This window comes from Ornithodoros turicata, chromosome 9 (genome assembly GCF_037126465.1).
Source record: "Ornithodoros turicata isolate Travis chromosome 9, ASM3712646v1, whole genome shotgun sequence".
In the NCBI taxonomy this organism is placed as follows: Eukaryota; Metazoa; Arthropoda; class Arachnida; order Ixodida; family Argasidae; genus Ornithodoros; species Ornithodoros turicata.
Window position 1 is genome coordinate 1,725,415 of NC_088209.1, and position 71,749 is coordinate 1,797,163.

The following is a 71,749-nucleotide window of genomic DNA, read 5'->3' on the forward strand; positions in this document are numbered from 1 at the left end:
AATTCACATACTGTCGTAAAGTCCACTGCCTGACTCTTGTATATTATGCGCTGACAAAAGAGCTTGCTGCGGAAATATTTTCTATGGAGTGAAAGCTTCCGCTTACGACGAACCATGTACGCCATTTACACTCAGGCTCCTTCGCCACAGATCAATGCACCACGCACAAATATCGTGGTGGGTGCCGATTGCGCCACTGTGGACCGTAAAATATTTTGGCTTAGCCACGATGATCGATCATGTAGCCACCCTGTGCGGTTTCAATGCAGATTCATGCAAATAAGGCTTCACTAGACAAGCATTAAAAGTGAAGATTTAGTACACATGCATGGCACAATTGCTCTACACCTCCGTTCTCATCAAACATGTAGCTCAAGGTAAAAGTCGGAAGCACAGTCGTGTCGTAAAGCTTGCGGCAAAATCGGAAGTAGTTGGCACGTGCAGTTACCTAACTACTGTAGTTACCTACTCGAAATAGTAGTTTAACTAGTAGTTGCGACTACATTTCTACGAGTAGTTGATAACTACTTTTTAACTACATTCAGGTAGTTTAAGTAGTAGTTTAACTACTGGCCATCACCGCCAAAACGTACCATATTTTATAAATGAGGCAACTTCGCGATCTTTTATCTCCTCAAAGGCAAACCTTAGGATCTTCAGAACTTCGTATGCAGTGCTACCCACCCCAGACAATACGCGGAAAACAAATTCAGCTGAATATGTCAAAAAGTTGTGATGATACGCAGCATCAAACTGCGTAGGAAGCGCAATGGTCGAAATACCCACATCTGAATCATATTGCATTAAAAAATAACCACCAATTATTTTCAACTTCTTTGAGCGCCAATATGCCTCCTAGGGACAAGACTTTAAAATATGTTTGAAAGAAAAAAAATTTAAGAGGTCGACCGGACCACCCTGCCTGATCCGTGGTGAAATCACCCAGCTCTCAATATATTAAGATAGGCAGCTACATGTACTAGCCAGCGACCAGTAGCTTTACTCAACGACTTTGTTTCCGACAAAAAATAAGGAGAGGGACACCGAACATTATCCGCCATGCTATGCACTTATTGCAGCAAATTCTAAGTGGGTAAAAAGGCGCGATTTCAATCGCAAAGGAATGCTAATGTTCAAGGGTGGACAAGCAGCATGCCAACCTAACAAAATACCCTAATTTCATGTGAAGTTATAAGGGACACCAGCTCCTTATGTTCTACCTTTCGAGACATAGGTGTGACATTTAAGTTATGAACACTACAAGCATGTGTTACAGTCACTAAAGAACGGCGATACAATCGGCTAAATAAAATAAGCCGGAATAATATCAGTTTCTAGTTGAAATGTGCTACTGCAGAGTGAAGGATTGAAACGATAAGGTGATGCAAGACCGATTGATGATAAAAATTGAAATACTCACTCTGTGTCACAAGAAACCTTGCAAAAGAGATGCCCCCTCCTGGGTCTTCTTTCAGAAAGTGATCCAAGGCCAAGCGTGTCTTGGATGCCTTTCCACGCGACTTGGCCAGGAAGGATGGCGTGCCCAGAAGTGACCATCTCTGCTGGAACAGATTGGAACCGAACAAATTAGGCAGGCGTCAAGAACACGTAAAACATGTTCAACAATCACGACATCGTACAAGTAACACAACATCGACAAGTACATACGCATATGAAGCACATCATATGTCCTATACGCATGTTCTTAGATCTTTTCACCTAGAATACAAAATTTACACCAGAACGGTTTAGCATTCAGTATCTTGAAGCACTGATGTGGGACAAAGAAGTAAATCTAACACATCAGCAAGTAACTTACCCCCAGGTAACATCAGTGGGCATATGCGCACGGAGCTTGCTCAGTTTCTTATAGCCGGCAGTAACTTCAAGTAACAGTGCTTGGAAATAGTACACAGGATCTTTTTTTTTTCTTTTCGCGTACAATAAGGTGAAAGTACGCGTCGTCTGGGAGTACAGTACGTTTATTTTTGCTCCGCCAGCGGGATTTGAACTTCTAATCTGCTCAGTGAGGCGCCCCCGTTGTGCCTAGTAAGGAAGACGTAATCGTGCAATAATTAAACGTGCGCTGCGGATACACCTTTCGGCAATGCGAAGTATGATCACAGCGCAATGTGAGGTGAGTGTTGAGACACAATAACACTTTACACATACCTGAAACCCGCTGCATTTGGACACATGGAACTTGCATTGACTTCCCCGTCGCCATTTGCAAACGCCGTCTGTCAATTTGAAAATGACGCTGGCGATGACGATGTGTGCGCCCTTCGCCATCGTTGACTCTGCAAATGCCCCGACGCGGCTACACTGCTGCCGGCAACATTGCGCGCTGCAGCCCTGTTCTGTTTCTTTTTGGCACGAATTTTTCTGTCCGTTTATGTAATCTCTGTGTATATTAGAAATCCGTCATGCTGTTCCCAGCGTAAGTAGCCTTTGTAGTGAAGAAGCTGGCAGTGTAGGCCGGGCCCCAGTGTCGTTGCGTTTCTGTCGCTAGTACACGCTGCACAAGTGCACTTTGTCTTATTAAATATCCTGAACAGTAAACGCTCCCGTCTGTTCGTGTCTGTTTTTCGTGTGTTCTTGTCTTTAGAGCACACGGTATGCTACACAATTATATACACTGTTTGTAAGACATCCCGAGGTGTGAACGTACAGCAGTAGATACTGAAGTTACTGTAGTATGAAATTGGCATCTAATGAAATACAATGCATAGCAACACTGTGCCACCATATGCATGTGTACCTGTACTGCAATCAACCATTTATTAAAATTCACTGTTTCCAGCAAGCGTAGCACAATGTCAGATACTGGAAAGCAATGTGACAGTATGGAGGACTACCGTAAAATATACAGCCATTTGACCGTAATCGGGATTACGGACACACTACCGTCTTATTTACGGTGATAACGTCATAATTACGGCATATTTCAGTGGTGCCGTATTAATTACACTACTTGGACCGTATTTCCAATTACGGTAGCATACCTGTTCTTTTTACGGCAAAAAATGGATTTTGACAGTAAAATTTACGGCAATTTTTTACAGTGTATAAATATTAAAAAGAAAAAACCCTCTGCTGGTTCTGGAATTTTCCCCACGTAACCACAAACCTCCTTATCTTTCGCTATGCTTGCCAATTCTTGCCTGTTGTCCCGTTTCGTCCACGTGTTCGTGAACCTTCCATTTTTCTGTAACCGGTCTGTAGCCTAGATCACTACGTTCACATAATCCCCTCCACACTCTAACAAAGCAGCCATTCACTCCGGCCGTAAAAGCCCGTACGGAACCTTTCTTCCCTCCGGGCTGTTGACCCACAATTCGCATGAACCTTTAAACACGTCACACCTAACCCTTTAAATACAATGCCAATGATGAGGACGGTGCCCAGAAGAAGAACAGTCTCTGTTCGAAATATCGGCGGCTTCTGTCCTGAGGCAACTCCCTTCCTACATTCTACCGGTTCGCTGGATTTCTACCCATCTATATTCCAAGTATGTTCGCCTCGGGGAGGGGATGGGTGAGGGTGTTTTGTAAGCGGTGTGTGGCACTCAGTTTTGCAGCTTTTATGGCTTCTTTTGCCTTTCTTGCAGACAATTTGGAGGGGTGTTGGGGGTGTCTTAGCGGGGTGTAGGGGATGCTTGAAAAATCCCTGCGACCCGATTTTACGGAGCACAAAGTTGAAACATTCGTTGAAGGTTACCAAGCAAAAAAGTGCCTCAATGTCACTTCGGGGATGGTCTCGAAGGTTCTGTGGCAAAGTGCAATGCGCTGGCGCGTATTACGGAGTCTTTGTTTGCCGTCTCCAAATCAACCGCTGCCAAATAACGCCGCCATCTTTCTTCGTAAGACTGCTCGGGAGCTCTCGCACGATTCCGCCGTAAGCTGCGAAGATTTTGCGATGCGCGCCCTTCGTGAATCTACACTTCGTCGTAACTTTCCCGTACGACGGGGTTACGACAGATTCCGTCGCACGAGCTCTTTGTGAATCCGACCCCTGGCCAATAGTATTAGTTCTGCCCATCCTTTCTTGTTTCCCGGTCTCGCTGGCATGGGACGCGCGGACGTCTGCATTACAATTGAATGCGAAAACTTTGTCAAATTGTGTCTTTCATTTCCTCCTCATTCTTTCCCAAAAAAAAACTTGAAACGTGAACAAGTGCAAACTAACCGCAGACAGTCTCGAAACACACACACACACACACAATAAAGCTTTTACAAGCATAAGATGGACCGTCACGGCGGGAGCTCTGCCCAGGCGCTAACTTGACCTGCCAGCCTCTCGTCACCAACGTGTGGCAGACATTGAAAATAAAATACATAACTAAATTAATAAAGCATGAACTGTGTGCTGCTCTCGCTATACAGTTGCGCAACGGCACTGTTACCAAAGGTACAGCGATGACTCAAAAGCAAAAGATCACAGGTCCTTAGCAGCGCTGCCATAATTGATATGGCAAAGTGCACATTATATTTTACTAGGTACATCAGTTACAAACGGCGCTTCATTCGCTGACTATAACCATGCCATGTACATATTATGTACATGGCAAAATCCCAACGTCTACCACGCGTTTCAGGTACGTTACGACGTCTTCATATTGAATAGGGAGCATACAAAAAATAGCGTCGAAATAGTTCCATCTCTTCCACCGACGCGAATGGATGTCAGCCGAAATTGCCGGAAGTAGGTTATGAAGTGCTGTAGCTGAGCGCTCTGAAGAGGTGATACTTGCTGAGGTCAACTGGAAATGAAATCCTCGCTGAACGGGAGACGGAAATGTTCGGGGAGGAAGGGCAGGTGGCTTACCATGCTGAACCACTCTCCTACTTCTTCATTGCCCTGCAGACGGTACTCGAGCCAAGCTCGTCCAGCGTTTCATTTATCGCCTTCGCATAATGAAAGTCGCAGCCACTTATTCACACGGTCAGCACTGAACACTGTCACTGCTGCATTCATAGCAGCAACTTCCAAGTCAAACATCCAGTGAGCTGAGCCTTATAGTGTTTCCAAGTGGATGAAACGGTGCAGGGGTGCGTCACGAATTACACCAAAGATTTATTCATAGGCGGCTGTGTCACATCGCCTGGTCAGCGCAGACATCAAAAGGTGACACTCTCCTCGTATCGACACATGAAGGGTGTACAACTGCCCGGGATTCATGAATTCTGGTGAGTTATTCTTAAAATTTCCGTCCCCATGAGGAGAATTCAGGGACATTCCCTCTGAACGCTTGTTATTATCACTTGTTGTTAACGAAACTGGCGTAGTTGGTAATTACTGATGGGAACCATGGACGCGCCAGGCATAACGGGGACAACTTCTGTCTCTGTCCCCGTAATGCCTGACGCGTCCATGTTTCCCATTAATAAAGATAAGTTGTTGCTAAAATAGCTATCCGTTTCGAAAGGTGTTGCGTTTCGTATTAAGAAGACGTTTAAACACTTCACCTTGACATAGCGTTCAACGCTTCGTTTTAACAAAACGTTTAAAAGTTTCATATTAACGACACGTTTAAACGTTTCGGATTCACAAAACGCTGAAACGTTTCGCATTAACAAACCACTTAAACGTCTCACATTAAATAAAACGTTTAAACGTTTCACAAGGAAACGTTTTCCAGACTATACGTGAATCGAAACGGCGTATGAAACGTTTAAACGGAAACGTTTTAAACGAAAGTCGGAAAAAACGTGTTAGATCCCGAACCCTACTATATAAACCTTCATGTCTCGGAATTCATTTCGATAGTCGCATTCTAGTGCATCCTGCATTTCTTTAAATCTGGATTTCATTTGACGTTTCAGGTCATCAGTAAATTTGACCAATTCTTCGGCAATATTCTTGGTAGCCATACTCCTAATGCAGAAAAAATCGTGTGTCAGCAGTAGCAACAGCAAAAAGACAATGGTTCTAATGTTTGCAGTACATATAAGTGCTCTCACCTAAAGTACAAGTGAATTAAAGCCCAATGTCCCGAAAAGCACGCTGTGTTACTGCTGACACCGATCAAAATGACGTTGAAGACGACTGCAGCTTATAAGGGCCAGTTCTCACTTGGCGACGCCCGACGGGGAGTCGTGAGCGGGCGGCGGAAATAGACGCGCATTTCCGGAGTCGGGAGAGGAGAGACGTCGAGCCAAAAAACTGCCATGCCGAACTTCTTTCACGACGTCGGCGAGAGCTGCCGAGAACGACAGCTGGCGACCAATTAGGTGACACAGAAAGGCCACGCCCCCTGATTTTTCGTCTGCTTTGGACGCTTTGGATGACGGAAGGCCACTGTGGTGGGAACATGAAAATCGTGCGCGCTGACGGGGCGGCGGAAATGCGCCTCTACTTCCATCGCCCGCTCACGACGCCGCGTCGGGCGTCGTCAAGTGAGAACTGGCCCTAAGGCAGGTCACCGGAGCTCACCCAGAACTACCGTCAAACGAAGGGAGCCGCCATCAGGCGTCCCCGGGTTGCCCGGCCAGAAATGGAGGAGTCCGCTAGTTTTGACGGAAGAAATCTGAACGATGTCTTTGGTTCATGTTTGACGTTTTTCACTGTGTATGCCAAACAAATACTTGTAAAATGTGCTAATAAATTCATTAAAAGAAGACTGAGTCATATCTGGCATTTTTTGTTTCCGATGTAGTCTTTCAAGCCAGCCTCCCACACAACTTTGTAACTAGAGTTCACTTAGGTTTCGGTTTCTATTCCGGAGCCGTCAGTCCGGTCAAGCCATAAAGCGCGTCAAGGCGACTTTAATTAGTGAGTTTATCAGCGGTTTCAAGGATTTCCTGGTTAGCGATGCCTTTAAAAGGAGCCGAAATCGGAAAGCTTCCATGTTCAGTTTTGGAAGTCAACATGCCCAATAAGTGCATCGTAGAGAGCTGCAAGCACTACAGGGACAAGGGATCAGGAATATCTTTCCACAAGTAAGTAACCAACTTTTATCTGCGTCAAATTCTTCGAATATGTTTTTGAGTGAACTGAGTTCGTGTTTCCTTGGTTGTACTTCGTTGTAACGATATAGTATTTTCTCCTTCCGAACCATTCCGTACTGTTTTTCCTTTCTTTTCTCTTTTTTTTTTTTCAGACAGCAAATCTTATATCGTGAAAGTGAAATGTCTTATTTGTTGCCTTTAGCTAGACCGTAATATCCAAGCAATGTCACTTTAGTTTGACCTGTTTGTAAGCTTTGTGTGCGCCGAAAACAAGGCGCTTCGCATATATCCTTCGCAAAAAAAGAAGAGAAAATCGTAATTAAACATGAAGGAACTGAAACTAAAGCAATTAAACTCTATAGAGAATAATCAACAACGTGTATATGAAATTACGTTTCAACCCATATATTTTGAGAAATTGCGTGGCCTAATGGGCGGACTTTCGCTTTCTCAAATCGACGCAGAGATTCCGCAGGATTACAAACCGATGATAGCTATAGCCTATACGCGAGCTACAGCGAGCTATCCTACAAGCGAGCTATCTTTCTGCTACAGAATCAAAATAATCGGAAAAAGGGATCATCTGAAATCGGGCGTAGTGTTTGTATATACGCGCGCATCCACATGCTACCGAATTTATTCTGCTTCGTTTTCTTGTGCTGCAAACGGCCGATAGCTACACGCGTGCACGTGATGATCGAATGTCTTCGCGTGTTATAACGCGAAATCTAAAAAGTGGTAATGTTGAATCAGAAAAAGAAATTGAATTCCAGTTGTTTGCGAATGGAGTTTCCGAAACCATCTACGTACATCAGAGCACCAGCGTATGCAAATATTCACTTATTTTTGTAATATTTACCCGAACTTTAAATTTAAACTCAATAAATTTTGTACTGACAGAACATTGCCTAGATAGGGCACATGCCGTTGAACACCCCTGCCAGCTGCCACCCACCTTATCCCAGCTAGTTATATTGTTTGATCCAGACATTTTCACTCTGCACATATGCCAAGTAGAAGCTGCAGTATCGCGGATTTACACGGGAAGGCTCTGTTCCTGTTGTCACGGGGATGCATGCACTTGCCTTTTCCCAACATGTTTTAAGGTGTATTATGCAACCATTACATAAGGAAATAAGGGCACTACTTCTATTTTTTCTGTTGTAATGTTAATGAAATTTTGTCACCGTACAGGCTTCCCCGACAACATACGGAACAATATTCGAAATGGGTTCAGTGGCTTGAGGAAGTGAATGCAAAGCCCTACACGTACCGCAAACACGACCTCATATGCTCAACTCATTTTCATCAGTCCTCCTTTTATGGTGGATACAGTCGAGCTGTCCTGAAGCCTGATGCATGCCCTAGCATTCCAGCACCAGGTCAAGAAAGTATACATATTCAGGTGATGGACACTCTACACTGTTTCTTTCTTTTTAGTGTCAACATGCCTGTCTGTGCATTTTCTCAATTTTATCCTACTTGTGCTTGTGTGTAGGCCATGCAAGGGTACCTGCAGCAAAGTGCATCCGACATGCAAGCCCCTGGGCCTTCAAGCATTTCCTACGAAGCCGTTACAGAGGAAAAGCTTCACTTGGGCCACTCAGTTGAAGATCTGCTTGAGGTACACTTTTTGTTTGAGCAGCGTTATTCAAATCCGTTTGAAACGTGTAATAAAAATACATGATGGGCTGCATAAATGTAATTTTATTCTACTTGTCGTTGTATGTAGGTCATGCAGGGTAAACCACAGCAAAGTGAATCCGAGATGCAAGCCCCTGGACCTTCAAGCATTTGCCACGAAGCCGTGACAGAGGGAGAGCTTCACTTGGACCACTCATTTGAAGATCTGTTTGAGGTACACCTTTTCTTTGAGCAGGGGTCTTTCAAATCCAAGGTCTAATAAAAATACCTGATTGCTGCATAGATGTAACTTATAAATGTAATTTTATCTTGCTCGCGTGTAGGTTGTCCAAGAGTACCCACAGCAAAGTACGCCTGAAATGCAAGCCCCTGGACCTTCAAGCATTTGCCACGAAGCCGTGACAGAGGGAGAGCTTCACTTGGACCACTCATTTGAAGATCTGTTTGAGGTACACCTTTTGTTTGAGCAGGGGTCTTTCAAATCCAAGGTCTAATAAAAATACCTGATTGCTGCATAGATGTAACTTATAAATGTAATTTTATCTTGCTCGTGTGTAGGTTGTCCAAGAGTACCCACAGCAAAGTACGCCTGAAATGCAAGCCCCTGGACCTTCAAGCATTTGCCACGAAGCCGTGACAGAGGAAGAGCTTGACTTGGACCGCTCAGTTGAAGATGTGCTCGAGGTACACTTTTTGTTTGAGCAGGGGTCTTTCAAATCCAAGGTCTAATAAAAATACCTGATTGCTGCATAGATGTAACTTATAAAAGTAATTTTATCTTGCTCGTGTGTAGGTTGTCCAAGAGTACCCACAGCAAAGTACGCCTGAAATGCAAGCCCCTGGACCTTCAAGCATTTGCCACGAAGCCGTGACAGAGGAAGAGCTTGACTTGGACCGCTCAGTTGAAGATGTGCTCGAGGTACACTTTTTGTTTGAGCAGGGGTCTTTCAAATCCAAGGTCTAATAAAAATACCTGATTGCTGCATAGATGTAACTTATAAAAGTAATTTTATCTTGCTCGTGTGTAGGTTGTCCAAGAGTACCCACAGCAAAGTACGCCTGAAATGCAAGCCCCTGGACCTTCAAGCATTTGCCACGAAGCCGTGACAGAGGAAGAGCTTGACTTGGACCACTCAGTTGAAGATGTGCTCGAGGTACACTTTTTGTTTGAGCAGGGTTTTTTTCAAATCTGTTAGGGTCTAGCAAAAATACATGATCACTGCATAAATGTAATATTGAAAATTGTGTTACATGGGTGGGTTTATCTGAGGCATCAGTTTATCTGAGGTATAATCATCCACCACATGATGAATAATTAAAATTCACTAACAAACCATGAAATTATGGCTTAGACTTTCATGCAAAACCAAAACAAGCAAGAACCTCCAGCAAAGTGTGCAGACACTTCAACTGTCTCTATCAAAGACCCATGTGCTATAACATGTTCTACATCTTGGCTGCTCAGTCGTTCATCTGTTTGATATGTTGGGTAGCTTAGGGTGCAACGTGGCATAGTGAGGGGACCTATGTACAGGGGTGGATCCAGACCCTTGGTGTGTGTGTGTGTGGGGGGGGGGAGTTCCTTTGTCGGAGCGTGTAGTGGGTGGGAGGAGAGAGAGAAAAATATGTCAATGTAATTATATCTTCATTGAAACAAAAAACAATCATCCCTCAATTTTTGAACACTCAATTTACAAATTGCCTCATTTTATTAAGCGTGCCCTCTGGAACACAACGTATCCTTTTCCTTATTACAAATCTCGATTTATGAACCTCATTTAATGGGAATATCTTGCAGGAACATTGACCATTGACAAATTGATGATTAAATAGCGATCACCACGATCACCATGCATTTTTTTAATATAGAGGTTCACGTGTGCTTCTTTGCAGGTCAGTGGTAATTTCACATGGGTTTCAATTGGTTTACTTCCTGTGGTAGCCCCTTATTATGGCTCTGTAGCTACTTAGTGAGTGCTCAGATGTTCCAAATACCACATCAGTGTGCTTCTGATTTTTTTTGTTAAGTTCACTCTCATATATGAACATGTCAACACAGGGCAGCATCTACTCTTTGCGACAAGTGAAAGACATTTGAAACAATTTGTACTTTTTCTATCAGTTTACAATATGCTTGTTCTGCTTTCTTTTCAGACAATGGCTACTTCGAGTGGCATTTCAGAACCTGAGGCACAGAGTTCCCCTTCGAAGAGGCAATTCCATGTGAGTGTATCTTGTACATGTGCGTCTTCACTCCTAAGGCAGCAGCTCTAATACATCATTCATAATTGTAGGAGAGTCACCATTTCATGTCAACTCCTCAGAAGAGAAAGGTCACTTTAGAAGACCATTCCTACTCCTCAAAGACAACACCACGCACAAAATTAAGAGTTATTCATCAACATCTTGGCAAAGCAAGAAGAAAGCTCTATGCAACAAAACAAGTCATAAAAAGAAGAGAGAAAAAATTCAGAACCTGCAGCAACTACTAAGTGACCTGAAGAAGAGGAATCTCATATCGGATGAAGCAGAGAAGGAGCTGGACTCATTCGGTGAACTCCCAGATGAACTCCTGAAGGAGTGGAAGAAAAACCAGAAAAGGGAACCATCAGGGCGCCGGTACACTGAAAATTTTAGGAAATTTGCTACAACACTACACTTTTACTCGCCAAGAGCCTACAAATTCTTATCTGAGCACTTCCCAATGCCAAGAGAAGAAACAATCAGAAGCTGGTTGAAAGTAGTTGAAGCATGGCCAGGTTTCACAGCAGAGTCACTCCATCACCTCAAGGAAAAGCACAAGAATGCGACGGAAGAGGAGAGGCTGTGCTCCATAATGATGGATGGGATGAGCATTAGAAAGAAGTGTGAGCTCGACCAAAAGAGTGGAAAGGTTGTTGGGTATGTAAATTTTGGGCAGTCTATGACACGTGAAGACTGTGACGACGTACGGCTAGCAACGGACTCCCTTGTCCTGATGGCAGTTGGTGTGGCGTCACCATGGAAGCTCCCTATTGCATACTTTCTCAACAACGGCTGCTCCGGGGACCTGCTGAAGTCCATCATTACTGATGCAATTGAGAATCTAGAGGAATGTGGCCTTCATGTTGTCTGCATTGTATGTGATGGGCTCGCGTCGAACGTCAGCATGGGAAAGCTCTTTGGCTGCCACATCCACGTCCAGGCATCTGAGCAGTTCCGCACATGGTTCCCGCACCCGACAAGGACGGACGACAAAGTGTTTGTCATCTTTGATGCTGCTCATGCCTTAAAGCTTTTGCGAAATCTCCTAGGAGACAAAGGCAGCTTCTACTGCAACCAGTATGGAGTAAGTTTTCACCAAATGATTCATAGTCCTCTCGAAACTTAAAACAAAATGCCTTGCAGGTGATCCAGTGGAGCTACATCGTGCAGCTGCATGAGCTCCAAGACAAGGAGGGTTTCCGAGCAGCGAATAAGCTCACTAGGGCACACATTGACTACCGTAAGCAGATTATGAAGGTACGACTTGCAGCAGAGACTTTCAGTGGATCAGTAAGCCTTGCACTAAAGTTGGCCAGGACACTTGGCTTGCCGTCCTTTCAAGGAAGTGAAGGAACGGAAAATTTTCTGGAAGACGTGAATGAGTAAGTCCAGCTATCTTAAAATCCAAATAATGTATGTACCACTAAGCTGTATATATCATTGTTATTGTAGGGCTTTCGACCTGCTGAACTCGTACAAGCCACACGGCACCGGGTCCAAAGCACCTCTTCACCCTGAAAAATTTCCAGAGCAGAAAAGAAGAATGCTCGAGATTTCATCCAGGCTGATGGCGCTGAGACTCCCATCTGGAAGGCTAGCTGTCGAAGATGGCCGGAGGATGTCTGTGATCAGCCTTGCTTTCACGCTTCGAAGTGTAGCAGAGCTGACAGACCATCTTTTCCTCCAAAGCATGTGCAGGTATGGGAGCACAGCTTTTACCAGTAGTGTATAGTGTGTGTACTGCATGCCATTATTGAGAATGTTAGGAACAGCAGAAATAATTCAAAATTTTTGTTCTTCCACATTGAGCTGATCCCTTTAGTAGCATTATCTATACAGACTTTCAATGGCATTTGTATCTTCTGAGTTGCTCATTTGTTTTGATTTTGTAACAGTCTTTTATTTAGGACCTTCCTTGACACAAAATACTAAAGCAAGATTTAGGCATGTGCAATTTTGGCACTAAGGATCATGACGGGAACATATGATGTTAAATACTTGGCGTTTACGAGGTACAAAACATGAAATGCACCTGAGGTAATTGCACAAGTATTCAGCATTGTACATGTTATACATAAGTAGGTGTCCCCTATTAATGATTCAGTTCATTATGCTGCATTGCAAAAGAGCGTACACATTACATCGCCCTAATGACAATTCCTTGTAGGTACATCTGCACCTATCGCCTCAGCCAGGACCACCTGGAGACGTTTTTTGGATGCGTCCGACAGAGAGGTGGATGGAACAACAACCCCTCAGCTCTCCAGTTCCGCTACGCGTACAGAGCGCTTCTAGTGCATGCTGACGTTAGCAGCTCTGCATCGGGAAATGTGGCTCCAGACCTGGAGGGCATAGTAATGCTGCGACACCAAGGGACTGAGAGAGAAGCTCATCGTCAAGACATGGATGTCACTGAGGAGAGCCCTGGTGAACATGCTTCACGAAGTTCAGCTCTGTTCCTCCTTGACCATGACTACGGAAATGTGTCTGGCCTGACAGATTTCAGTGACGAAGTGATGAAGTACATTGGGGGAGTGCTAGTCGGGACTGTGTGCAAGAAAATAACGTGTTCCGGGTGCCTTGACACCATTGTGGACACCAATGAAAGCAGCATCCTCCTCTTTCTCAAAGGTAAGGGAGACGTTATCTACCCTTCCCTCTTCGTGCTGAATGCCCTACGCTGTGCTGAAAGAGTGTTCAAAGACAAAACAGAGGCATGCCCTGGAAAAGCGTCTCTTAACTCGCTAGTGCTGTCATCGTTTCAACTCTTTGTCGAAATGCATCATGCTGCAACACAAGTTGACCACTTCCTTGAAAACCCAGAGCATATAATAGCAGTGACTAAGGTTCTGATGAAGGAGTATATAACACTTCGGTTGAGAGAACTATCTAGACGGACAAGTGAGAAAGCCCAGGGGTCCTATGTGAGGCATATCTTAACAAAACAAATTTTGTTCAAGAACCAATAAGTGCTAGGAAGGGCTATGTGTGTATATATTGTGTTCTGTATATGTGTATCTGTACATATGTATATATGTCTGCATTTTTCTTGCTGGTGCCACGTATGTAACCAAGATACATGCTTTTGTGAAGACTACTTATGTTGTTTGCTAAGCGAGTGTACTAGTATTCTAGCCTGCTTAGATACCATCTCTCTGGTAATGTGAAAAATTTTGCTCTCACATGTATTCTAGCAGACAATGAATCCATGTGCTGGTAGGAATTAAAAATTCAGTGTAAAGATTTTCTTCGTATGCTTTCTAGTCTTGTTGTTTGTCTTGCTGTGTATTTCTGCACGCTTTTTACGAGCATCCCCTAGATGCAGCAGAGACGTGACCTAAAAAGAAGTCCCTTAAGCCGCTACTGTTGTTACACTTTTCAACTCTCTGTAGAAAAGCATCATGCTTCACAATAGAGGTCTGTCACTTCCTTGATAACCCAGAACACTTTTTTGCGATAATGCAGGCTCCCATGAAGGAGCATATTGCACTCCAGTCACATAACTATCTAAATGGGAAAGTGAGCAAGCTAAAAGTCCTACATAAGGCACATCCTAACAAAACAAATTCTGTTCAGGAATCAGTGCATGTATATGTGTAGATTTTCCTTGCTTTCACGGTGTATCTAGCTGAAAATGACACTTCACAAATGAAGCATATAATGTTTCATTCATATTTGATGCTCAAGTGATGATGTACCCAATCATTGCAGATTCTATATTGTTATAATTTGTCACTTTACGTCAAAGTACACCAATGATCATGAACGACGCCACCGTGGCCAGTATGTGAATTATTCTTGCCCACCTGATGCTTCCCTAACGTGCACTGTAATCTCAGTACATGGCACACCATATTTAACGTCCCTCACTGTAGACTGCGTATCTAAACAACTTGTACCCTACCACCAAGTTGCTGGCATCCTTAGCCGGGTTAGCTAGGCTGACATGCTACCAATTAGGCACTTTATATGTTTTTGCACAGATTAGCTCGTTCAGTGTAACAGCAAAGGTGCTGCTATCCTAAGAGGCGATAAGTCATAAATTTACAATATCCCTGCATGTGTAGCTGTCAGCATTTGTCGACCATAGATCGAATATGTTTTAGGAACAGCTCTGGGAACGCTGTCACCGATGGCTTTAACAGAGTGAGATCCATAATATATAGCTTGTCTATCAGCAATGGCAAGGGCACAGGCAGTTATTTTTCACAACAATGCTTCAGCTTAATATTTAGAGTGACCATGTCTGTGAGACATGTGAGACACTTCAATGGATCACCACAAACCAGTCACTGTGCCTGCTCTTTTATGTTAGATGATACAATGGTCACTAGATTTGTTTGTGATTGCATTATGCCCTGTGTCCTTTGCTGTGTGCTCGTGTCTTCTGTATTGAATGTTAGGCATGGCCAGTTTAGAATCACATTTCAAACAGCCTGTATAATTATTATATCTATGACATTATATTTAAGGTCTGACTTTGATGGGTTAAACTCATCTGCCACTTTATTATTCTCCAAAATCAGTTGAGGACCAGTTTAGGTTTAACACAATTCTTGTCGTAACTCCAAACATATCACATCTACTATTTAGTGCCAATGTGAATGCATATGTGTTATGCAAAATTGTTATAGTGAGAAAATAAATTATGCAAGGCACATTTATTATCACAAGATCTGGCGTTTGTGACTATAACTTGCGACAAGTGTATATTTGACCTCTTACTCCTTTACCTGAGATCAAGTTGTTCAGAAAAAAAAAATGAAGAAGAAGGAAAAAAAAAAGAAACCAGTAACACCCAAATGCATCAGCAGTACCTGATGTCATCCTGATTTACAAATTGGGAACTCGAAACATGGTACCTCCACATTTTTCTTCTGTTACCTAACCCAAAAAAGCCAGATCCAAGTACAGTTAGTTCAAATATAGCCTGTATAGCACCCATGTCTACTGTTGAGTGCACTGTACAGTATGTTTTGGCGTACTCAGCAGCAACAGCATGTCTGCCGACTGTCGATTGAAACGGCTTAATTTTGCTCCACTGATTTTAATAAACAGATTTTGTTTGCTGCAACAAAGTTCTGTGTACTTCTCTCATTCACCTACACGCATCCCTCTACCTTGTTCAGTCGTTATCCTGCTTCATCACGTCAGATTTCATATCGCGCATCGAGCTACGATCTCTTTGCCACGTACCCGTCAGCATGCTCAATTCATTTTTCTTTCTTTCTTTAAACTCACGTGTACAAAGATGTTAACTTGATACATCTGTTAATAGTTCAATTGCATGATGCGCAGCTAGCACAATCATCCATCTGCAACGTAACTCACTTGACTAACTAACGTAACTACTTGAAACGAATTCACAAAAACGAACACAGGTCACTGATGAAAGATGAAAGTCACTGAAAAGGTTAACCAGCTGCTCACGATAAAACCATAAAACCGCTAAATGACACGCAAAGGCAAACACCACAAGACTACTCCAACGAGTCCGACGACGTAAAGAAGGCTTGAAGCGACGAAAGCCACAACACCTATTCCACAAAACTCTGCAGCGAACTGGAGATCAAAAACTTCAAAAGACGTCTTGTCCTCAGTACAATACACCACCGATTTCGCGTGATCTTCGCCTTCGCACAGTTTGTTTACAGTTGACATTCACATTTAGCTTGGCTCGGATCGGTTGGATGTCTTGGATTAAATGAGTAATCCACTGCGATCCAACCAATTATCCAACTTTGAGCACAATGTGACCAGACACGTTATACTTTGCGCCGAATATGGCAGGAAGAAATTTCTGTGCTAATAACCATGGGACGTCTGATGGCAGCCGCCGGCGTTTGACGCGGGGAATAGGGCGAAATGCATGGGAAAATGGCGACTTACGCCCACCTGTCCGCAACCACCTGCAGCAGCGCCATCTCAACTTTCCTTCCGTAACAACCTCATCTGAATATAGTCCAATTGCCGGGAGTAGACATCTTTACTAGTTTGAACCGCACCGGCTTTCAACAAACATAACAAAATACAGTTAACGTTTCGGGTCCCATTCGGGTCCCATCATCAGAATGACGCTGTCCTGGTCGTCACCGGGTATTTACGTAGAAGAGGAGCGTAGCATTCTGGGAGGGGGCCTGGTTGTCGATTGATAGCTTCTTTTGTTTTCTTTATGTGCCATGACTCCAGCTGTCTCCTCACCCCCCATTTGTTCTCTTTCGCCAGAATGCATGGGTTGTCAAGGTCTAACACGTGTCCTGTTTTGCGCGCGTGTTCACACAGTTCTGTTGGGTTTGTTGCTGATTTCTCGATATCTTTCTTGTGTTCCTTCATTCTTGTTCGTGTCTTCCTTCCTGTTTCTCCGATGTACACGGCAGGGCAATCTTGACAAGATACCTTGTATACAACGCCTCGTTCTTCTTCCGGTGGTGTTCTGTCCTTGGGGTGGCTTAGTACGTTCCTCAGTGTTGTCGTGGGCTTAAATGCAGTTTTAATATTCACCTGGGAGAGCACCCGTCTAATTGGTTCTGACACACCCTTCAAGTAGGGGATGGTAACGTACATGGGTCTTTCTTGACTACTTTCCGCCTGTTCCGGGCGTGTATTCATCATTCGGTGGTATGTATCACAGATAAATTGCTCGGGGTATGCCCTTCTTCGTAAATCCGCTTTGGCCTTTGTTATTTCTTCATGTCTTGTCTGATGATCTGAAGGGATCTTCATGGCACGTGAAAGCAGGGAACGAACAACCGATCGCTTGTGTTCAAGAGGGTGCCCCGAACCATAATGCAGGACCTGACCTGTGTCGCACGGTTTTCTGTAAACCGAGGTCTTCAAGTTTCCGCACGGGTCTCTTTGCACGAGGACATCCAAAAAGGCGATCTTTTTCTCTTTCTCCTCCTCGCAGGTGAACTGGATGTTAGGATGAATGCTGTTCAGCTTGTCAAAGAATGTGTTGGTGAAATTCTTCTTAATAATCACAAATGTGTCGTCAACATAACGTCTGTAAAAGGTGATGAATTGTCCTGCGTCCTCTAAGGCCTTGTCTTCAACAAACTCCATGACTAAGTTGGCAATGGTCGTTGAAATTGGGCTGCCCATGGGGCATCCGTCGGTTTGTTTAAAGAACCTGTTCTTGAATTGGAAGAAGGTTTGTCCGAGGCATAACTTTAAAAGTTCTAAAATGTCTTCAACTGAAAGATCAGTGCGGTCTTCTAAGTCAACGTCAGCTCTCAGCTTCGTTCGAACTACGGACAGAGCTACGTCAATGGGCACGTTTGTAAACAGGGAGATGACATCAAAAGACTTCATGACGTCGCCATCGTCTATGCGGATGTCACGGATGAGCTCACAAAATTCCGCAGAGTTCTTCACCGACTGGTCGTTCTTGTACATTAAAGGTGCCAACAGTTCAGCCAGGAATTTAGACACGTTATAGGACGGTGCACCTATGAAGGACACAATGGGGCGTAGAGGACAATTGTTCTTGTGAACTTTCGGTAGGCCATATATCTTCGGTGTCGCTCCGTCGGAGGTGAAAAGTTTCCAGTACAGACTGTCCGTAATTAGTTTCTTAGTTCTGAGTTTCCTGAGCGCGGCAACAATCTTTCTCTCAGATGCAGCTGTTGGGTCACCCGATAGTTCGCTGAAATGGGAGCGGTCTTGAAGGATCCACTCCATCTTGCTGTCGTAATCGTCACGATTCAGTATCACAGTCGCTTTGCCTTTATCGGCGGGCAAAATAACAATTGTATCGTCGTTGCGAAGGTCTTTTAGCGCATTCTGTTCAGCTTTTGTGATGTTTTTAGGCGGAAGGTTTGCGTTCTGTAGTATTCCGATTACGATTGGTCGACAATGTTTTGAAATCGCATTTTGTACGCGCGCATGTGCGTGCAGCGTCCCGGTCCCGGCGACCGTTTCAGCATAGTTTCGAAATAGCACGCATCGGCCGGTACGGCGTCCGTCCTCTTGTGTTCCGCGTTTCGGTGGTGTCAATCGACAGAACATTTGGTGATCCTACGCGTGTTGTGCTGTTCCTGGACTATTATCCCACGAACTCCGATTAACTCCGTAACTGGACTTCTTCGTGAGTTGGAGCGGTTGGAGTGTGAAGAACGCGTTCGGGCGCCGTCGGATTTCGAGGGCTGAAAACAAAGACGTAATTACGTGCCACACAAGAGCTTTCCGCTCTGCAAGCAGCGAAAGAAGATACTCATCATAAAATCGGCCGACATGGTGTCCTCTTGTGTTCCGTGTTTCAGTGGTGTCAATCGGCAGAACAGTTTGTAGAAACGGTAGAGATGTGTTCGCTGGTTTATTCATGCGTCGATGTCATTCTACACGTGTTGTGCTGTTCTTGGACACGACTATTATCCCACGAACTGTCTGTCAACTCCGGAACTGGAATGCTTCGTGTAGTTGGAGCGGTCGAAGAGTGAAGAACACGCTCGGGCGCCGTCGGATTTCGAGGGCTGACACAAAGATAGGATTACGTGCAACACAAGCGCTTTTAAGCAGCGAAAGAAGATACTCATCATAAAATGGTACGCACTCTTTAGACTGCCTCGGTATTAAGAACTGAACGGCGTGTTCGTCTTGCTTCAAGTTCGAACAACGCATAATTTCTACAACGTTGGACTGTCACTGTTCGTGTGTCCAGTGTTGTGTGAATTATGTCAAACTATATGGGCTCTATGGGGAGTTGTTGGAGCCTGGTAAAGGTACTTTGCTCCGTGGAGTAGAAACGCTCTGTAGATTTACATATGCACCTCTCTAGCATGGCTCACCGGTGCTCCTTGAGAACTGTTGCGCATTGTTCGTAGAAAGATCACCAGCATAATCTGAGTATATAGAGAGGATATCATGTGGTTGCTTTCGGAGCAGCTATCATAGACGGCTTTCTGGTGCACTAAAAGTCCTAGTCACACTGACGACTATGGTGTCGTTTGAAACCAGCCACGCTTGTCGTAACCGCAGGGGGCATGACACATTCATTTCCACTACACCCACGTCAACAAACACAAAAGCGATGCGAGGCAGAATACCGTAGAGTCATTACACCGCACTTTGACGTGAAAGTGCGCAAGTTATGCTAACGGAGCTACCCCAATTTACTCACTCAACAGTCCGTGATCTGCTGGAGGATGACGGCAGATAAGGCACCACACAGCAGGGCATTCCGCATATACTAACGCATCTTCCCTCGAAACGAATCTCCCACAGCTGCAGCAGACTTGATCCCGGCGTCCCTCCGGCTAGGTCAACGTTCGTCAAACGGGGACGCAGTGGCATCGCGTAACTACGACTGCACACGAGAGCGCACGTATTTTAGTATCAAGATATTGGAATGTGCCCTAGATACCATGAAACTCACCTCCACTTGTCATCCAAATCGAACAGGGCTGAAATCGCAGTGAAACGCGCGTCTCAACTTCATATCATTCGGTGTTGCTTCTTCGCCGGTCACTAGGTGCAGCACTGAACACCACAAAGTAAAAGGAACTTCCAACGCGTTGCAACAAGCGCGTGCGCGTCACGCGATTCTATACGGCACGATTTCTTGTTGGTGTGCCTTCTACTATTTGTCGCAAAAAAAGGAAGAAAGAAAGAAAAAGAACAGAGAATAAAAGTCGCGGTGCCACGGCTCACTGTCTGTCTTCTTTGCCTTTTGTTTCGTGGTAGCCGTTGGAAATGCTAGTTTGTTCGCTGGGTGTGCATAAAGTGTTCACAAACCGGTCAGCTGAGATAACGGATTTAGATTAGGATTGCGGAGTGGAGTGGAGTGGCGTAGTGGGAAAACTAGGAGGTCTGCCTGTCAACACCGACGGCAAGTTTCACCCGCTGGGAAAGGGGTGGGATAGGAGGGAGGGAAAGAGAAAGAGAGAGAAAAGAAGGAATCAGTGGTCAGGGATCAGGGTGGTTGGGGTCGCAAGGGTCCAAGGCTGCTGAGGTAGTCCTGGAGGTCTGGGTGGGTCAGGCTGGCTCTCGGGATCCTGGCAGGTCCTTGGGGGTCCTAGGCTGCCGTGGGTGACGTCAGGCAGTGGAGGGAGGCGACGGCAGCGTCAGGCTGTGGAAGTCTGGAGGGTGGCAGCTACAGGTGGGTGTCGAGGCCGGTAGAACTCACGAACTGCAGCAGCTCCCTCTGGATACGTCGGCGGTGGTGTCGGGGACCCATGGGGTAGATCAGGTGAACCAGGCTGTGGTCGGTGATGCCGGCGTTGGACAGGTTCTGAAAAGGAAGATTTCTTTGAGAAGCAGTATCGCTGCAGCGGGTGATTAGGTGAGCAACACTCTCCTGGACACTGCAGGTTCCGCAGCGTGGGTCGCCGACCTTGCCGATCGTGAAGCCATACGCCCGGGTGAAGGCACACGGCGTTCGGAGCCTCAGCAGCAGCGATGCCTGGTCCCTGGTTAGGCCGCCTATGATGCAGGGTGGGGTGCTGTCCCTTCCGCCGTGGGCTTGTCCGGGTGGAAGCTGCGCGTACGTGGAGGGCGATGCTCTTCTTGGCCTGGCTGGTGGTGGATGGAGTCTGGTGGACCAGGGCCTTGGTGGCTGCCTGCTTGCTCAGGGAGTCTGCCATCTCGTTGCCGGGGATGCCTTTGTGGGATGGGATCCACTGTGGTGCGATGCGGTGGCCGGATGTCAGGAGGTGTTGCAGCTTTTGGTGTGCACTGAAAGAGAGAGGGCAGTGTTCATAACTGTTCATGAGCCTCGACAGTGCCCCGCGGGAGTTCGTGAGGATAACCGCTTTGGTGGTGCTCGTCTTAGCGATGATGTCCAGGGCTTCCGTGATCGCCAGGAGTTCTGCTTCCGTGGAGGAGAGGGATCCGGACAATCCTTCGGCCCAGGAGAACTGTGTTGCTGGGATGTGGCAGGCAAGGGCGCAGGTGCGTCGTCCAGGGTCGACTGAGGCGTCCGTGTACACTTGCAGGTAGTCCTGGTAGCTCTCATGAAGGCGCTCGGCGGCCAGGAACTGTGCCACCGCATCCGGTACGTCCTTTTTCCGTGGGAGACCTGGCAGTGTTGTGTGGATGGCGGTCCGGAGGTGCCTCCATGGAGCATCTGGGCTGAGGACTGGTGGGATGGACTGGAACAGCTGGTCCTGCGTGAAAAGTGTACATGAAAAACGGCTGCGTTGTCGGTCCCTTAGACGCTGCAGTAGCGCCCTTCCGGTTGTTGTCCTGTTCAGTCTGGTGAGCTGGTTCAGTAGGTATTGGGGGGCTCGAAGTTGGAGAGGGAGAGCGGCAGCCTCGGCTACACGGCGACGTTCCGCGCCCCAGGTGGGAGTCCGAGAGCCAGCTTCAGTCCGCGACGGTGGAGCAGTTCCAAGGATTCCGGTGCTGTTCTGCTGGGCTTGGCGTAGGGAAGTCCAAACAGCATCCGTGCGGTTGTGGTGGCGTTGTGGATGGTCAAGAGGGTCCTCTGGGGCAGCCGGAGTGCCGTCCGCTGAGTCGCTTGGTCACGTTCAGGGTTGTCTTGCATCTGGTCTAGAGGTCCTTGACGAGTGGCGCCCAGGAAGACCTGGAATCCAAGGTTACTCCGAGAAAACGGTGGACACGTACCTGTTCCAGTGGTGTGTTTTCCATCAAGATCGGTTCGGGCAGGGTACACCAGTTTGCCGTGGAACCAAGCAGCATGGCCCTGGTCTTTTCGGTTGGTGGGGTGAGTCCGAGGCCACGGATGTACTCGGTCCGTAGCATCCACGCCCTTTTGGGTGGTCTCCCTCACTTTCCAGGGGTCCTTACTGTTGGTCCAGAGGCAGATGTCGTCCGCGTAGATGGAGAGTTGCAGGGGAGGTGTTGTTGCTGGTAGGGCTTTGGGGAGTCTAGCCTTGACGAGGTTGAAGAGCACGAGGCTCAGGATACTGCCTTGAGGTAGACCGAGGTACTGGGGACGTGGGGAGCTCAGCGTCGATCCCATTCGGACCCTCAAAGAGCGGCCGGAAAGTAAAGCGTGGATGAAAGCAGCTCCCTTGCCTCCGATTCCAGGGTCGACGAGGGAGTCCATGACGGTGTTGATGGGGACGCTGTCGAAAGCGGCCTTGATGTCGAAGAACACCGCTGCCGTTCGGCACATGCGTTGGCCGGCGGCGTCCACGTCCGAGACCAGGTCCAGCACAGAGTCTTGGCAGCAAAGGTTGCGTCGAAAACCTGTCATGCAGGGGAAAAACAAGGACCTGGAATTAAGTAGCCATGTAATGCGGCGGTGTAGCAACCGCTCTGTCAACCTAGCCAAACATGATGTGAGTGATATCGCCCGATAGGAGCTCAGTTTGCCCGGGGGCTTCCCTTGCTTCAATATCGGCACGATAACGCTCTCTTTCCAGGATGGTGGTGGCATGCCCTGGTCCCAGCACTGGTTGATGGTATCCAGGAGTCGTGTAGTTGTCTTGTCCGGTAGATTCCGCAGGCACTGGTAGGTGAGTCCGTCCATCCCATCGGCCCCATCCCATCCGTCCATCCCATCGGCTGGGCTTTCAGGTGGTCCAGGGCGAAGCGCAGTTCTCCGGCCATGAAGGGGTGGTCCAGGTCCGTGGGGGATGCTGGAGGCGCCGCGCTGGAAGGGACGTCCCTCCCTGCGCCGAACAGGTCGGCGAAATCCTCCGCCAGCTCCTCCACGGAGACCCCTTTGGCTAGAGCCATGGAGCTGAAGGGGTTCGCCCCCCCCCCAGGGCGTTGGCGACACACCAGAGTTTCCGGGCCGATGTGCCGCTGGTCAGGGAGGCTGAGAACTGCTTCTATTGGGAGCGCTGCAGCGTGACCGCATATCTGCGCAGGGCGGCGGAAACTCGTCGGTATGCCGTCAGACACCGGGGGGAGTGGTTCCGACGCAGAGACCTCTGTGCGCGGCGCCTCGCAGCACACAGCCTGAAGTACTTTAGGTCAGGTTTCGGGCCGGTTGCTGGCGCCGTCCCCGAGTTGGTTGCGGTGGCCAGGGCTGTCCTGATGTCTTCGCAGGTGTCCTGGGAGGCTGGAGCTCCGTCCAGGCAGGCTCGGAAGGAGTCCCACACGATGATGGTGGTCCGGCGCTTCGGGGCCCGGTGCTTGTAGGCCAGGGTCACGTCGATCGGGAAGTGGTCGCTGCCCCAGCTGTCCATTCCGACGTCCCAGTGCGCAGGAACGTCCGGGGTGTGCGGGGTGACGTCGATAGCGCTGGATACTGGTGGCCTGTAAAAGGTTACCTCACCTGTGTTTGCGACGAGCAGACCGCAATCCTCCAGGGACTGCACTAGGCGTCTGCCACGGCGGTCAGCCTTGCAGGAACCCCAAAGCGGATGGTACGCGTTGAGGTCTCCACAGAGAAGCAGATGGCCTGGCAGGGAGGAGTGCACTTGCAGCAGGAAGTCGACAGGAAGCTCGTCCCCCGTGTCCGATGAGCTGGGTCGGATGTAAACAGAGGCGACAGTGAGTTCGTCCTTTCCGAAATTTACCTTTACAGCTGTCACTTCGGCCACGGTCAACGACAGTTGGTCTGTGGGCAGCTGTGTTTGGGCCAGGTGGCTTGAGACGGAGACTGCCGTACAGCTGTGAGGAGAGTGTGGAAGGCTGGGAGAGGTGTACATAATGAAGCCTGGTAGACCCATCGTGTCCGGGATGTTGCATTCTTGGAGGCAGATGACGCTGTAGGTGGCCTTGGTGAGTCGTTGCTTCAGCTCCGCCAGCTTGGGGCGCAGTCCAGCGCAGTTCCATTGCAGGACGCGTGGGAAGGCAGATGCAGTGAGTTGGTGACTTCGGCGGGGCTTACTGTCCATAACTGAAAGTAGAAAGCAGACTGGCAAGCATTGGTTCCATTACCTTGAAGGCTTGGACTTCTGGGATGTTGCTGGCAGCTGGGACCGCAGCCAGCATGGCACAGAAGGCTGTGATGAGCAGAGGGACCAACATCATCACCAGCTGGGTGCCCTGGGGAGGTGCAGGTTCCGGCTTTGCAGCAGCTTCCTGTGCAGCAGGCTTGGGAGGGGCCGGCGTAGTCTGCGGGGCTCTGTCGGCGGCGACCTGCGGCTGTCTCTGGGTCGGCGAGGGGTCCCGGGGCAGATCCCAAACACTGGGGTAGCATTAATGTCAGAACTCTTACCTGAGGCCGGTTTGGCTGCGGTGGGCTTCTTGGCAGGGGCCGCTGGCTTCGGCAGTGCTGGGAAGGCCTCGGCGCTGCGTACGGGAGCTGGGCGCGTTGGCTTGACGACGGCTGGGTTGATGCGGCCGCTCCGGGACGGGCGGACCTCGCAGGCTTCGGTCTTCACAGCTGCGATGGCGGCCTTCCTCTTGGGGCGGCCTCCGAAGCTGGCTGGATGTGGACCCCAGCAGTTGGCGCACCGTTGCTCCTTCCGCGCCGTGCAGTCCTTGAAGGCGTGGCTCCCAGCGCAGGCCCGGAGCGCTCCGACCGACGGCAGTACTTGGCAACGTGGCCAAAGCCCTGGCAACGATGAGGGTGAGAAGTACTCACCTACCTTGTACTTGTTGAACCCCAACGGCACTTCCTCGGGCATGGCGACGTCACTCTTGAAGGTGACGGCGACGCTGCTCGTTTCCTGGGTCCTGGTTGAGCCGTCAGGGTTCGGGCGGTAGCGTACCTGGCGGCGGGCGTCGATAGCTCCGAAGGGTAGTAGGTATTCCAGCAGCTGGGCGTTCGTGTAGCTGGGGTTCACGCCGACGATCTTTCCCACGTTCCTGGCGTAGGATTTTGGGATCCGGGTGGTGACGGCGGTGTTTCCCAGGCTCGTGACACCGAGGAGGGCCTTGGCAGCTTGCAGGGAGGCGACCGTCACAGTCAGGCTGCCGTTCCGCGAGAAATGATGATTCCTCACTCGTTCTTGGGTGGATTTGAGCTCCTGGGCAGCAATAAGATTTGGGTCAATGTTCAGGAGACTTACCTTTGGGTCCACGGGCGTTAGGACCACTGGGATGCCGGCCTTCCTTGTCTTCTTGTGGACGACTGTGACGAATCCGTCGTCGTCGTTGTCGTCTTCTTGCAAGCGGCTGGTAGCGCTGATGCTGCGGGATCTGGAACGGAGTGAAACGTAGTCAGGAAAGACTCGCCTTGGACGTTTCGCTGGCGTGGACAGGGGGCCCCTCGCTGCCACGTGGTCCGCGACGGGGTCGCCGGCGGTAGCAGCATGGCGGGATCCGTCTCGAGGCTCATTCCTGTAAAATAAAAAGAAAAAAACAGAAGATGGGGGAACGAGGCCATGGGTGCTGAGCTGGCGTTTCGTTGACCTGGTGGCCGAAACGCCAGCTCAGCACCCATGGCAATCCTAATCTAAATCCGTTATCTCAGCTGACCCGTTTTGTGAACACTTTATGCAAACCCGGCGCACAAACTAGCTGTGACCGACTTATCCGCGTATTTTACCCCCCCCCCCCTGTAACCACCCAACCCTACCCAACCACGCCAATATTACTACCCTACATGGCCGGGCCCTTGGGCCGGGATACATTTGCAAAATTGGGCCAATATTGGCATCACTAATTGCCAATATTGGTCCAATGTGGGTCCAATGAACTTGATGTTTATTGTTCGGATCACCAAATGTAGAGGGGCTGTAGAGGGGCTGTAGAGGGGCACCAGCTCCCGTGGCTCAGTGGTTAGCGTGCTAGCCATGTCACGTCGTGACTGGGAGGTACCCGGGTTCGAATCCCGGTGCCGGCTGTGCTGTCTGGGGTTTTTCCTGGGTTTTCCTCAGACGCTTTCAGACATATGTCGGCACAGTTCCCCTAGAAGTCGGCCGAGGACGCACATTTCCCCATGGCGTCAGTCGTGACGTTGCCCACATACGTGAGGCCGACAACGGCAAGCCCTATCACCACCACCACCACCACCAGAGGGGCTGTTGTTCTTCTACATGAGCCCAGACCGGCGATGATGGTATGCCACGGACAGGCGATGACAGTGGCCTATCTTCATGGCCGCGCCGGACGTGGAACTTCCCGTCGAGAATAACCATTAGCGACATGGGGGACTGCATGACCGTGGCTAATCTTAATGGTACTGTGATGTCAGTGTGGGGACGTGCTGTAGGGAATGATGGGGGTGGATAAGTTGGACCACCTGGGGTCCTTTTGACGTGCGCCGGAAATTTCCGACACACGGTGCTGGAAGCAATGTTTACCTCCCCCACATTGCTACCGCCCTCGGCCGTGATCGAACCCGAGATCTCGAGTTCAGCAAGCCAGCGCGTTACCAACTGAGCTACCGAGTACGTCTGGCCATTGCGATCATGTGGACAACCGTCACATTCTCCATGGCTATGAAGCGGACTACCATGACATGACGATGACACTCTGGGGGGAGAATGTGATGCTTGAACTGAAGCCGGTGCTCCAGGGGCGGATTACTAGCCATTGCATCGGTGCGTCGGCCTAACGTGGCAACGCCCACCGTCGGGCAAGCTCGTGCTGCCGGCGCGTTCTTGGCCATCTCATCGCAGCGCAGCCGTCAGCGCTGTTCGTCACCGTCACCGCGACGTTGGGAAGATGACGATATGCACGAAGTAGCCAAGAACGCCCTTCAAACACGTCGTCGTCTGCTGCGCTTCCGCTCTCCATATCCGGGACACTTTCGTGACGCTACTCTCGCTACCCGACGCCTGTTTTTAGCTAGAAAAATTAGAAACACTTATCGATATGATGGTTGTTTCTGCCTGAATTGGATGTCATTTCTTCTGTTGTCAAATGTAGCTGCATTTTACCCACCGACAAAGAGCTGGCACCGTAATTTGGTAACAATAAATCCACAACTTCACCTCAGCCAATGAGAACTTTCCAAGAATCGTCTGCTATCTCTGTGAAGCCGTTCTCGCCGGATACCCTTTGTTGAAACAAAAACATGCTAGTTCTTTTATACCCTGGTAAATTTACTAATTACATGCGACAGTAAGTATCGAGCCGTGGTATATCGGCTACTACACCGGCTAAATACGAGAAAAATGTGTTATCAACGTACTTGCAGCTGAAGCGAAATGGTGATATCCGAAGTGCGAAGCGCAGAAAATGCAGCTCCTAGCCTATATGGAAGAATTCCCGGACCTGTGAAATAACTGAGAGGGACATACTATTCACGCACCCCACACAAAAGGTATGTGTACTGCTGTGATCGAATAGTATGTGGACAAGGACTAGAGGCACTTGTACTTGGTACCAACTCAGTGCTCATTGTACATTTTTATTTGTATTTAAATAGAGGAACTGAACAAGAATCGACAATGTCGACACGCACATGTGATGCTATACATGTGCTACCCATTTACAACAGATTTACATAAACCATGTCAAATTATGTAACACAGTGCTGTTTTGCAGATCTATCCTCGGCCCACACAGGACATCCTAGGTGAAGATCTCCCTGAAACCACGGTGCAGAGAAAGTGACATATGAAGACCAAGACGAAATTGATAAAATATAGGTTCCAGGAATCTGCTGGGCCAACGCATCAGTGACAAATGTTACTAGACCGCAAACCCCTGCACAAGGATCCTCAGGTGCTGAAACCACAAGAATGTCGCCCCAGCTGCAGGAGGGTGCCAGTCCTTGTTGTGGACCAAATCGTTTGCATGCTCATCAATGAGGTGGCACACCTTTGAGAAGTAAACATATTTATCAATACCATTCTGCTTTTGCTATTTCACTGATTGACTTCCACACAATTACAGCATATTTCTTTAACATAGACCTTTTCCTGGGTCCTGGCTTGTTGTGCACAGTTACTCACACCCTGATCTGTCCAATGACATAATACATTAATTTAATGTAAATAGAGAAATAAACATGCAATGTATAGAGCTGTCAACTGAAGTCAAAACTGAGTAGTTTGGTATGCAAGGCTATCCAACTCGAACTGAGATGAGGTGCTACCGTGGCTGACATGATGCAACAAAATTCACAATGCATACTGATAGCTAAAGTGTACAACTGCAAAGTTAAACATGGACCCAACGCAACAAAATAATGGCATAACATATTGACATACATAACAGTAGGTGCAAAAACAAAACACAAGGTGGCGCGACAACCATGAACACAGCTGAACGGCATGTTAGCGAAACAAACAGAAGGCTTTCTAACTTTTTGTGACAACCATAGTTGAGAAAATCAAACGAAAATGGAGAGGCTGTAAAGTGTGAAAAAAGACTTACTGCTCTCAAAGCACACACTAACAATTACAGGTGATGCACAAACGACAAAGCAGTTGTGATGATGTATATACATTTCTTGACAGGCTGCTAGAAGTACCTGTTGACAATTCTCTCACGTACGCGCATTGCCTGTGATATGAAGGAGTCATTTCGACTGATGGGTTCACCCTCCTCGCTGGGTTCGTCCTCAGTCACTGTAACTGTGGCACTGTCATGTTCTGTAGCTGCCGGTTCAGGCTCCACTGCAGGCTCAGGCAAATTGTATGAAATGCACATATTGTGTAGCACAGCACAAGCAGTGATGATATTACAGGCTCTGTCTGGTGCAAAGTGAAGGGTGCGGTACCTTTGCAGGCACCGGAATCGCATTTTCAGCACTCCGAAGCATTGCTCGATTCGAACCCTAGTCCTGCTGTGAGCTGCATTATATGCCACTTCTTTGTCTGATGCCGGAGCCCGGAATGGAGTCATCAACCACGGCTCAAGTGGGTAGCCAAGATCTCCTTTGAAGAAAATGATATGTTACATATGTGTGTATGTATGTATGTATGTATATATATATATATATATACTCTATACAAGTACGAAAAGTCAAAAGGGGTCAAAGAGCTTACACGAAAACACAGAGGAATTTATTAACACTGATAGAGATTGGGGTCAATGTTTACCGCTGCCTTCGATCAGTCCTCCTGGACTGTGGCACTGTCTGCCAACACCTCACCCACATCGGTGTTACTAAACTCCCCTTCGTGCTTTTCTGTAAGCTCTTAGCTCTTTGTCATCCTCTGACTTTTCCTGCTACATATAGTACATGTATAGGATTATTAAACATGTATAGTGTTTGTGTATCTATTTAACGTGTTACACCATTCACTCTACATATTCCATAACTAGACTTTGTACCTTGTCTTATCTGACACGTTCACTACATTAATGCTAACATTCATTGTAACATCCATCATTGTGTACAAATAGTAATGCTCAAACCTTCCAGCTATGTCTTTCTAAATTGCGTATATTTCTTTACTGTCTCTACCACTATCCTTTCTTTTAGCAATAAATGTCCCATATTTGTGTACATAGATTGTGAGTTTATTTGGCCCACAAGCATGTAACTTACCGAGCAGCCACTCCCCATCGTCGAACAGGACTGAAGCCCTCTGCCGTATCCTGCACATTGACCAGACAGCAGCGTCGTGACAGCTCCCCGGATAGCGTGCATTTAGGTGGAGGATTCTGCGATTAGCATCGCAAATCTGTGCATGAACAGTAACATTGATATTTTTTTTCCATAGCAACATTGCTACCAATCATCTCTTCTAAAAAGCATGATTCCCATCACGTACCCCCAGCACGTTCAGTGCATGGTACCCCTTGTGGCTGTAATAATTGCCATCAGTGAAACGCGGATCCTTGGTGCTGGGTGCTATGATTGCGACCGCTGTGCCGTCGACTGCACCTGCGTGAATAGGGACCCCATAGGTTGTAATAACATTCACCTGAGCCCTGAGCGTTCTTTTACAACATACCAAGGCATCCAGGCAGGCCTACAACGTCGTAGAACCCACGTTTCACGGCCAGCTTCTCCTCCGGTGTTTGTGGGAAGCGCAGGTACTTGGGTGCGAGATGTTTTATCACAGCCAGGCTGACGGCGTGTAGAGACAGGGCCCTTGGTCGTGGTGAAATATTCTTCATGAACTATATTACCAAGAAAGGCCCCGGTCCCGTAGAAACGCAGTGCCATGAGCACCCTTTGTTCGACGGTAAGCGTGGTGGATCGCCACTGCTGCGCTGCAATGTTGCGATTGTGAGTACAGATACTATCCACAGCGAAGTTATCCCACCTTACTTTACTATATGTTACTCTTACTCTACTCGCTCTAGCTATATTTAACATGTTGAAGACCGCGTAGAGGCAATACAATGACAGCACTTCGCCATGAATAAACGAAAAGCAATACATACGTCGTTTCAAGTCTTCCCTGACGGCATCGCAGACTTCTCGAACTGCTTCTTTAGAAAGCCGGAAGTGCCTGATGAACGCATCGTCTGACAGGACAGTGAATGCGTCACTGTTAGAACGAAATACGCGTGTTATTTCGTCCTCACGCACGCCAACATCCTCGAAAAATGCGTAGAGCTCCGCCATGTTTTCTTCGCAGACGACGCTCACTGAGGACGAACGACGCAAAGATTTCCGTCGTCTGTCACCCTCGCCCAAATGACGGTTACCGAGATGCGCAGCTGCGGTGGAGGATGGCCAAGAACGGCGTTCCACGTGCAGGTGACGATAGGGATCACGTGCGCGCGCCGTTGCCGTGGCAACGGTGACGAGCTGCGCTAAGCGATCGTGGCCAAGAACGCGCCCCAGGAAGCCCACGAGACGAAAGAAGCACAGAGAAGCCTAATAGAACGCCAGCCATGGAGACGCTCTTGCCGACCTTCCCGCCCTTCAACCCACATAGCGACGTTTCATCACTCTCACCGAGATGGCTGAAGTGGATTGCCCGCTTTGAAAACTTTCTGCTAGCCGCAAACATCACAGATCCAGCCCGAAAGCGAGCGATGTTACTGCATTACGCAGGTGAAGAAGTCTACGATGTGTTCCAGACGCTGCCCAACACCGGAACAGACTTTGATACCGCTGTCACGCGGTTAAAGGAACACTTTGCCCCCAAGAAAAATGCTGTCTTCGAACGTCACATCTTCCGCCAAGCACGGCAAGATGCTGGAGAAACGCTTGGACAGTTCCAGGTTAGGCTCCGCCGGCTCGCAGCAACATGCGAGTTCACGGACATAGAGAAAGAACTCGTTTCCCAGATCATTGAGGGCACCACGTCTCATAAGCTACGCAGGGCAGCACTGCGAGAAACCGATATCACTCTAGAGAAACTCCTCGTGCTTGGAAGCAGCATAGAAACGGCGGAGTTGCAGGCATCCAGCATCGAATCTCCATCTCAAACGTCTACAGTCCAGAAAGTTGACGCCAGGAACCACGAGCGTCGTAGAACGCGCCGCAAGAAAACGGGCTCTGAACAGAGACAAACAGCTAAATGTTCGGGGTGCGGAGGAAGCTGGCCGCACAAGAACGGCAAGACAAGTTGCCCAGCCTGGGAAGCAGTTTGCCACAACTGTGGGAGAAGAAACCATTTCGCAAAGTGGTGCAGAAGCGCCCGAGAGCCCAAGGAGAAGATACGCTCTTTAACTACGTCGTCTGCGACAACAGAAGCGCTACGGCCTGCAAGTTCTGACGAGTCCGTTTTTCATGTACACGGCACGGCAAGCAAGCTCCCCACAGTAACGATAACATTAAACGAGAAGCCCCTGGAGTTCTTCCTGGATACGGGCCCAGGGGTCAACGTGGTTGGTGAGCGAACCTGGAGAACGCACTTGAGAGTCCCTTTGGAAGCAACAACTACTCGACTAGTACCTTACGGAGTACAGCAAGAGATCCCAGTAATGGGGAAGTTCACGGCAATGTTCAGCGCTAAACTGAGCAGCACTCGAGCAGAAATGTATGTCGTCCAAGGACCGCAGCCATCGCTGCTCAGTTACAAGACAGCCAGGGAACTCATGCTGATTGACATCGTGCAAGCGGTGGCTGAGCACACGTCGGTGGACGCTCGGAAGGAGTTTCCTAAGCTATTCGGTGGCCTTGGTCGGCTGAAGCAGTTTCAAGTGAAGTTGGAGATTTCGAGCGATGTTAGCCCGGTAGCACGACAGCATCGGCGGATCCCTTTTCGGATGAGAAAGGCGTTAGAAGCGGAGTTGGCACGCCTTGAAGCATTAGACATCATCGAGCACGACACGGGGCCGACGCCTTGGGTATCGCCAATCGTGGTTGTGCCTAAGCCGCATACTGATGGAGCAGTCAGGATGTGTATTGACATGAGAGAAGCGAACAAGGCGATCGCTCGTGTACGACATGTTATGCCCACGATCGAGGACATCATCAGCATCCTGAACGGAGCAGCGTTTTTTTCGAAGTTAGATCTAAACGAAGGCTACCACCAGCTGGAGCTGGATGAGTCTTCGCGAGCTATAACCACGTTTTCCACCCACTGTGGGTTACGAAGATACAAGAGATTGCTCTTCGGAGTTAACGCAGCAGCGGAGATCTTTCAAGACGCCATTCGGCAGATCCTACCAGATGAAAACGGAATTATCAACGTTAGTGATGACATTCTGATTTCCGGACGCACGATGAAAGGGCATGACCGAAGACTGCGTCTGGTCCTGATGAGCCTTCAAGATGCAGGGCTAACCCTGAACGGGAAGAAATGCGTGAGTGGTGCACGCACGTTGAAGTTTTACGGACATGTGTTCTCTGCTGACGGAATCAGTGTCGACCCTGAAAAGGTAGAAGCGGTAACGAAGATGGCGCCTCCTAAGGATGCAACAGAGGTCAGGAGCCTTCTAGGCATGGTGAACTATTGCAGCCGGTTCATCCCTCGCCTAGCAGAAATCGCCGAACCGCTCAGAGCCTTAACGCGTTCCGAAGTTGAATTCCGATGGACTGAAGACCACCAGAAATCCCTGGACAAGATTAAACTCCTGATGTCTCAGTCTCAGACTCTTGCGTACTTCGACGTCAACAAGGAAACCTGCATCATCACAGACGCAGGACCCGACGGAATAGCTGGAATCCTGATTCAAGAGGCCAAAGATGGGAAAAGACCCAGCATCTTGGCCTACTACAGCCGAGCGTTATCGCCCACGGAGAAGAAATACCCCCAGATTGATAAGGAGATGCTAGCCATCGTGTCTACCGTCGAGCGTTTTCGAGTATACCTGGCGGGAGGAAAGTTCCTGGTGAAGACAGACCACCTGCCGTTAGTGTCCATGCTGCGAAATTCCAGCGCCAAGCTTTCCGCGCGGTTGGAGCGGCTGAGCCTCAGACTTCAGCACTATGTCTTTGACATACAGCACATACCAGGCAAAGAAAATCCGGCAGATTATTTGTCGAGGCACCCGATCGTGGCAAGCGGAGAAGATAGTCCGACGCAAGAAACGAGCGCCGTAGAAGAATACGTACGCTTCGTACTGAACTCAGCTACGCCAAAAGCTTTAACGGCGCAAGATATTGAAAACGTGTACAAAGGAGACACACAGATGGACCTGCTTATCACGGCCCTGCGCACGACAGAACAATCGTCTCTGGATTCATTGTGGAGGCATGAACTGTTGAAGCCTTTTTACCAGATCAGGGAAGAGTTGACTGTGACGGAGAGCAATTTGGTGTTGAGAGGGACAAGGCTTGTGATCCCAGGAAAAGCACAGATGGATATCGTGCGCCTCGCACACAGAGGTCACCAGGGCATTGTGAAAACTAAGCAGCTCGTCAGAGAAAAGGTCTGGTTTCCAAGAAGGTCGAAAGCGCCGTCAGGAACTGTGAAGCTTGCCAAAGAACAGTCGAAGAGAAAATGACTTCGCCGTTGATGATGACGCCTCTCCCAGGAGGACCGTGGCGGTCACTTGCTGCAGATTTTGCGGGACCTTTGCCTGGCAACAAGTACTTATTGGTCGTCGTGGATGAGTATTCACGATTTCCAGTGGTCTCAACTCTGTCTTCGCTGACTGGAAAAACGGTCATCGCAAAGCTTACTGAAATCTTCGCGGTACATGGAATACCGTACGTCTTGAAGACCGATAATGGTCCCCCATTTTTCGGCAAGGAGTTCGCAGAGTTTGCCGCACACAACGGCATCCGTCATCACCGCACAACACCGTTATGGCCTCAAGCGAACGGTGAGGTGGAGAGGTTCATCAAGAATGTAAAGAAGACTGTGAAGGCAGCGGGTATTCAAGGACGCTCGTGGAAGGAAGAGCTTCACGAATACCTCTTGAACTACAGAGCCACGCCACACACGACGACTGGTATAACCCCGTCAGAACTTCTATTCGGGCGCAAGATCAGGACAAAATTACCGCAACTGCCTGAGACACGGCATTACGGAAAATTGGAAACCTCAGACCGACAAAAGAAGCAGGACATGAAGGTCTACGCCGACGAGAAAAGACACGCGAGACCTCATCAACTTCAGCGTGGAAACTGTGTTTTACTCAAGCGACCTTCAACCCTATCACATGAGGCACCGTATGAACAGCAGCCGTATACGGTCACAAGGGTCCAAGGAACTGCCGTCACAGCTACACGTGGTGACAGGACAGTCGTCAGGAACGCAAGTTATTTCAAGTGGATTCCCCACAATCAGTCCCGAATATCGGACGACTGGGACGTAGTCGATGATTGTGCGCGGCCACGAAGTGATGAAGCACCCAGTGTGGATCGGACGGAAGCCCGAGAGTCGCCGAGCGAGCAGACACCACCGGATGACGCGAGTAACGCTCCAAGAGCCGTCCCCGTCGTTAATGAGGCAACACAGCCGGCAACGAGGCGGTACCCTGAACGGTCTACACGTGCGAAGCCGCCGAAGAGATACGGAGATTTTGTTTTGAACTGAGTGATTGAACTGAGTGATCAATGTGGCACCGTACTGAACTAAGGTTTGTCTTTGTTTTGTTTACAATTGATGGGGAAAGCTTTATTGGAAACCGGGGGGAATGTAGTGTTGTTATTTAGAACATTTTGGATTAACGTGATGGAAGACGACGATGAGGAAGGGATAGCGTGAGCGCGTGCAGGGGAACGTTTTGGTCTTTCTTCGTTTGAGCAATAAACTGGTCGGAAGGTCTCTGGTTTCGTCCCGTGTTCTGACTGTGATGGTCTTCAGGAGACTCCAGGACACTACAAGTTGTACAACTAAACTAAGCAGTTATTCGGGTCAGAGCTCAGGGCGACACACAGCCTTCTGGGGCTTCCAAAGAGTTGCCGGCTACAGCAAGCAGCCAAGCTCAAAATGTGTGGAGCGGAAGCAGATGTCGACGGAGGAGGAGGCAGGTGCCACCATTAATATCGCACCAACTCCTTGAAGAACGAAGGAGAATGGTGGAACAACAACGGCGGACCGCAGGAAGCATTGACAGCCTATACTAGGTATGCCAATCAGAGTAACTAACAATACGGACAATAAAATATGTGCTGGCTCATTCCCGTAGGAACTGGTTCCAATATCACAATATTATGCGTACAAGCTTCTGCAGAGAAAGCATATAAATGAATAGCGCAAGTATTGCTAGTTTATTTTTATTTTTATTGCAGTGTCCAAATATTTCATAAATAAAGAAATGTCATGTTTGTTGCATGTTGTTTGTTTCACAGTGGTGGGTTACAAACACACTAACTCAGCTTATGTTTGTGATGACATTCCCTACATGGGAGACACTCGATGTCATGTCCATGTTTTCATATACATCCTGTATGTGTATACACGAGGCTTTGGAACGTCGGAAGAAGGAAACAAACTGCTCTTCCGACAACCACGTGAAGACATCCTTGTGAACACGAAATGTCCTCGTTGACTTCACTGAAGCGGCTCTTTGTTCCACTAGAAACGCGTACACGAGCGTCATTTTCAACGACGAACATCGCAGCGTTTTGCGTCGGCTGACCTCCTCGCCCAACCTGACGCCTGGGACGGTGGCAGGCTGCGAGAAGGTCACTTCTTCCTTCTGACGACGAAGTGTGTCACGTGCAGCACGCGTTACTATGGAGACGACGCTGCGCTACGCACCGACAAGTGGCCAGTAATCCGCCCCAGGGGCGTGGCCATCGTCGTCGTTGTCTACGGCCCACTACCCTACCTCTGCAAGCAGTAGACATGACGACATCTTTAGCTTGATATCATGCAAGACCTTTTTAGATTGTCGTTACGAAAACCCTGTAATTAGAGGGGTCGCTATATTTTCGCATGTTTTGGTGCACGCTTATTATTTATTACGGTCCCTGTTGTGTATGCCAATGAAATGAGGCACAGGGGACAAAGGGTTCGTTTAATTGTGGTACTGTTAAATGGACAACAGCGAAGCAACAGAAAAAAAGAATGTGAAGCAACTTCGCAGCTTTTATGTTCATGGAAAGAAAAGGGGGCGTAAACCCGCCAAGCGGTTATCACAAGTAACCGTAAACACAGCTATCTAAAATTCTGATAAGTACATATCAGACCATATAAGCACGACTCGTGGAGCCCTGCAGTTCCGTCCCACGCTCGAATTCCACAAGGAATGCATCAAAACAGAACACCAACCAATCTGTCAGCAACCAGAACACCGAAAAACCATTAAAGCGACTATGAAATTTCCCGAACCCCCTTTCTTTTCTTTTTTTTTTTGCTGTCTCTTCTGAACAGTTAGAATTAACAACCATCATGCCTACAGAAACTCAACTGCAGCGTATTCTGTAAGAGTATCACACCGTATCGTTGGTTGTTCCACATTTATTGTTCAACCAGGTTTCCAATACTATGTAATACATCCATAACCCCAAGTAGACTGAGGGACACAAAATAATGACACCAGCTCGCCTGCTTCATTGCCACCTTATACTATTGGGTAGCAATAGAAAAAAAAAGTACGAACGGAGTTGCTTCAGGACGAGAGCCGCCGATATTTCGAACAGAGACTGTTCTTCTTCTGGGCCCAGAAGAAGAACAGTCTCTGTTAGAAATATCGGCGGCTCCTGTCCTGAGGCAACTCCCTTCGCACCTTATACTATTGTTTTGCATAAGCTTGAAGTCACCAGTTGAGGTAACTGGAAAGAACCAAAAAGGCCCGACTGTCACGTTGCATATATATATGCTCTATATTTTGCAATTAAAATAACGAGAAGACCCACGAAAAGGTAACGAAAGAAAACGAAGGAAAACGAAAAGGTAATTGGCTCAACGGGCAAAACAGCATTACGTGGGGCTCTTCTTGATTTTCTGTTACGTTCTGACAGCATGGCAAACAATTTATAAACTAAGAGCTACTTCGTAGAAGCTTTTTAGTTACTCGTCTGCATAGCCTTCAGCGTCAGTAGCAGCCCAGAATGCGCTAGAGGTAGTGATGTCAAATAGCTCAATGAAACAATTCAAAGCTCAAGCAACACCTTAAAATGAAGCAGTGAATAATTAAATACATTTTAATTGCACAATTCGAGACATAAATAAAATAAGGTATTTGCTGCTGAGAACCACTGGGATCGCTAATCATCGTCTTCGGTACACCGCTCAGAGACGTTGGAGAATTCTGTGCATGGTAGTGAATGACCAACAGCAACCCCGATAATTGAGTGCTTGTTAAAATAGTTCGTCGTTCACATAGCGGAACATACCTGTAACTGTCTTCAAAACACATCTCTTCACCTTTTGCCTGTTCGCCACAAAACAAAGTCGAAAGAAGCCTTGCTAACCACTGATCGTCCTGTGTTGAGTTCATTAGTAGTGGCGGTGTAGAGTCGAGTGCTGTTTCGGAAACGTTGTCTTGCCGTCTTTGGTGTTCCTTTTGAACAACCCTTGTGAAGAACGTCAGTGCCGAAGCACCACAGTCACACAGCATATGTGATACTCTTTACATGCCACCGTCGCATCCATCACTCTGGACGTGCTAGCCCGATGTAGGTCCTGTATTTCGTACGGCCCGCTTCATAAGGTGTGACGGTACAGCCAGTGCTTCTTGGGCCAGTCAGAGGTTGTGGGCCGTGCTTGACTGGTAACGGTGATGGCGGCCATCTTGCTGTCGTGTTGGAGGTGATCGTGGTGATGGCACACGTTCTTGCAGTAAGAAAGACTGGCCAGTGCTTCTTCTTCTTCTTCGTCTTTCTCCGCAGTGGCGCATAGCACGGGCCCACTGATCTCTATGTATAAAGGCTGGATAGCGGATGGGTGAGGGTATCGCGGGAAAGGGTACGACAACCGGCCGCCATATTGCGGTGCTCAAAAGAGCGATTACAGCCCATAGGAATGCATGTAAGCTGTGACAAGTTTTGCTGCTTGTGAGCGCTTCCCTTGCTGCTTCGCTAAAATTCTGCCGGGGATCGCTGCAGAAATCCCTCGTGATTGGGTTCCTTACGTTTTTTGTGTGAAATCCCGTCACATACCTGTTATTTCCTGTCTATTTTGTACTCGTGTGAGCGCGCGTCGTTCCAATCTTGCACTTTGAACTACGATTATGTGATTTGCTGGTTTTGTGTGGTGTTTTATTTGTTGTGTTACGTTTCCTTTGTCGTCCGTCAGCGTGTGCAGCATGTTGCTTCTCGTGTTTCTCCCATTTCCTTTCTGCTCGGGGGTGTGGAATGCCAGGGAGCAGTATTCTCAGAATTGACTCTTGGCATTCAGCAATGTTTGGAACGTTTGTTTATGAAACCACCATAATATGCTTTGCACAGGAAGTTTAGATATTACTAGTCATGACACGAAATGTCGAACGGCACTAAAGCACTTCCAAAGGACTAGAATGAGATTAAGTATGTGATATAAAGGCTGTATGACGGTAAAAACATATTGACTAGAAATATGTGCACTGGGGAGGGAAATGGCGGTAAAGACTGTTCAAAATGACTAGAGGTAGAGTGAATTAGTCATAAAAAGGCTAAGTAGCAAGGTCTTGTGGTGAAAGCTCCAACATTGAAGTATCACAAGTCCAGTTGCAAAAGTATGTTTGGAGCAGTCAATCAGGTAAGTGAGTAGTGTGCATTACTGGTTGTTGAATACGATCAACCTTGACAATTTCTTTCGCAGATGAGGCCTGGCTGTCACCGTCTCTGTATATTCCTTGGCAAGGTGGTACAGTCTGATCCTGCTGTAGCACTGGGAAACTTCTTTGATAAGACGGATCACATGGTTTTCATTTGGGCTGCATTCGAACATATGTTGTTGCAAACTGGGGAAGATGGTGGGCAGCAGTGATGTTGATGAGATATGTTGCAAGACTGCTCTCGTTAGAAGCTCCCCAACCTCAGCATGCGGAGGTAAAGATCCATCGGAAATGTTAAGCATCTGCCTAACCAGCTTCTCGGCAATTTTGCAGATGGTGACAACACTGTCGGATGGCATGATAAGCCCACCACGCGACTTTCGGAGCAGTAGTGCACTTTGGGATGCAACATCAGTCAAGGCGTCAATGCAGTCTGCACACGAGATCGTTTTTGTAACTGTCTTGACCACATAGCCTGCTATATACCCCACGACGTCCTCCACAAAGGCCGTCAGTCGTTCTAAGTCTGGACCTACCCCATAATCGTGGTCCTTGAGCTGCTCCGTGTCAGTGACACCAAAATAACGTGATGTATGGACATCGATCTCATCAGTGGAGGCCGCTGCTGCTGCTGTAGAGACTACGGTAAGTATATGAGTGGAGTCCAGCACTGTGCAGTTTCCTCTTCCAGGTTGAATCTCATGGTGTATGAGGAGCCTTTTGTAGGCAGCCATGAAGTGCCCTGCTGTTGGATTGTTTGACCACCCACCTCGGCCACGAAAAACAGCTCGAGGTGGTCTTGCGAGAGCTTGTATGTGAGTAGGTATTTCAGGAGAGGAGTGTCACCTGACAGTAGGCATTCACAAAGGCTCTCGAGGCTTGACATGTTCACAAGAAAGCCCAAGAATCCTGTTTTGCGTGGGGACTCTAGGAGTGGCCTCCCACTGCAGTCTTTCAGACCAGCGATGTACCCACGCATCTCAGCAAAAAATGTCATCCAGAGGTGTCTGGTTGCGTGCCGTAATGGAGCCTTGAAGTTCTTAGCCAATGGGTTGCGGGAGTTCATTATGTCAAAGAGGCGGTCAAACTTTCTCAAGAATGTCACCGTTGCCTCGCACTCTTTAAACATCGGAATGTGCAGGTCCTTATCACAGAATTCCAAGGCGTCGGCGACACTCGAACTTATTGTCTGAGCTGCAAGGTTGACTTTCATTTTTTGACTTGTCCAGTCAATGTGCGCTGCCTTGAGCTTGTTGCCTGCACGAAGACCCTCGGATTTCTGCTGCTTGTGTAGGCACACAAGGTAGCTCCACTTGATCATCTTCCCATCGCCATCCTGTAACGTGTCCATGGTAGCCAATGCGTTTCGGATGAGTTTCAGCATATGGCAAGCGTCCAGGATGACATGGACCCTCCATGAAGCATCAGAAGGGTGCTGGAACCACGGTCTGATATTAGGGATTCTCATGTTGGCGCCAAGCTCCTGAAACATCGTGAGGTTAGAGCCTAAACCGTCACTGACAATCGTTGCTATGAGGACACCAGTGTCGTGCAACTTCTGAAGGCAGAGGCTGACTAGGTTAGCCTTTTCCTCTCCACTAAGGCTGTTAATAAGAAAGTATGCACATGGCACTTTCCAACTGCCATCCATTGCAACCACGAGGAACACAAGAGCTTGCGTCGCTGGCTCCTGGCTGTCGTCGTTGACTCCTGTGCCAAGGTCTACAAAGCCTTGGAATGAATGTCCTGTAAACTGTATCTGCTTCTTGATACTCATCTCATCAAGCATGAGGGAACACAGGACACGCTTCGAAAGCTTCTGCTGCTCATCTACCTTTGCTTGAAGAGCATCAAATGCCTCCTGCGTAAATCCTGGTTCACCATGGATGGAGCTGTACCATGTCCTCATTGTTGATTGATGAGGTAGTGCCATGTTCAAAGTACGCCTGACATACTCATATGCCTTGGCTGAATAGAACTGCAGGGTGAGTGCAAAGCGGCGAAGTGTCTCTGGGTACTTTTCCCTGCTTACTTTACCTCCCTTATTTTTCATTGTACGCAGCACGAGATCAAGCTGTACATCGGAGAGCGAGCCACGGAGCATGTGACTGCACTGTGCTGACACAAGAGATTTGTCCCGAAGGTCACTCATTATGCCTTCCACAGTGAGCACCTTCTTTTGCAATCTTGTAGCTTTTTCACGTGTGCACTTTAACTTTTTCTTCACTCTTTCTAGAGCCTCAAGTGTTACGTTGGCCTTTCGCTTGAGTGTGCGTGGACTGTCTCGTACCACATAGCTGTGGTCTGCAGCAGGGTCATGTGGTCGTGTAGCCGGTTGTGATGACGTCCCTGGCTGTGCAACCTCGTTGACTTCCTCCGACTCCACATTGCATATAATTGGGGGGACCCTCCTTGGTTGCACGGTCTGTGTGAAAATGTAAGGGCAGATATTGCAAAATGTTTGTGTTCGTCAGTTATCCTAAGCAGGGAGAATAAAGAGTAGACGTTTGAGGTTGAAAAATTATTTATTGTCTGAGTAAACATTCTGGAACGTACCAAAAAGATGTGTGGCTGGTATGCTAGTATATCTCACAAATGAGTTATGTTGGGCAAAATTTTCATGCAGTACCTTTTTCAAATGCAAATTTGCAATACAAATTTTCATGCATCTTAGTATTGTCCTATGCAATATGAAGTGGCTTTTAACTGCATGTGAATTCAGGAGTGTATTTGTATATTGGACTAGCTGCTGCATAAGGTACCCTTCATGCAATACTGATTCTGGTCAGCAACCATCGCTTGAAACTCTTAACTAGGGAGCATGATTCATAGAGGCCAGATTTTCATGCAAATACATACTTTCAACCATGCATGCTTTTTGTACACTGCTTAATGTAAGATACTGTTGCCCCAGAAAATTTGTTAAATGTTTTAAATGCATGCAAGTGCATTGCTAGAGGTGCATATATCGAGCAAGTATAATGAATTTTTCATGCGTGTTCAACCAGCTTTTAGTGCATATAAATCCAGCCTCTACATATGATGCATGCATTATTACTTTTTGGAGGTGCTCTGGGAAGTCGAACTTGGTGGGCACAGCGTCAGGCCTCAAACGAACGATCTGCCCCGTTCTGTCGAAGCAGCTGTCTTCAAAATGTTTGCTGCAGACCACTGATGTCTTCGACGGCGTCCAGTCCTTTCGCCTGACGTTTACCACCCACTTTTTAAAAGGTCCGGGCGGCTGTGAGGGAACCTGCATTAAACCATTTATGCCATGAATTGCGGCAGGGATGACAAGGCTGATCCAGGCAAGCAATTGGGCGATACCGTCATCGCCAAACTCAATGGTAGATCCCACACCTGACAAGTGCGCTTCAACACCTGCTGCGTGCTGAGACCATGCAGAGAACTGCATGAAGTCTGTACTATCACAATGACTCTATCCAGATAAAGTACTCCTTAAAGTTTAACGTTTAGATCTTGAAGTACGAGTCACAAAGTTCCGCGCACATGCTCAACGGCTACGTTTCGTCGCCCCGCTCGTGGACTAATAAATCACATATATTTATAGAACTACATCACTTACTTGTGAAATGTCGTTCCCGGTGCCTTGCCAGTACGGGCAGTACATCCATAGCCACAGCAGGCGGGCATGACACGATAAAAATGTTACGCAAAGGCGCATGCAGAATATGCAGGTGTAGTCGCGAATGGCAATGTTTTGAGCTTCCCAAGATGGCGGCCGGTGACCGTACGGTGGTGGTGGTGGTGGCGATAGGGCTTGCCGTTGTCGGCCTCACGTCGGTGACCGTACGGTTGCACCCTCAATCCGCTATCCAGCCTATTACTATAGAGATCAGTGCACGGGCCAGTGCTTCCCCAGACACGAGACTCGTGAACGTCGTTTTCTTCTTTTCCCTCAACAGGTGATCGTTCCCAGCGAAATGACGATCGATACTGCAGTGCGTGCAGCATATACCGTAGAATCCTGAGCATGCAAGCATTCCAGAGAACAGATGATACGAAATAACGCGTATAATGCTATGGCATGAGTTTCTTGGAGGGCTGGCTACCAGGAACAGAAACAAAAAGCTTTAAAGGGACAGTTGCATCCGTCCCGGTCGATTCCAAAATAATATATAGGATATATATATATTATTTTGGATAATAATAATATAGGGGGGGGGTTGAAATGTTTTTTTCAGAAAACCGTCCTAATACGGAACGTGTTTGGAGGTATGGGCGTTTCAGTGCAATAACTGCACTGTTATCCCTCTGAATACTGTGGAATAAAAATGACGCGAATATTTCTTCACAATATGGTCAAAAACATTTAATATGCAGCAGGAGGCAGAGTGTTGCAATGTACCCTAACCTTGGGTAACGTAGCAACAGCCTACTGGTATGTTCAAAGAATTGGGTATTGCATAAATCAGAAATGAGGAATTTGCCGTGGAGTCATGGCAAACGTATAATAGGCCTTTGTTACGGCAATCCCAATGTGACCAGCCTTTGCAGACCTTGCACTGAATCCACTCCTGGTTCGATTCGTACTTCTCATCTCACACTAGACAGACTTGCTATTCTTTGCGACGTACATAGAACATTTACGTTCCTAAGTTGGAGCACAGGAAGCTTCTTACAATTTGCCCTATAGCTGCATGGCACTGGTCAACGCCACCCACCCAGTAAACCAAAAATATTCCCAGGTACGTCCCACAAAGGTCGCACACGTCGCATATGTCCGCCACGTCCGCGACGTTATACCTGTACAGCTTGGGACAAAAGTTTGCGGAACAGGGGGTTGTCACATTTCTCCATTTGAGCGACACCCTAGCAGCAAACAGAGGTGGACGCACACATTGAGAGATGGACAGAATAGCCGAACACCCGTTCCTTATTCGATATCTTCTTGATATGTAGCAGGGGCCGCTCCCATGAAGAAATACGCCAGTGCCGTGTTCCGTAAACTTTTGTCCCAAGCTGTACGTCCACAATGGGACTTCGAAAAGTGTCTTACTTTCTATATCCCTGGGACACCTGGCAGATGTAAAAAGAAAGGCGCAAGCGCGCGTTATTTTTCGGAGACATTTAGGACACGTGACCTTTTGTGGCGTGACTTAAGGAAACGAAGGAAAAAAACCCACTCTCCTTCTCAAAATAAAGTTGTTGTTGTTGCTGCTGTGTTAGCATAAAGACACTATTGTTCAATATATACAGGTGAATGATGCACGATGCATTGTGATCACTGTAGCAGGTGGACGAGAGGAAAAACAACAAGCTGACCCTTGCGGGGCAAGCCAACTAACCTTGTTACGTTTAACAGTGGCCATGTGTGTAGTTCCTGTTCTTCTGATACAAAGTAGATGCCGGCCAGTGAGGACTGGAACGTCTTAGAGAATAGGTCACACGCTGGCTTCAAGTAATGGCCGACTATGCAGGACTGTCCAGAAGGCTGTATTGTTGCAAAGTTTTCTATTGCAACCATGTGGCCATTAAAGCTCAGCTCCGCCGATTTTCGACTGCGACAGAATGGAGCCATGCTTGGGCTGTGCGTTCGTTTCCGCACAGGGAGCATACATGTGAAAAATTTTCACCCATTTGTTTGTAGTTTTTAAGAAATAAATTTTTTAACTTTCCCTGGCACGGCGGTCCTGTGGTCGGCAAACCCTGACCAATCCCGGCTTCGTCCTGGCTTAGCCGCGCTCGTGGCTTGGCTAACGCCAAATCGTCGATGCGATGGCGGAGATCTATGGGCGAAGGTGAATGGTTTGGGTGTGTTCCGTGATAATTGCTGTCGTTAATAGCCTCAAAGATAGTTTTGCCGGTCTTCTTTAACAAGCCTTACAGGATGGCCTCGTTGTGCAACGACGGCCGTCGTGAGCGGACATTCTGTGCCCGCACTGTGCTTCATGCTACCAACAAGACCTAACACCTAACGTGTGACGTACACTTACGCATTCTCAATAGCTCTGGCAGCGCACTATGCGCGGACTTGCTGCGCGTGCAGAAAGCACCACCAAAGCTATTGAGAACGAGAACGTGCTCGAAGACGAAGTATTCCCTATAAGAAACATGATAAAACGGTGCGGTGGTCCCCGATAGCTCGTGACAGCTATTTCAGCACGATACAGCGGCCATGACGGAGTGTAAACACAAACTGGTTGCCAGGCAGAGCTGGCTAGGTGTGGCTATCCAATCCGCGCAGTTCCAAGTATGACGTCACAAGTGGAACCGCCGCCCGGTAGTTTTTCTCAAATTTCTCACGATCACAACGTCTTCATGCTTTCGGAACAGCAGCGGAGCTGCACCAGGCAGTATCCATCTGGCCCTACTGTTGTCAGTACAAAATCTGGTGCGTTATAGGTGCGGTACTGCGGTGAGCAGCATGTTTCCGTAACTGGACCATGGTCGTGTATGCTACCAAATCCAAGTTTGCAGTTTTTCGATGCTGTGTTCATAGTAGCGCACTGCTTTTCATGTAGACGGTTGTACAATTGCACTAGCGTTGCTCCCTGCCTCCTAAGTTGCTTCTTCAACAGCTACATATTATTCTCATATGGAAAGGCGCTAAAAGCGTCCAGAGGGCTCTTATTTTTTACGTCAGCTGGCAAATGTAGAAGACCGTGTACATTGTAGGACACAAGGTGAGGTCTCTAAACGTCAGCGAATGTCTCCACAAAATACATCAGCAGAGACCTGGCATACTCATTCTGGGCATCACGAAGATCGTAACGTGCCAGAATTGAAATTGCACAATGTAGGGTGAGAAAGTTCCTGAACAGTGGCGGCGGTAGTACACTTTCAAGTATGACCGGCCCGGTGTAAAGTAGCAGTAGTCTAAATTCAGTGGCCTTCCACCTATCAACCTCCGCGATTCCCCTTGGCTTACGCGTAAATTCTTTCGGGACATTCCGCTGAAGGAAAACACTCCTTTCGGTGAATTCATTTCTTTGCTGGGGGCTCAGCCTCACCCACAGCGGACCGGAACACCAAAGGACAGTTAGCCTCTTTACGACACCTATAGGCAGATCAGGTGCATGTAATCCAATGGTGCGGTAGTAACGATGTCAATGGGCAGATCTGTCATTATGGACACCACGGTGGTGATCTGCATCACCTTGGTCCCGGAAGATCAAGAAAAGATCTTCCCGGAACAGCACCGCAAACGGTAGTGCCCCAACGACCTTGTCCCGGAAAGATCAAGAAAAGATCTTCCCGGAACAGCACCGCAAGCGGTACCGCCCCGACGACCTTGTTATCGGCCGCGCGTTCAAAGACACGGCCCCCCCCAGGGGCGGACTGCGTTATCAAAGGGTCCTTCTCCAAATATGAAGGACCGGCTCCCATTCGCCTCCCTCTACCGCGAAAGATCAATACGCGGATTTGAAAGATTTGTCTGTTCGTGGATTGGATGGAGCTGTGGAGTAGTGCAATCTATTTTCACTGTACTCATCGGTACATTTTGGGCACCCAGCAAAGGCGGTGTGCGCGTTTGTGAAGCACACGTATGCACGCGCTGATGCATCACACACCATGAATTCAAATGATGCAGTTACTTTCACATCACGAATCACGATTCCCTCCTCCAGAACAAGCAGCAGCTCATCTACATACTTTCTAAGAAAGTCATTAGATTACAACGGTTTCGCATTGCCAACATACGCCCCAACAATAAATGGAGACAAGTTTTTAAATTCCTGTACACGACACTGGATCGGCCAGAGCTCCTTCTTTGAGCTTTTCGACAGAGGCAATCCGTCAATGTTGAATGAAAGTGTTACATGCACAGGGGTATGATCTGCTGATTCAATGAGTCGTTTTAAAGTGGCAGACAAACCAAAATGGCAATGTTCTCCGGGTGGCATTGCGGTGACGTGTTCAGAAACTTTCCGCGTCTCCAAAAGCGTACTTGTGTCATTTTGTACGTCCTGGTAGCACGCGTGCTTGCGGAGTATCCCCAGAAGATTTGTCAGTGTAGTGTGTGTAATATATTCTTATCTGTGGCCCAGCTTCGTAAGCTCGCACATAGATCGGCTGTGCCAAAATCATTGCAATCGCTCGATTCACTGTTACCACTTGATATGTTTGCACCACAGTCCATAAAATCGCGTCTTGCTACCGCTGGAGTGTGGGGCACCGTTGTTGCTATTTCAGTTATATTTTGTTCGCCACTTGCATTCTGACAAATCCCTGGGGCGGTGTGATCTGCACTAGGTCCTTCATTCTCAATTTCGAAGCGCGAAACTACAGAAGACGCCGGCGCTTCTGCATTGGGTCCACTGCCAAACGTAGCAATCGTCAAACGCGCTTGGTTTCTGGCTTTCCTCTGCAGATATTCCTGTTTATGCTTAGGCATGTTCAATCTCAGTACGTGGAATTTCAAGCTCGGTAGTTCAATGAGGCAGTAAAGGTTTCGAAACGCGACGCATAAAACAGTGAGAAATATTTACATTCTCGGGCTTCACACTTCAAGGAGACTTCTTCTGTGCTGTAAAGTAAATCGTGTCCAGTTTAGATGCCCGCGAATCAGCGGATCATTGCTCAGGGTGGTGTGAAAGGGCTCGCCGTTGTCGGCCTCACGGAGGTGGGCAGCGTCACGACTGATGGGGGAATGTGCGTCCTGGGCCGACTTCTAAGGGAACTGTGCCGACATATGTCTGAAAGCGTCTGAGGAAAAACCCAAGACAGCACAGCCGGCACCGGGATTCGAACCCGGGTACCTCCCGGGTTCGAATTGCCTACGAATTGTACTTGCAGCTTTGGAATCGCCACACCAGTCGTAGACGCGCAACGAAAAAAAGAAAAAAGAAAACCAAGCAAGCCGAGCAAGCGCGAGCAACCAAGCCGGTCTTGGATTGGGTACCAATATGGCTCGCATGCGTGCAATGATAGCGACCGCTGCGACGCTATATGCTGAATGATAACGCATGATATTATGCATGTCAGTGGCAACAAAGGTCGTTGTTGAGAAATCGGTACTTCAAGAAACACTGTTTCTTACACTCTAGGTTTTCATCCACTTACACTTCACTAGGTTTTGGAAATGAATGGAAGTGACCACCCCCAGACCAATAGACAGGTGAGCAATTTGGAAGCCTATGAGCAGACTTAAAATTGAATAGAATAGATCATATTGGTGGCTATGAGCGAATGAGCTAACGCGGTGACAATGAAGGTTTTCATTCCACTCTTGCAGCACATTGCAGCAGCTTCCAACTGTTACAGCAGTCGGCGGGATCGGCGTTGACCACACGTACGGGTAAACGACAAGCAGCGGCAGAGTTTCTGCACAAGTTTTGTGTCACAGAGCAAATAATGCAAATAATGCTGATTGCAAGCTCTGGTGTGTGCGTCGATTTCCTGCTCTCTAAAAGTTCTCCTGATTCTGCATATCGCTCCAAAATCCGACTCCGACCGTCGATTAAGTTTTCCTCGTAAACGTTAAGGAATGTGAGACACACTATTATATCATATCAAGCAGTACCACGTGGTATAAGTGAACGCACAACAAACAATATACGGTGCCTGAGTGTTCCGCAAAAGCAAAGAAGGCTAACAGAAAAATGGCACGCATGCCCTATGCATGTCCAGATTGAGACATCATTCGACGTTCGCATGAGTATCCGAGGGATATCTGAACATACGGGACGTTCAGGACCTATCATGGATATCCCCTGGATGTTCGTGGTATACTGGGTATCTGATGCAGTGATGTACGAGTTCTTATTTTATTTGCTTGTGTTGCCCTGCTGCATTTTTTAGCTGTTCGTAATTCACAACAGCAAAGGTTCTCAGTGACAAGTATGAGTTGCGTCTTCAACATGATGTTATTTAGATATGTGACAACTGTTGACAGTTGTTAAAAAGCACGAGCATTGGAGCATTGGAGCATATAAAAACATGCTGCAAAAGAAAGCTTTGTTATGCAAAGGTGTCAAAGCTTCACCGCCACGCACTGGTCTCGTACTATTCCCCAAAAGGAGTTTCTAAATCTGTACAGTGCACCAAATGTGTTTTGTGATGACGTGAACTTGGGGTGTCCAGTGGATATTGAAACGACTTTACAATGTCTGGGATGTTAGCGACCTAATTTGGACCAAGCCATGGATAGCCCACAGATATCCGGTGGACGTTGAGATGTCTGAGACACCTGCGACTTATTTTGGATATCACCAGGACGTTTGTGGTTTGCTGGGTATAGATGTAGAAAAACACTAGCATCCAGAGGACGATATCACTAGCGAACTAGTGCAGCGAATTATATCGATTTTTTGTTGCTCATTGAATGGAATTTCAAATCAGGAGAGCGAATGGTAACACTTGGCCAGCTGTGATGTGCTCCATCGGCTAGCTGCAACTACGACCCTGTATTTTTGGTAGCGCAGCTGCTTGCGGGACCATTTTTTTTTTCGTCCACACAACCCGGGACCTTTTTTTTTCATATACCCCGCGTATTTCGAGATCGTGGATTTCGCAACCGGGAATATCGACGTGCTCCCGAAAACTTCAGAAGTTTGGAACTGACTGAGGCGTGCACTCTTACGAAAAGAAAAGGAAACGGCGAATTATTATTATGAGAGGCGACGGTAAAATTTCCAACATTTTTTCAGCGTTACGAACATTACAGCACAGTCCCGTTGAACGCTACTGTAACGAATGACTGCAAATCCCGGCTTGCACTAACCGGAAATCCGAGGGATTCTCGTTAGCCTTATGAGACAGTTCAAACAGTTGACTGAGTCCGCACAAACTCGGACCGGCAAAATGGGCAAACTGACGTTTCACGTGAAGCGAATGAACTCGTCTCAATCCTTTATACGCGCACCGTGCGCAGAAAGAGAGAGAAAAGGAGAGGGTTGTTGGAGTCGGTGTCCTTCCTCTTTACATTACACGAGAACGACTATGCATAACGTAAAACCCCCGAGACTAGGGAACACGAAAAGATAGACACAACACGAAGTCTCAAACACAGCTGAAAATTTTACTTCACATACAAGAAATATATACAAACAGAGGGAAGGGAACAACCAGTTGAGGAGAAAATAGGAGGTCAGCTCGGGAGAACAAGACGAACGTTTCGCGTTCCCTAGTTTCGGGGTTTTACATTATGCATTATCATCACCAGCTCGCTTACTTCCTAGCCATTTTTTTATTCTCACGACTATGCAGGCTTAGGGGATATTCCCTATACGAGCAGCTCAGCAACCTTTTGTACTGGTCTCCAAGGCCATGCTCTAAGTCAGTGGACCATGAAAGTAACGAGAAGAGAGAGAGAGAGAAAAAGGATGCCGGAACCAGCAAGCCATCCACACACCATACGAGCTAGAACTGTGATGCGCATGCGCACTGCTTGGTCGGCGGATGGATACGGTCAGCGTTTCTTCTTCGCGTCACCAGATGGCGCCACAGAGTGACATGCTTTCCGTCGGTGTACTCACATTTCATGCTTTTTTTATAAAAACGAAAAGTGGTAGACATATAAATTTGGTGTCTATCGATTCGTGAAATATTTCGAGAGAAAGTAAATGGGAAGTCTATTTTCGAAATGGCCATAGAAGTTTAATGAAAACCTGTTCAAAGAGGGAGGAGAAAAATTGTGTATTTTTTTCACATTCGTGACGTCGCCGTCAAATACATACGACATGCATCAGAAATGTAGTAATGCTATCTGATTCATCCCGTCTTCCTCTTTATAGTGAAACCACCCGCGTTAAATACCATACGCGGTGGTTACCGAGAAAAAGCATGAAATATACTCCATGGGAAATACATTGAGACGGAGCACTGGTATGCCCTCTTAAGGGTGAACGCGCGGAACAATGTTTAGGTGAGTTTTTTTTTTCTTTCGGGGAAACAAATTGCGCACATCAAACCTTTCGTGCTTTACGGTAAAATGACACACACACACTTTCATCAGACCTCTCAATCTGAATTTTTTTGGATGGCCCTCTGTACTCCTTTAAAACCGATTTGTACACAGTTAATGTGGACAGTTGGGCGAGATGGTACGTACTCAACAACCAGGACATGAAGGATCAGACAGCATGTCTGATCCTTCTCTTCCTCTTTGTTGAGCTATATCGTTTTGACCATTTGTACCGCGTTTCCTAGGGCAACCTAAAAACTTGATTTTTGGGCACCGAAGGAGAACATATTCTCATTATGCTTAACTATGAAAATGGCAAATGCGTGAGTGACATGACAGTGTTGTGCCGAGTGCATGCAGCTGGTTAATTTTCTCATTAATTTGTTTTTGTTGATTAATTGTTAATTAATTTCTTTTGTCTCGATAATATGGTGTAAATTTCCGCAAGCTTTGTAGACATGCCTGAGCATGGGCAAACACAAAGAATCAATGGAACCTGTCTGGTATGGTTATTCCTCCTGTTTGTCCATTCTCAGGCTTGTCTACTATGAAGTATAATCCTTTCTCTTCTCCTTTTTGTTCCTAACGCCAAGACATGATTTGTCCTGGTTGGTTCTTAGTGCTGCCCATTTCTGCGCATTGTGTGGTTGCTTTCATGGTGCCTTGACAACACAAATTTGGGTACATAAGTGGGTACTACACCACTATTTTCTTGGTAAAATCTGTCATGTTTGTACTTGCAGACGATGCCTTTTTTTGGCGCAAGAAGGTCTGAGCGTTGGTACTTTTTCGTCTTCGCAACAATCGTTTTAATACAGACAGGACATATAAGTCTAGAGATGCAAAAGTACAGATATCCAAAGTTATAAGTGTTCATGGTAATCAAACATTAATAACCCATGCAAAAAGTAGAAAAAAAACTGGAAATTAAAGTCGTACCAGTTCAAGCTGGGCTGCTGTGAAGTGCTTTTAAGTGCATTCCTGCACACTTTGTAAAACTGACAACTGTCACAGTGGTTTATCCAGAATCCCAAGCACAGAGGGGTGTTAAAAATTGTGTGTGGGGAGGAATTATTATAGTTATGTCGTTACAGCCTAACATATCATTGCCAATACATGTCTCCAGCTGAAATCGCAAGGGCACCCCCTGTAGGGGGTACAGAGGTCAAAAAGTTAGGGGGGGGGGTGTCACGGAACACTTGGAGGGCATGTTAGGGGGTGTGGTCGCAGTGGAGTGTGTTCATAGGTAAATTGTTGAGACTTTTCGAGGAGCAGTGTCAAAAAGCGAAGGAGATTACCGCTATCCAGACACGTTTCTAACGTCAAAAGAAAAATAGCTTCAGGTAAGACAGCGATCTCAAGAAAGTTTATGGCACAGACAAGCCAACATATTTGCCTGCCACACACAGCTGCAGCTGCTAGTGGATATCACTGCTTCTATGTATACTCAGCGAAGCAGCGTCTCTAGAGACACATCGCGCTATAATGAGGATTGGTCTGACCACGTGATTGCACAATAAACAACACAGAAATAAGCTAAAAGGTTGAGTTCATCAACTTAATCGTTCGGCACTGATTCTTCAAGATTTCTTACAGTATGTGTGCACTACGATGCAACATTACCTTAGCTAGGTAAATTAACAACACATCTTAACCTATAGTACCTGAAAATAGTCAAGACTAGGAACCATCTTCTACCGTCGTCTGCACTTTGTTAGTCATAGGCGGAACTCTGATGTTATATGGAGAACAAAATTGCTGTGATTTACAAGTGTCAACGACTTCAGACAGTTATCATTGTTCGTACTGCACATTCGGAACGAATTTGGTATTATGAAGAATGACTAGAACGTTTTTTTGCCATTAGCCTTCGTTTAATGGCAAAGTATCAAGGCTTGAATACTCACGAGTACATATCACACATGAAAAATATTGTCTGCATATGCTATGCATATCTATGGTATTCGAGTATATTGTCGAAACTCGTTTGCGGCCGTCCACGCGGATTTTGGTCATAAAGCGAATTGTCACTTTAACGAATACCACGTATTACGAATCCTACCATGCCGTTTACGTAAGCTTCGAAACGTAGAAAATTACGTAAGCTGGTAACAGAATACGAATAATGAGGCATTTCAACAGAATGAATAACACTATTTTTTTTAAAGTCTGACAAAGACACTTTGCTAAGTGCAATTCTCAATCTGATGCATATCCGCTTCTTCATTCCGGCAGTCAGCTCTGTTCGTTTGCGCTTCTTCTCAGACATGGTCGATGAATGCCGTATGACTACGGCAGGTCACCATGAACATAAGATCAAGGACACTGCTCTTTTAAGCACGTCAGACAGGGGCATCATGAAAGCGGGCCCGGGTTTTGGCCGTTATAGGTCAGGAGAACCGCCAGTTTAGTGACCAAAGGTCATAGTGACGAGGGTAATGTACACGTGTTCGCCCCAAGTTGCGCTGAAAATAGCGGTCATTGCCATATAAACGAAATGTAATATTAACGAAATGTCATATTAACGAACAAGAGTTACATGCCGATGCGATTGGGAGGTAACGGTTCCCGAGAAAAAGGGTCATAAAGCGGGGATGTCGCATTAACGAGTGTCATATTAACGAGGTTCGACGTTATGTAGTTAGCTTGCTGCATATCTTGGTACACTGTTTTCCACATTCCACGTGGGTGTAGACCTGAGCTATGCGATATGCTGTTTCTAATTCTATTCCAGCGGCTATTCAGGACTCCTACCGTTTTGCACGACCTCGAAGGAAATCCATATATTGGTAAGGAAGAGAGCCCAAGCAACTATCCCTTATTACAAGAAAAAGCACACATCACATCCGATCAAAACCCCAAACTATGCTACCAAAACACCCAGCATTTCATCGTCCTCTATTTATAACATACGTGGAGCAACGTTGCAGGCATCTTTAGTTCTTAGTACATCAAATAAAATACACTCTTAATATCTGAAATATATAATAATCTAGCACAATATGCAGTTGGCATTTTCCAACTGACTGACATGGAGTCCAAAGTGAGGTGCCACTCCTATAGCTTAGTTACGCCCGCTAGTGCCATGCCGAGGCACTAGTGGTACTCTGAAAGCTGGAGTGCATTGTCCTAATAGTTGTGTGATAACTCTAGCTCATAAATATTGTAGAGAAATACAAAATGTTCATAGGGCTTACATGCTATGTAAAATGATGGTTGAGCTTTGAAAAGTTGTTCAGGTACCCTTGGATTTTGTTCCAAAATTAAGTGGGAACCGTGTGACAACTTAGTCTCCGCATCCTTACACATCTCTTTGAGTCGCCCTTACTTACAACGAAAGGTGTGTGTGGCTAGCACTATGCACACTGCACCTGGGTTGTGACATTTATGCAGCTGGTCTTATGTATAAACTAACCAGAATTTGTTGAAAATATATTGTTATTTGTGCCTTTTACGTTCACTTTGGTCCACATTTTCTTTTTGTTCAGCTGTTTCAGTGTACCCCCGATCAGTGTACCCCCTTCTTCCTCCCTACAAACTGGTGCCATCATTTCCAAACGCATACCTCCAATTAACTCAATCACTTGGGAGAGTGATTATTGGCTTATCTTGGTCATGGAATGAGCACAATACATATATCTTTACTCACCATCTCCTTTAATATTTTTAATGTTGCAGCTAAAACCAAATGACAAAACATAATAAGAACAAATGTAGACCCACACAGCTCTGTAGGCTGTTATACAGCTGTTATACAGCATGCACGTTATGGAATAAATCTAAACAAACACTGTACACTCTTCTGCAACTGAATGGCTACATGCACTTTCGACACCATTTCTGCTCTTTGAAGTACAAATTATCATGTAAAAAATCATACATGTCCTTGATCGTGGATATGGTGACCTGCAGCAATCATAAGGCATTCACCGGCATGCCTGAGAGAGGTCGAAACGAAAAGAGGTAAACTTAGAGGTAAAGAGGTTACTTATGTATATAAACTTTTTAAAAATAAGATAATACATGCTTCCAAAGTGCCTCATCGTGAGTATCCTGTTACCAGCTTCCTTAATTTTCTGCATTTTGAAGGTTATCGTTGTGACACCTATTTGTTAATATGCAATTCGGTTTATGACCAAAATTTGTGTAAATGCATTTACACAAATTTTGGTCATAAAGTTGAAACTTGACAGTTGAAACTTGTTAATATGACAGTCATATTAACAAGTTTCAACTTTATACCCAAAAACGTGCTTACGTTTTCTACAGCCAGTGTCTAAGCTTCTGTAGAATTGTACACAGCAATAAAAGATTATAACCACTTATGACACAGCACATGACGTCAGTGTCTTTTGCCTAGCCTGATGTCGTGCCCAGAGCAGTTGTCATGAGAACCAATGAGCCAGAACCTATGGACTAATGAAAGCTTCTTTCATGAGTAGAAATGAAGGTAACGCTGTGATAATAACAGCTGTAGCTTGTGGCTGCGGCAAATTGTCGTATTTAATAGTGAACTAGTAGAGTATACCTAGTACTATGCTCCGTAATTATTCTCAGAGTTTTGTGTACTTGAGGTTTTAGACAAAGGAATAGTTGCAAGGTAAGGAGTATTGAGTAGATCCCTACTAAGCATAAAGCGTGAAATCAGTTAACATCACGTCAGTCAACAGCTATAATATTTGTTTGTGTAGGAACATATAACGTAATGACTGACTGGCCTGGCTGCATATAGCATCCATCTGTGAGGATGCTCCCCCCATGAAGTGTCCCTGCTATGTGTCAGATCCTATGGTGAAGACGACAACAAGGAAAGGTTATTTTTTCAGCATGTAAGAGCAGTCCATGCTCAGCCATTATCCCAACAAATGGGGTCTTTGTTAAAGAGCTGCAAATCGTTATGTAAATGAGCATTTTGTGTTTCCATCAGCAACAAACTGCATCGAGTGAAGTCACCTCCATACTAGCATTAGCTATTTTCGTACGAAAGGAGAGTGAAGGACGTATAACCTCATGTTGAGACTGCTTTCCTGTTTTTTGTAGTCATATTATCTTGCAAACAAAAGATGAAAGAGCTTACACGAGGAAAGAGAAAAACTCATTTAAAAGGGTCATGAAGAGGTTCCCAAAACAATTTAAGTTCTCAGTGGAGAACGGCTTGCAAGGAGGCCTCTTATCTGAAATACCACATATTTTTGCAATATGTATTGCATTCAACATAGGCACAGTTCATACGCACAAAAAAAAGAAAAAAAAGAAAGCCTCCCCGCAGCCACAGTAGTAATGAATGACCACAACTATCTGGAAACTCACAACTAGCCTTAAACAAGATTTCATTAACAATCAGAGTTAATTGGGACCCCCCACAGCAATCAGCATCATCCAGTGAGTCATCACACTAACTGGGGAGCGCCTAACGCGTGTTCAGGCCAGCAGTGAGTTTCCGGATAGTTGTGGTGATAAAAAAGAAAAAAAAAATAGATAGAGATAGAGTGGAAAAAAGGAGTTTAGTTGGAGATCAACAACGCCATTTTGAAGAAAGCGGTCCGGAACGGCCGCTGACCATCGCTGGGCGACGGAGCACAGAGGCAGGCTGCAAAGAATCTTCAGCTGTGACAACAAGTTCTGGACATCCTGTGACGTCAGCTGTGACGTCATCATGCATGTCTGGGCAGGTTAGGACAGCTCTGGGCATGCAAGGAGAAAAACACTCATAATACAGAGGCTGTGAAAGCACGAGTAAATATGCTAACCATCAATAGCTAACAACAAAAAGAATTAGTTACACAACAAATGAGACCACCACAACAGCAGTCATGGGGAGCTCAGAACGATGCGACTGCTCCATCCAACAGCGAGGCAGAGAACTGACTCGTAATGGTTTTTTCTCCTGTATATATTCACGTATCTACAACCCCCTAGCAGTTGCTTTCTCACGACAAAATTATTAAGAATCACACCAGCGCTACTCTCGTTTCCAAGGCAGAAGAAGATAGAAAATGGTGGGGATGCCTGGACAACAACAACCAGCACCCGACATGCATGGGCATGAAAATCATAAAAAGGGGGGGACAAAGTTGTCATGTGGGAAAGAATTAGTTACACAACAAACCAGCCCACTACAACAGCAGTCTCAGGAGCGTAGAATGACACGTCCATTCCATCCGAGAGCGAGGAACCGAACTGAAGCGAATGCTTTTTCTCCTCTATAAAGTCACGCATCTGTCCCTCTTTCAGGATGCACTTGCGAGCAAAAAGGCGCGAAACCCTGGGGGCAAAGTTCCATTCGCGCTCGACGGAGGACTAGACAGAACGCTGTCACGAGGACATGATTGCATTCCTACTATATTAATGATTATTGCATTGCAGTTTAGAAAGACTATCACAAAAAGTCTGTACTATGCTCAACTATAATTTAGGAGCCTTAAAATTCTACTTTCAATGAACACTATAATTGCCCTGTTACTTGGATCGTTATTAATCAAGCGCTCCAATTTTTTCTGTCTCCCTATTTCAGCCTTGTCATGCAGTGAAGCAGACTCACATCCAACAAATTAATTAATTTACACTGACGGTGGCATGCTAGGAATTTCTGTCCTGTGCTGGGGTGCAAGAACTTCTGCACAAGTACCTATAAATGCAAACAACTTACTTCCTCAACATACCAAGCTCCTAATTACATCTAACAAACCCTCTTCTCACGAATTCAACTGTAACATGCGGCTTTCTTCTGCGTAAAATCGGTGAAAAAGGGAAAAGGCAACAAAAAAATTGTGTGCACTTGTGCTTGAATTGCAAGAAACAGTAGCATACGCTAATAAACTAAGAAAAAGACACCCTTTTCACCCAGACACCCCGACAGGTAGTTCTTGCATAGTGGTACGTACACAGCCGCATTGCCATTGCATAAAGAAAACACAGGATAAGGGCACACAAATTCCTTTAAGCGAGCAAGGAAAAGGCTTAAGACAGAGCGCTCAGGAATAATCGCAGCATTACCGGACATCGCTACAAAACTCAACGGCTAACACAAGATGACAACAAGATACTAGCGGCAGGTAAAATTGAAACACTGCTAAACAAGTTCAGACATGCTATGATGACGTCACAAATCAAGAAAAAAGCACACACGCGCGCGCACACGCACATACAGACAGCAGCTCAGGAATGCACAAGGAGAGGTGCTTTATAGGAATTTCTCTTCCACGCTCAGATACCAGCATTTCTGTACAAATACTGCACACAGTTACTGCAAACAGCTTACTCCATCAACATATCAAGCAAAGTGAATACTGACATTCAAAAACATCTAACAAAAAGCAAACAACAAAGAAATTCAATTCTCATGAACTCAGCTCTGCAAAGCAGCTTTCTTCTGCTCTACCTGGATGCTGACTGTTTTCCCTCATCTACATTCTGAGTAAAAGCAGCGAAAGAAGAAACGAGCCGTGAAAAATTACACGCACTTGCGCTCCACAATGTAAGTGCAAAAAACAGTGGCACGCACGTTAATAAACTGAGAAAAAGGCACTCACTTCTGCTATCAGAAACTTATTGCATAATGCGATACACACACAGCTGCGTAAAGAAAGCACAACACAAAGGTATACACAAATTACGTTACGCGATCAGGGAAAATCACTTCTACTCGGGGAGCACAATAAGATATATGCCGAATTTTTTACGGGTTGGTATTGCAAGCTACTGCAGAGCAATTTTAAATACACACACACACACCCTCGCGCACGCACGCACACAGGATGCATACAGGATGCACACACACAGGACGCATACAACACACGACGGGGAAAAGGCTTAACAGAGAGAGCTCAGGAATAATCGCAGCGTTACCGCACATCGCTACGAAGCTCAACGGCTAACACAAGACGACAACAACAAGATATTAGCGTAGGGTAAAAATTGCAGCAATAAAGACACTCCTGAACAAGTCTAGACATGTGACATCTCATACCAAATACTGCTCATCGGGGAAAATGTCTAAGCCTGTGACGGAACATCATAGAGCATACACAACTTCATTTTTCTATTTTGCGTAAACTAAACGCGGTCTGCTCAAAAAACGACATACAGATTTTCTTAGGGAGCAGAGAAATATAGGAATTTCTACTCCTTGCTCAGATACCAGCATTTCTGCTCAAAAACCCATAACTGCAACCCAACAAAATCAAGCAAACAACCCCACTTCCACTGCCAGAACTCTATTCACCTTTTACCAGGAGGCTTTCTTCTGCGTAAAAGTATAGAAAATAAGAAAAGAGCAGCGAAAAATTACACGCACTTTTGCTCGCATAGCTATAAGAGAAAAAATAAAATAACGAGGCACATGCTAATAAACTGTGACAAAGATACCCATTTCTGCTATCAGATAATTATTGCATAATGCTACATGCACAGTCACGTTATCCCTGCGTAAAGAAAGCACAGAACCAGCGCACACAACCCGTAAAGCGAGAACGGAAAGTCACTTCTTCCTGGACAGCTTACGGTGAAGTCAGAATTCTTGCCAAGAAAACTAAGCTTGAACACAGCTACGAGCGTGACAGACACATACTAACGGACAAACAAAACACTCCTATTCACTTCTACTGATAGAATTGGAGCTAAAGGCTTGAACCACATGGTAAGAACAAAGCACACCGCTTGAGGAAGGCATATCAAATGCAGCGCAACAGGATCAGCGTGCAGAACTCCTAAAATTTCCCGCCCAAAACAAGGACTTCACCAGGGTCGCGTAGTAATTCCACTTATAACGGTCGTCCAATCCAACAGATTACAATGCAAACGCGATAAAAATTATTTTTTAAACCACTATTTCATGCAATAGTACATAAATGTATCGCTCGTGTCACATGAAAAGGCAAACACAGAGCACTTACTTGTCAAATGGGGTCCCAGCTTCAGAAAGGCGTGCGCGCTCGGGCACAAACACATGCATACACACACTCACATTTTTGGTAGACAGAAAGTCGCAAACTCAAAGTCTATTTCACAACCACATTAATCCATATTATTCCTCAGATCAATAATTATCCTACCATTAACAAAAGATGGCACACACATGTGTGCGAACGGGAAACAATAGGCCTTCGTTCCGGATGTAATAGGATGGGTGTATTCCGTTTTAAACTCTTAAAAATAATATTTCAAAAATAAACGCGTACGTACCCACTCTTAAAAATATATCTACCAGAATATAGGCTTAAAATTCAACGCACAAAAATAATCGCCGAAATATCCCCGTTTAAATAGAAACGAAGGCAGAAAAAATAGGCGATGTCAAGTTGCCGGTGGTGAGTAAATCAAAGAGTGATATTAAACGGTAGGAACAACTTATTTATTTACACATGGTAAACAAGACTTTCGTGCACGAGACTGCACTTCTTCAGGTTACCACTTCAGCGGGGACAGTAAGCAGTTTATTTTAGGATATATATTTTTAATCGTGTATTTTTTAAGCGGATTATTCTTGAATGCGTTATTCTTAAGCGTTTATTCTAAATGGTGAATTTCGGGGACCCCCCCTAAAATAAACCGCTTACTATCCCCGCTTGGAGATCACCGTTTAATAATCCACCATTAAAAATAAACTGTTTCAACATCCCCTCACCATCTAGCACGGAGGCGGACTAATTGCAATTTACGCTGGGTTATATCATGTTATGATAGGTTGGTTTACTTTGGTTTCGGTTAGTTTGGGATAGTTTAGGCTAGTTTGGTCCTGTGAGGTTAGGTTAAGCCCCTTAGCTTGCAGTTCACCTTGATTTGGGCGATACCACGTCACTCTAGCAACTGTAGGGTGGATTTGGGGGGATTCTGAAACGATTTATTTTTAACGGTATATTCTTAACCGTGGATTCCTTAGTGTCTATATTTAAACGGGGATACTTCGGCGACTATTTTTGTGCGTTTATTTTTAATCTTATATTCTGGGAGATAGATTTTTTAACAGTGGGTACTTACGCGTTTATTTTTGAAAGATTATTTTTAATGGTTTCAAACGGGATACTCCTGGCCATCTCTCTAGAGAATAGTCGTTCGGTGAGCCCGTTCGTCTGCAGATGGTACGCCGTTGTCCTCCGGTGGGCGGTGTGGCTGAGTCGAAGGATTTCTTGTGTTAGCCTGCTTGTAAATACCGTTCCCCTATCGGTGATTAAGGCCGTCGGAGCTCCGTGCCGTAGTACGATGTTTTCGATGAAGAACTTCGCCACTTCTGTTGCTGTGCCCTGTGGAAGTGCCTTAGTCTCGGCATAGCGTGTCAGGTAGTCGGTGGCGACGATTATCCAACGATTTCCGGAAGGCGAACGTGGGAAGGGCCCGAGTAGATCCATCCTAATCTGCTCGAACGGCGCCGACGGCGGTGCGATTGGCTGAAGGTACCCTGAAGGTCGTACCGGCGGCGTTTTTCGTCGTTGGCATTCCCGGCATGTCCTCACGTAGTGGCGGACGGTCTTGGCCAGTTTTGGCCAGTAGTACTTTTCCCTTATACGGGCCAGTGTCCGGCTGTATCCCAAATGACCTGATGATGGTTCGTCGTGGCAGGATTCAAGAATCTCGAGGCGCATGTCTTCGGGCACAGCGAGGAGCCACGTAGCACCTTGTGGTGCGTGGTTTTCTTTGTAGAGGACACCATTACGTAGGGAAAAACTTGGGAGTGATCTTCGGAAAATGGAAGGAACATTGTCGCCGCGGCCTTGCAGATAGTCGACGAGTGTCTTCAATTCGGGGTCGTTGTACTGCTTGATAGACATGGTAGTCGCGCCCATTAGACCGAGGAAGGCGTCGTCGTCCTCGAGACCGTTGTCCTGTCGCTGGAGCGGTGCTCGGGACAGGCAGTCGGCGTCGTTGTGTTTTTTTCCTGACTTGTAAGTGATGGTTACGTCATACTCCTGTAATCGGAGGCTCCATCTCGCTAGGCGTCCTGAGGGGTCCATTAAACCAGCCAGCCAGCACAAAGAATGGTGGTCTGTTACCAACTTGAACGGCCGGCCGTACAGGTAGGGACGCAACTTTGTGATGGCCCATATGATTGCAAGGCACACTTTTTCGGTCGTCGAATAGTTTTTCACTGCTTTGGTTAACGTTCCGCTTGCGTAAGCGATGACACGTTCGACACCGACGTGAAGTTGAACGAGCACCGCTCCTAGACCATCGTTGCTTGCGTCGGTGTGTATTTCTGTTTCGGCGTTTGGATGAAAGTGGGCAAGTGCGGGTGCGGTCTGTAGACGCGTCTTCAATTCATCAAACGCCTGTTGCTGGGCTTCAGTCCAAATAAACGTGGATCCGTCCTTCGTGAGGGCATTCAGGGGTGACGCAATTCTTGAAAAGTTCGGAATGAACCGTCGGTAGTAGGCGCAAAGGCCAAGAAAGCTTCGAACGTCTTTCACCTTAGAAGGAACAGGGTAATTTGCGATGCCGCCGTCTTCTCGGGGTCGGGGCGTACGCCGTCGCTGCTCACGAGATGACCGAGAAATCTGAGTAGCCGAATCGACACTTCTGAGGCTTCAATGTCAGCCCTGCAGTTCTGATAGCCTCGAGGACTTGCTTCAGCCGTTCAACGTGTTCTTCGAAAGTTCTTGCGAAGACGACAACATCGTCGAGGTACACCAGGCAGGTTTGCCACTGCAACCCGGCGAGAACTGTATCCATAACTCGCTGGAACGTCGCTGGTGCTGTTCAAAGGCCAAAAGGCATAACCTTGAATTCGAAAAGTCCTCCCGGAGTGACTAAGGTAGTCTTCTCACGGTCCCGTTCACCGACTTCAATTTGCCAGTACCCTGTCATGAGGTCCATGGAAGAGAAAAATTTTGCGTTTTGAAGGCGATCGAGCTTGTCGTCGATGCGCGGTAACGGGTAGACGTCCTTCTTCGTTATCTCATTGAGTTTCCGGTAGTCGACGCAGAACCCTGAGTGTTCCGTCCTTCTTCTTCACTAGTACCACCGGCGATGCCCACGGACTGGTCGACGGCTGGATAATGTCATCTCTTAGCATCTCTTCTACTTGCGTTCGGATCGTTTCTTGCTCTTTGCAGGAAACCCGGTATGGCATGCGGTGAATTGGACGGGCGTTTTCGTCGACGATGATGCGGCGCTTCGCAATGGGCGTTTGTCTTACTTTCGACGATGCAGCGAAACAGTCACTGAAATCGTTGAGCATCTGGAGAAGGGTTTGCTTTTGAGTTGTATTGAGTTGAGGGTTTACGTCGAAATTCCTCGTGCTATTCCAGTTCCTCGTTCGAGGAGAAGTTGCGTGTTGCCTTCAGCCAACAAACAGCCAGTTGGTGCACTGTCGCACGTATCGGTCACAAGGACTGACGACAAGTGAGGCATGTTGACGTGCTGACTCGTCCCGGCGGTTACGTCCGTGTTGGCGCGCTTCTCCGGGGTTATTCGTGCCCACCACTTGTCTTCAGCAGTTTCCGGCGTTTTGAAAGAGATGACTGCATTTGTGAAGTCGATGACTGCTTCATTTTCGACTAGAAAGTCCATTCCGAGTATTATATCCCGTGGGCAGTTCGGCGGAACGGCGAAGCTGACGACGTTCTGGATGTCACGCACTTGTATGACTGCAGTGCATCGGCCAGTCGGTGTTACGACGTGTCCACCAGCAGTCCTGATGTCAGGGTCGTCCCACTTCGTTTGCACCTTGCGAAGCTTCTTAGCCAGCGTACCACTTGTAACGGAGTCGTTGGCTCCAGTATCGATTAACGCAATCATCTCATGGCCGTCGATGAGTATTTTCAGGTTATTGGTAATTTTTCGAGCGTCGTGTTGGTGCTGCGTTGCTGTTCGTCGAGTTGGAGGAATTGCAACTTGTCGTCGGTCCGCAGCTTCACCTCCCGGAGCTGCAGTCTTCCGTTTTCCCGGTTAGGGCTGCGCCACACAGGTCGTCTTGCCGGTGACGGTGAACGTGCTATTCCTGGCGACCTGCTGCGGTGGGGGACGCTAAGGGACAGGTCGCGTCGTGAGCCAGCAGAAGCATTCTGCTGTCGTAGATAGTCTTCAATTGCGGGTGGGCGACTACCGCGCTGAGGGCGTCGGGCGTCGGGTGAAAAACTCCGTGAAACAGGCTTTTCTGTTTCTCAAGACTACTCTTTAGCTACACGACGTGCTAGATCAAAGCTTGTCGAATATGGACGATCCCTTAATCAGCCTTTCAGGCTTCGGTTCGATAAGTTGTTTTCTGGTGACAAGTGGTTTGCCTTTGACTTTAGTTCTGACTGACTGCATGCGGGAGGTTCAGATATAGCAATCTGTGAAAGAAGTTGCATATGCTCCCCAACCGCCTCCACCTTCCAATCAAATATCCGTCTTAATTGCCAACATACATAGTATTATGAATAAACAAGATAATTTACTCAGTGTTGTTAACGATTGTTGTTGTGTCATCATTCTCCTAACTGAGACATGGTTAACCCCAGAAATTTGTAATCATGAAATTCCTTCTTTACATCCCATATTTGTGCTTTACCGCCATGATCGTGTTAATCGTCGTGGCGGTGGTGTCCTTATGACTGTTAAGCAGGGATTGCAGTGTTCACCAATACATGTTGAATCTTCTTTAGAAATGTCTTGGGTTAAGTTAAGGTTAGAACATGTCAATCTGCTTGTGGGCCTGTTTTACATGCCGCCAGATTCTGTGAATTTTGTGTCTTTATTCACCGATGCTTTGTCGATACTTGTACCCAAGCACCCTAAAGCAAAGATTTGTGTAACCGGTGATTTCAATTTTCCGGGTATAAACTGGGCGATTGCTTGTGGTTCCTCTTCTGAGGAATCTAGTTTTGTTGATGTTTGCACTACTTTTGGTTTGACACAGCTAGTTTCTGAGCCTACTCGTGTTTCATCCACCACTGCCACCATTCTTGACTTGCCACTTGAGGCCAGTGGTCGTGGAGAAAGCCTCGTAGCCCTGGTGTCGTTGGTCGACAGTAGCGCGAGAGAGCAGGGTCCTCTCAATGCGGACGGCTTCGTCCAGAAAAGCGTCGGTCGTGGCGGGTGGATTCCGGGACAGGGCGCAAAAAAATTCTTCTTTTACGCCCCTCATGAGTCGCTGAACCATCTTCTCCTCGGATGCTTTGGGGTCAGCTCGCCGGAAGAGCCGCAACACATCTTCGACGAACCCAGTAACGCTTTCGTTTGGCAGCTGGATCCGTCTCTGGAGCAGATGTTCAGCGCGTTGAGCTCGTTGTTGAAAAGCGAACGCCTCGCGGAGTTTGCTTTTGAAGACGTCCCAGGACGTGAGCGAAGTCTCCCAGTTCTCGAACCATGTCTTCGCGGTGCCTTCCAGGGAGAAATCTCTTGAGCTTCTGGTCGTCACTCCAGTTGCTGAACTTGGCGATCCGCTCTTAGTGGACGACCAAATCGCCCACGTCGTCGTAATACTCCCCGCTTAATGTCTTCGGCGACCATGCAGGGGCTATGGGCGTAGCAAAAGGTTGCGCCACTTGGGTACCGGTCTCCGCAGTCATCTTCTTATCTTCTTCTTGCGTTTAGGGAGTTCTAATGGACCGAATTCTGCAGGCAGGCCAAGCTGTCTTCTGCTTTATCGAAGTTGGTCTTCCGGGCCGTTGAACAAGGGATGCCCCGCACCTCCACCAGAAATGTCACGAAGCGAAATGGGCCGGCGAGTCGTCGAATAAACAGCAAACGGTTTATTAAACTACTTGGTAGCAAAAGCACAACAGTGATAGCTCTCTGAACACAACTGAGTCCAAAGGAATGAATGCCCCAGCCTGGAGCGCACAAGCATTTAAGCGTCGCGCCGAAAAGTCTAGAAACAGCACGTGCGTTTGCCAGAGAGCAGGCGATGTGTCTGGAATTTTCTTGCTTTTTCAGCACGCGCAGGGATGAGATGTACCGTTCCGCGCCTGCCCTGGAAGTTTCTCGAAGATCATTCGTGGCAATATATATCGATCTCTCTGACTAGTATTCCCTGCAAAATCCTCGAACACATTATCTACTCGGCTATCTCATCTCATCTCGAACTGAACAATTTCTTTTTTGCTGAACAGCACGGTTTTCGCAAGGCTTTCTCTTGTGAAACCCAACTATCGCTATTTACTTTTGATATTAGCTCTAACGTGGACAGAGGTATCCAAACCGATGCCATTTTGACTTTAAAAAGGCTTTCGATTCTGTTTCTCATCCTGGCCTTCTCTACAAGCTTTCTTTACTAAACCTTGATGCCCACGTGTACAACTGAACACAGGCTACCATTGTGAATGATTCCCTTTCTGACTTCCTTTCTGTTACTTCAGGCGTCCCACAGGGATCTGTCCTCGGGCCCCTGCTATTTTTTATTTTCATTAATGATCTCCCGCATTTCATTTCATCATGTATCAGGCTTTTCGCTGACGACTGTCTATTGTACCGCCCCATACTGTGCTCCTCTGATCAAGTAGCACTCCAGCAGGACCTTGTGGCTCTCTTTAACTGGTTTGTTACTTGGGGTCTTCCTCTTAATGCTTCCAAGTGTTGTTGTATTCCCTTTTCGCGGTCTAGATCACCACTAACACATCAATATCACATCGGCAAGGATGTCATCCGTGTGTCTCATACTTACAAGTACTTGGGGCTTCATTTCTTCATTTCAAACTTCTCTTGGTCAGATCATATTCATGCCATTGTTCGCAATGCAAATCGCAAACTTGGTTTCATCCGTCGACACCTTAAACTTGCTCCACCTGAGGTGAAACGTCTTGCATACCAAACACTAGTCAGGCCGAAGTTGGAATATGCATGTAGCATCTGGGGTCCTTAGCCGGCGTTCACACGGGGCAACTTTTCCCAGCAACTCGAAGCAACTCAAACCAACGTCTTTTGAGCAATTTCGAGTCCGCGTTCACACGCAGCAACTCTGTAGCTCCGCCTACAAGCAACCTTATGGCGACCGGACAATGTGGGTTCGAATCGAACTGGTGGAATCTTTTCTTTAGCTGCTGTTTATCAAATTTCAGTCAGTTTTATTACTCCAATAGATCATTATTGCCGTCCAGAAGTGGCAACTGATATGTTCCCGTGAAGTTCGTAAAAAAAGAAAAAGTTCTCTTTAGCTGCACCTCCAGGATTTGAACCTATGAACCCACGAACGAAACCCACAACGCCATCGGGAGTCACGTGGCAATGCTTCCCTCTCTGATTGGCCGATGCACGAGCAACTTCTCAAGTTTTCGGTCCGGGAGCGATTCGCAGCAACTCGGAGCAACTCGAGTTGCCGGAGGTTGCCGGCTGACAGCAACTCCAAAGTTGCTCATAGTTGCTGCAAAAAGTTGCCCCGTGTGAACGCTGTCTTACCAGTCAACACTTGTGGACCTTCCTGAATCCTTACAGAATCGGGCAGCTCGCTTTATTTTATCAGACTATTCTTTTCCGTCCAGTATTACATCTTTAAAGGCCTCTATCAATCTTCCTCCTCTTGCACACCGTAGGAAATACTTTTGTCTGTGTTTATTCCATAAATTCTACTACACCACAACCATCCGTCAGTGGTGGGCAGTATAGCAGATACATGTATCTTCGATACAATCTTTCGATACATTTTGTGTATCGGTATTGGGTATAGCGTGCCAAAAATGAGAGTATCGGTGTATCGGTATCGAAAATACATTTTTAGTGTATCGTGTATTTTAACGCTACTCGATACTAAAAAAAGACGCAAATATTGAGGCTGTTGTGAGACTTAGGGTCGGCGGCGCTGGCTCAGGCGGTAGTACAAGCCAGGCCGCAGCGGCGTAGACATGTCGACCATAAATTCGTTCGAAGCTTACATCCGCGCGCGCGCTCCATCGTCAAGGCCGCCCGGAGAGGAGGTTCCGGGCCCTGCCCTGGGACTCGCTCGTGGGCGCGCGCGCCTTCTAGTTGGTTCCAGAAGAATCTCTTCCGTCTCTTCCTACGGCGGGCGCGCCGAAGACGCCTCACACAGGACCAACCTCACGGCTTCTGGAACTGCGCTGCTTGATGTCCCCCTCCTCAGTGCGCAAGAGCACGTCCACTTGACTTGAAGTGTGGATTCCGCGTCTGCCATGCGGAAAGAATAACCGCCGGCTTAGATTGGGCACTGTAACCCGTTCTACAGCTCACAATTCACAACGGCCAACTAAGAAAATCAAGTCAGAGGTAAAGTCAGAGGCTACCGGGTAAGTACTGCAGTACCAAACGATAAAAGCAACAGAAAAAAAGTCTCAGGTTTATTCGTATGTATAGTCAAGTGCTCACAGACCGGTACGCACGAAGCACATTGTCTTAAAGAATTGTTTTTCGCTAGGCTGCTTATTGATGCGATCGTTTCAGCGTACTCATGGCTTCAGTCTAAAGTTCTAACAAGACTAGCTGCTTGGACAGTGCAGCTTCATTAAATCTGCGCGGTCGGATACGTTCAAGCCCTGTCAGAAAAAGTGCGCTATAAAAATACACTAAAGGCTCTAGAAATAACGAATAAATGTTTTTACTTCCCTAATCATATTACCAGCTTTATTATATTGTTATTTCAGTGATGTAAACTTCGCGAATCATAACACCAGCTTTATTATATTCTGATTTCAGTAATATAAACTTCGCTAATCATAATACCAGCTGTATTATATTCGGGATTTCAGTTATGTATCGAAGTATCGACGATACAGTACCGAGTATCTGTATCGAAAATCAGTTTCGGTTCTGTATCTTGTATCGGTATCGGAAATAAAATTTTTGAGGGTATCGAGTATCGGCATCGAAGATACTTTTTTGAAGTATCTTGCCCAGCCCTGATAGCGAACATGCATTCCTTTCTTTTTTTGGTTCGCGCCGGCCGAGTAGTGATATCCTATTGGGAGGTACCCAAAATCCACCATTAAAAATAAACTGCTTAAAAATAAACATTTAAGAATAAACCGCTTAAAAATACTGCTTAAAAATAAATCGGGAAGAATAAACCGGTTAAAATATCCGCTTAGATATCACCGGCTAAGATTCCACCATTAAAAATAAACTGTTTCAAAATCCCCCATAATCTAGCACAGCGGCTGATTGATACGGGACTGTATCTCTACGCAGGGGATAGGTATGGTATCTACCTCGTATCGGCCCAGGATGCCATTATTGTGTTTAGCTGGTTTAGTGTGCCGTCAGTTTGCGTGTGTCCGTTGGTTTGAGTCGCTTGTTTTTGTTCCTCTGTCTGTGCTAGTTTCCTCATAGCTTCGCTTGGAGGAGGAAAAGAGTGGTGTGGAAGTGTTGTATTGAAATCCGAAGTGATCAACGGTAGAAGCGGAGCTCTTATTCGTGCTACTCAGTGAAATTTGCGTGCTTCGCTAGGTCACTTGTTCGATCACCGAAATATAAATGTCGCTAGTCACGTCTTCTTGCAAAGTACGGGAACAAAACCGTTTTCTTGACCGTTTATTTTAACGGTTCAGAAGCGACAACCACATATAGCTCACTATGTGTGTGCTTGTGCTTCTATGTCATTAACGGTTTCCACTGTCGAAAGTCTGCCGCTGTCCTTTGCAATAGGTGCCTCATTTCAACAATAAACGCTTTATCCGTTGCGCTGTGACTGTGCATATGTCTTGACTGACAAGTTCGTATATTCTTTTGCACTAAATGTTGCTGTTTCATTGCATTGTCCGGCACATGTCTATATAAATTGACAACGCAGCGGCCTGTTATTTAATTTCATGATACGGAGTCGCTCTACGCACGTACGTTGATGTGTGCGTGTGTGCATGTCATACCTAAGCTCAGTGATTTGCACAGACACCCCAACATTCCACAAACCTCTGGGATTGTGCTATATTTTGTGGAAGAACATGTAAATACACCTCCCTGCAGAGCCCCACCCAGCCCCTCAAGGACGAAATTTTGGGTAAACCACTGCCCGTGTTTTCGTAGCATGTACAGTTTATGTGTCGTGGCGCGACTGTGCACCTTTCTTTTGTGAGATCACTGAATATATATGGACTTCAAAACAAGGAACAATGTGGTCAAAGCTTTATAGGAGCACTTCACAGTATTTTCCTCATTTTTACCTTTATTACTTGTGTATCGACAATGGCCCACTTTTATGCACTGACGCCTGCAAGTTACGTGTACCAAGACAGGAGTAGGCCACAGAAGAGACGGCGTTACATTGCTTGTGCACCAGCTCCCATGGCATAGTGGTTAGGATTATCGCTTTCCACGCCGAGGCTGGGAGGTGACATGGGTTTGGCACCGGCTGTGCTGTCTCAGGTTTTCCCTCGGTTTTCCGAAGACTTTCCAGACTGATGTTGGCACAGTTCCCCTGAAGTCGGCCCAGGATACATGCTAACACCCCATGTCCCCCACTCCTTCCTGCTGTCCTCTCTGGATCTGTCCACATCTGTACGCTACTCATAGCCACAGTTGCTTCGCAGCACTAAAGCGGAATAAAAAAAAAACACTGCTTAAGCACACAATCTTGTTGCATGACTAGCCCACTGGTTGTGGAATGCACATGAATGCCTCTATCTAGTCTTTTTGGGTGCTTCTAATCACAAGAGGTCATTCACCCTCCTCCACTGACACCAAAAACTTGTTATAAGACGTATCAATTCACACAGACTGTTGATTTTGCAACAGGGGTCACCCTTGGATATTACTATCGCAAGGTTGATGAAGTTATTCCCACGCACGAGAGGGAGAAACAGATTTGTAAATCAAGAAATTAACATCTTTCATAACCATTGCGTGCAGTATCGTAGCCACAAAAATATTTTTTTGGGGGGGGGTCTATGGGGACTTTACATGGGGTAGGAGGTGTTTCCCTCTCCCAAATGCACTACCAAAGGTACAATTTTGGAAGGTGTTGTACCCCCTCCCCCATCTGACTATGCCCATGGTTGTATGTCAGTGAAACATACAAATGTCAGACATGCGCAGTGGGGCCAAAATGTAGCCTGCTTCCGGAGATGCCCCCAAGTTGGAGAATGGAGTATAAAACATTTAAGAAAAACATGGCACGTACCAACATAATCAATGCTTATAAAATGTATTCCAGAAATTTACACTGTATTTTCCACCGCTTCCAAATTTTGCTCTGTATAGTGACACGATTTGTGAAACGCCAGTACTTTGCTTGAAGATTTCATTACTGATGCACAATTGTGTCGTGTAACATATAGAAAACTCTCACTAATACCTCTCAATCAGTACAGTTCTTCTAATAATTTGAATCGCTTCTTTTCTGAGGCGCATCATGCAGAAGTTCCAGGATAACAGGATATTGGCTTAGGAGTTTCCAGCATGATCACTGTCGAGCATGATTTGTGTGCAAGTACAGTTTATTTTAATGTAGGGGCAAACAACACCACTTTCATGCAACACT

At 46.9% G+C, this 71,749-nt stretch overlaps 3 protein-coding genes and 1 long non-coding RNA gene across 4 annotated transcripts; 1 reads left to right on the plus strand and 3 right to left on the minus strand.

The window, feature by feature from the left end:
* The first annotated feature begins 7,488 nt into the window (after positions 1–7,488).
* On the plus strand, positions 7,489–11,086 carry LOC135369114 (uncharacterized). Its single transcript, XM_064602780.1, has 9 exons — positions 7,489–8,355; positions 8,449–8,574; positions 8,683–8,808; positions 8,918–9,043; positions 9,153–9,278; positions 9,388–9,513; positions 9,623–9,748; positions 10,749–10,817; positions 10,889–11,086. The coding sequence occupies exons 2-9, from the start codon at positions 8,452–8,454 to the stop codon at positions 11,084–11,086; spliced, it is 1,020 nt and encodes a 339-aa protein (XP_064458850.1). The 5' UTR covers positions 7,489–8,355; positions 8,449–8,451.
* Positions 11,087–14,854: 3,768 nt separating this feature from the next.
* LOC135369116 (uncharacterized) lies at positions 14,855–18,518 on the minus strand. Its single transcript, XM_064602781.1, has 2 exons — positions 17,639–18,518; positions 14,855–14,859 (listed from the first exon to the last, which is right to left on the minus strand). Exons 1-2 carry the CDS (start codon positions 18,516–18,518, stop codon positions 14,855–14,857), a joined length of 885 nt encoding a protein of 294 aa, XP_064458851.1.
* Positions 18,519–23,016: 4,498 nt separating this feature from the next.
* LOC135369117 (uncharacterized) lies at positions 23,017–29,243 on the minus strand. Its single transcript, XM_064602782.1, has 3 exons — positions 29,065–29,243; positions 24,913–25,979; positions 23,017–24,833 (listed from the first exon to the last, which is right to left on the minus strand). The coding sequence occupies exons 1-3, from the start codon at positions 29,241–29,243 to the stop codon at positions 24,487–24,489; spliced, it is 1,593 nt and encodes a 530-aa protein (XP_064458852.1). The 3' UTR covers positions 23,017–24,486.
* Positions 29,244–29,460: 217 nt separating this feature from the next.
* On the minus strand, positions 29,461–30,399 carry LOC135369184 (uncharacterized). Its single transcript, XR_010414957.1, has 3 exons — positions 30,314–30,399; positions 30,088–30,223; positions 29,461–29,470 (listed from the first exon to the last, which is right to left on the minus strand). It is a non-coding gene; the product is annotated as an uncharacterized LOC135369184 (long non-coding RNA).
* Positions 30,400–71,749: the final 41,350 nt, after the last annotated feature.

Coding starts and splice junctions, on each gene's coding strand:
- LOC135369117 (XM_064602782.1), bottom strand. CDS start 29,243: ATGTGCATTTCATACAATTTGCCTGAGCCTGCAGTGGAGCCTGAACCG. Junction 25,980..29,064: donor CGTGAGAGAATTGTCAACAG/GTACTTCTAGCA, acceptor TTTATTTTACAG/GAATGAGCCTCGAGACGGAT. Junction 24,834..24,912: donor CGCAGCCAAACCGGCCTCAG/GTAAGAGTTCTG, acceptor AGACAGCCGCAG/GTCGCCGCCGACAGAGCCCC.
- LOC135369114 (XM_064602780.1), top strand. CDS start 8,452: ATGCAAGGGTACCTGCAGCAAAGTGCATCCGACATGCAAGCCCCTGGG. Junction 9,279..9,387: donor CAGTTGAAGATGTGCTCGAG/GTACACTTTTTG, acceptor GCTCGTGTGTAG/GTTGTCCAAGAGTACCCACA. Junction 9,749..10,748: donor CAGTTGAAGATGTGCTCGAG/GTACACTTTTTG, acceptor CTTTCTTTTCAG/ACAATGGCTACTTCGAGTGG.
- LOC135369116 (XM_064602781.1), bottom strand. CDS start 18,518: ATGGAGTGGATCCTTCAAGACCGCTCCCATTTCAGCGAACTATCGGGT.